The sequence below is a fragment of the Acartia tonsa genome, unplaced genomic scaffold (assembly GCF_053477335.1).
Source record: "Acartia tonsa isolate MP-2025a unplaced genomic scaffold, ASM5347733v1 sca1, whole genome shotgun sequence".
NCBI classification, from domain to species: Eukaryota; Metazoa; Arthropoda; class Copepoda; order Calanoida; family Acartiidae; genus Acartia; species Acartia tonsa.
In genome coordinates, this window is record NW_027649595.1 from 261,740 (window position 1) to 333,828 (window position 72,089).

Consider the following 72,089-nt stretch of genomic DNA (forward strand, 5'->3'; position numbering starts at 1 on the left):
CAGCACCAAAAAGTGGTATGAAATTGACGGTTTCTTGATGAAACAAACACAAAGACACAAAAATGTCATCAAAGTGTCAACTGTCGGCGAAACTACATTATCAGACCATAAACCAAAGAAAATCATCATTGAAAGAAAATGGAAAAAATATGATTCACAGAACAGAAAGAAAAGAGTACCAAGAATAAGATGGAATAAGCTAAAAGATGAAGAAGTAGCTAGTCAATACAGAAGAAAAGTTGAAGATCTGCTTGTTGATAGTGGAGAGGGTATTGATGAAAACAAAACATGTTGGAACAAAATCACTGACATTGTTATAAAAGCTGCTGACGAGATATGTGGAAGAGAAGAAAAGCAAGTTGAAAATCCATGGATGCAAGACAAGGATGAGGAAGTGCAGAGAATGAGACGAAGGTTAAATATAGCCATCGAAAGACGCAACTCTTTGTTAGTCAATCAAAGAGAGAATCCAAATGATGATCTCAATGTTGACATTAATATCAGCAAAGAAGAAGTCAAGAATGCAAGAAAAGAGATAAAGAGAGAGACTAGGAGGTGGGAAACAGAATGGTGGAATAAAATCATAGAGGATTGTAAGAGTGCTGGAGAGAGGAATGACACTGGGGAAGTGTACAGAAATTTGAAAAAGCTTGGTAACAGAGACAGGAAGATAGCTTCTGTTTCTACCAATTTAACTAAAGAACAATTTCGTAACCACTTCATGAAAGTGTCAGAGAAACGTTTTGAAAACCCACCGGAAGAGATAGACAAGATCTTGGAGGAAGTTGAGGATATTAGTGAAACAGCTGAGGCAAGACATGAGAGTGAGATCTTAGAAGAAGTACCATCAAGAGAAGAAATCATAGAGCAGATGAACAAGATGAAGGACTCAGCCCCTGAAGAGGATGGTGTGAGGCTGTGTTACTTATTGAAAGGTGGCCCAATGATCTTGGATGAAATAGTTGAAATGGTCCAGTTCATGTTCAACAATAGTGCTGACAAATGGGAGGACTCCTTAAAAGTAGGTCTGGTGATAGCACTTCACAAGAAAGGGGATAAAGATAATCCCAACAACTTTCGTGGTGTTGTCCTGCTGGCTATGGGCAGCCGTATATTGGCAAGAGTTCTAGCTAACAGACTCAGAATTTGGTCTGAGAGACTTGGTCTACTAGATGACAACCAATCAGGTTTCAGAAAGGGTCGCTCAACAGCCGACGCCACACAGATCATGATCAGGATCCAGGAAGACGTTGTAGATCTGATGAAGAGATTAGAGGCCAATGGAGAGACAATGGACAGGGATCTACAACCTAAAGCAAGACTACTGGACCTCAGGAAGGCTTACCCTCGGGTAAATAAGCCTGCACTGTGGAAGATCTTGAAGAGGAAGGGGATTGGAGATAAATGTTTGAGAGCTTTACAGGACCTCCATGAGACAACACAATATAAAGTGAAGTCCAGAGAAGGAGACAGTGAGAGCTGGGTCCCAGAAAGAGGTTTAAGGGAAGGATGTCCTTCCTCCCCTCCCCTCTTTAACATTTATCATCAACCAGTCATGAGGATTGCCAAGAGAAAGAGAAAGAGGAATGCTGAGGAAATGAACCTGGAGATGGGTATTCCATTCAATTGGGTACCTGGCAGCTCTTTTCCAAGCTCAAGCCTCTGGGAGAAACAGAACTCAGAAAGTAAGAGGATCAGAGTTGATGATTCACTCTTTGCTGATGACACAACCATTGTTGGAAGGGCCAAGGAGTTAGAAGTTGGTCTTAGGATAACAAAGGAAGTGATGAATGCATTTGAGGAGAAGAATAATGATGATAAAGAAGAGGAACTTGCTTTTGGAACAGAGGATGGAGAAAAGATCAGGATGTTAGGGTCATACATTGGAAGGAAAGAGGATGTCAAACAAAGGTTAAAGAGAGCAGGAGCGGCATGGTTTAAAGTAAAGAAACAACTGAAGGGGTCAAGAATGTCGAAGAAGATGCAAGCAAAGGTAGTGGAGGCTTGTGTAGAAAGCACACTCTTGTTCGATGTTCAGGTAAGAACATGGAGAATTGGCGACCTAAAAATCATGCAAAGAACTGTTGACAGGATGTATAGATACATCTGGAGCAGGAAAACAAAACCTCCATTGATCCAGATGCAGGAAGAACATAAGAATATGCAGGATATCCGAAATGACCTTAACATCAAAACAGTCAGATGGAAAGTAGAAAAAAGAGTCTTGGAGAGGATTGGACACATTATGAGAATGGATGACAACAGGACGGTAAAGGCAGTGACTTTAGGTTGGCTTGAAGACCTAGAGGACCATGGAAAGAGACCTGGAAAGAAGGATAAGACTGTTATTTACTGGAAGAAAATAGTGAAAGAAGCTGGATTAGACTGGACAGATATCAACAGATTGACAGCAGACAGGAAGTGCTGGAAAGCAACAGTACGGGAGAGGATGGACCACCTAGAGAGTTGGGAGAGGAGATATGCCAATGGAAACACTGAACCTAGAATGGAACGAAACCAAAGAACAACCCAAGATGATAACTTTATCTGTGATATAGATGGTTGTGACAAAATTTGCAGATCTAAGGCCGGACTAGTCAATCACAGGAGGAGAATTCACCAAATCTCATCTGAGAAAGTGATCTTCAAGTGCAACCTGTGCAATTTAGAATTCAGAGCTGAAGCTAATCTAGTCAACCACAGGGGGGGTTGTGGGGGTGCTGTGGCCTCCAGAGATGACCTAAGAAGATGTGATATTTGCCAGAGGGAAATCTCAAAATCCAACTTTGCCCGACACAGAAAAAAATGTACTGGAGGCGACAACCAAGGCCAAGACAGACAAGGGGAATTAAAATGTGACCGGAAAGTCTGTGAGTACTGTGGCCTCCAAGTATCTAAACCCAACTATTCTCGACACCTGAAGAAATGCCTAAGGGGAGCGGCTGTTCCTTAACGAGGAAGATGGCCGAGTCAAGTCAAGTCAAGTCATGAGTGTTATGACAACTCATCTATTGAACTATGGTCCAATTTTTGTATTTGTAGTAGCCTCCAGTAAAAAGTTGTAACAATAAATATAACCATCTTTTAAAAACTACTTTATTTACCTTATGATTTGGAGAATTTAAAAACCATGATTGTATGTTTAGGGATTTCTCTTGATTGGAGAATGTTACAAATACAAAAATCTGACTATAGTTTAATAGATGAGTTGTCACAATTCTCACGTATTTTGATACCATCTGGGTCATCATCACTACCAGTAAGAGCCTTAAGATCATCATCCCCAAAATTAAGATTTAGATTATCATTTTTTTACCATATTAAAAAACTTCTTGTTTTACTTTCTTGGCTAATCATTATCTCTACCAAGTATTTTACTACATCCTGTAAACTGGAGGTTGGCAGCTGTCCTCTCAAGTGATAGAGGTCGAATTTCTTATTTTCCAAATTTTCTTTCTATGAAATACAATTAATATCTAACTAATATTATATTATTTAATAATTGTTGCATAAATCCCTTTTAAAAAAGTATTTTAGTATTTTTAATAGTTTTCCACGAAATAGAAAGATATTACAAAACTGATTACTTGTAAATAAGATGTTTTAGTATTTTAGGTCGATAAAAATTTATTTTGTAAGCATTTTTCACAGCGTTATGGCTATATACATGATCGAACATATAAAATACTTACAGACTGTACAGTTCTCTATTGTTTATTATTAATTATAATGTATAAGATGTATTTATGACATATAAAAAAGTTTAGATGTAAAATTAGCAAGAAATAGATGTAAAATTGGCAATTTTGGATGTATAAATGCCTGTGTTAGATGTATTTATTATGTAGTATTACATTCTCACAGATAGATAGTTTTTACAGACACAAGACAGTTCAAAGTGTGAAACCATTGAAATGCAAATTATGTGACAAAATTATTTATATATTCCTATTTTCAAAAGTAGTACCTATAGTGCTTTAACTATGTATGTGTATTAACAATGTATTAAACAATTCAAAAGTTTATATGATTGTTATATGATCTTATCAAATTCAAATTCTTATTTTTATGATTTTCATTATGTTTGATAATATCAGTTAAAGTAGTCTACAAATCCTATTTTTAATTTTACTTAGTTACTAGAGACAGATTTTACTCATAATTTTCTTACAATGTCTTTTTTTTCTAAATTAAAATATTTCTATTCAAATCTTGTTAATAGTTTTGTTTGATTTATTTAGATCCTATTATTAGACTTTTGTTAGTTGTAAAATGATAATCATATATATTTTCAGACAGAACATAAAATGTAATACGCCTTAACAGTATAAAGCTGAAGTCAATAAAAATTATAAACATCAAAAGAAAGAAAACTTTAGTGTAAGTTTATTAGATTAAAGTAACTCAAAGTCTGTCTATCTGTAATAAATAACTTTTCTTACCACTGATATTCAGTTTTACTCTTTGTTGAGGTGTAGTATAATTTTTTTAAAGGAAAAGTCAGATGGAAAATTTCTCTGCAAACTATTCTTTTTTCATTCATTTAAAAACACGGTTTAAGGGCAAAGAATTATCATTTACTTTTCTACTGAGGAATATAATATATGAAATATTATATATAAATATTATATTATTATTTCAGGTGCAAGATTAGTTAACTGTTCATCATGTTGTCGTGTTATATTTGCCACAAGAAATTTTCATTCAAGAGCGATTTGCTAATACATTTAGATTTTCATGAAGAAAACAAGCCATTCAAATGTGAATTGTGTGAAGAAACATTTTCAGAGGATAGTATTTTAACAGCACACATGAGAATTCATACAGGAGAGAAACCGTTCAATTGTAATTTTTGTAAACAGGCGTTTTCAGAAAGTAGTGACCTGACTAAGCACAAGAGGATCCATAAAGGTGAGAAACCATACTCTTGCAATACATGTGAAAAAGCTTTTAATAAGAATCATGATCTGACAAGACATAATAGGATCCATACAGGAAAGAAGCCTTACTCTTGTGATACATGTGTAAAAGCTTTCCGTACAAGTAGAGAGTTAACTGCCCACAAAAGGATCCACATTGGGAACAAGCCATACTCTTGTGAGTTATGTAAGATATATGTTTGCTCTAATTTAGAACTTCTAAGACATAAAAAATCAGCTGAACATCTCAACAAGCTGGAACCTACTAAGAATACAATTCTACCTTCTACTTCTACCAGTTTTGTTGATTGTGGTGAAGCTGATATTAAACTAGAGATAAAAGAAGAAGAAACTCTTGATAAAGATCCTCTCTCTGTCAACATGGAGGCTGAGAATGTTAAAGAAACTATAAAACAGGAAATAGGTGAAGAAGAAATTCAGGATAAAGATTCTCTTTCTTGTAAACGGAATCCTGATGAGGATCATATAAATATTATTGACATAGTCAAACATAAAGTTGAATATAATTAAGTCTATGACAGTATTAATTTTATCAAAAAAAGAATTTTATAAGAAAGATCTATTTTCAGTAAATGAAATTGTTGCATATAAATAATACTTACCTACACAGTTATTTTATTTCTTTGTTATATATACAAGACTTTTTTTTCACTTTTTTTATTTTCTTATACATTTTTAAATTTAAGTTATCTCTCAGTGTAAACCAGTAATTCTTGTTCGTTAATTTTTTTTATTTATTTATTATTTTTTTTATTTTCAGAATATGAAAATGAAATTTTCTTACATGGTATATAAAAAATATCACGAATAAAAACAGGTACATAGTTATTGCTTTAGGCATTGAAGTAAGGTCATAGGTTATTAAGTAGAGATAAAGGATTTCTTTTTAGATGTATTTTTGATATAAAGATGTAGATTCACGACATGCATTTAATGAACTACATATTTTTTTTCTTATATTACATGTATTTTATATAGGTGTCTTATTTTCACAAAACCAACTTAATTTAAAGGTTCCTAATTTTGCTGTATGAAATACACTAGATGTTAATCATTACTTTTGTAACCTATGCCTTCAATCATTTCACTGAAATGTTATTTTTAACTACAACAAATTGTACAAATTTGGGTGTACCTCAAACACTGCCAGATAAAAGTTAATTTTTCATTCAAATATCTTTTTTTGTCAACACATAATTATCATATTCTATAAAAACATTTTATGTTTCCAGATTTCAAGTACCTAAACTCGTTAAATGCTCTTCATACAACTGTCCCCTCCAAATAGAAACTATCTTGTAGACAGGATTTAGACTTGGATAGAATAATTAAGATTAAGTGAAAAAAGATATAAAGTTTGTTACTGGATATTTCTTTTTATACTTTTAATATCATAAACAAAATGTTTTTAGAAAGAAAATTAACTTTTATTTGACAGTTTTGAAGATACACATAAAAATGGTTAATTTGTGATTTTTAAGTTTCCCATTTTATAAAGATGATTGCAAAAATAATATTTTACATTGGTATTTTATAGGGAAATATTTAATGAACAATATGGCATCACTTATATTAAGTTAGATCTCATTATTAGATTTGTACTACATTTGAAATAATGATTTTTTTTTATTTTCAGACAACATAAAGTCAACATAAAGAGAAACAAACCACGCATAGGCTCAGTTTAGAAAATTAAAGTAAGTTAGATTGTAACAAGTACAAGGATAGATTTATCCACAACATTAAATAACATTGACAGACACACCCAACATATAGAGTAGCTATAACAAATAAGATAAGGATGTAGAGAGAATATTTTTTATAAAGTACATCTGGATTGCTTTTATATACATAGTGACGGACACTCCAACATATTGCTAAACTTATTAATTTCCATTCTACACAAGTATTATATTAGATATTTATTCCAGGTGCAAGAATAATTACTAATCCATCAGGAACAAGTGTCATATCTGCTCCAAGGAATTCTCTGCAAAAAGCAATTTAACAGTACATATGAGAATTCATACAGGAGAGAAGCCATTCAAATGTGACACATGTGATAAAGCTTTCCTTACAAGTAGTAAGTTAACTGTCCACAAGAGAATCCATACAGTAGAGAAGCCATATTCTTGTGATATATGTGAAAAGGCTTTCTCGCGACAAGATGCATTAGCGGAACATAAGAGGATTCATACAGGAGAAAAACCATATTCATGTGATACATGTCAGAAAGAATTCCGTACAAATGGTGATTTAACTGTTCATAAGATGACCCACACAGGTGAGAGGCCATACTCTTGTAAAACATGTGAAAAAGTTTTCCGTACAAACGTTGAGTTAACTGTACACAAAAGGATTCATTCAGGAGACAAGCCATACTCATGTGATACATGTGAAAAGGCTTTCTCACAACCAAGTGCATTGACAGTGCATAAGAGAATTCATACAGGAGAGAAGCCATTCAAATGTGATACATGTGAAAAGGCTTTCGCACATCAAAACAATTTAACTGTCCACCGGAGGATCCATACAGGAGAGAAACCATTCACATGTGATACATGTGTAAAGGCTTTCTCAACGTCAAGTAATTTAATTGTACATAAACGTATCCACACAGGAGAAATGCCTTACTTTTGTGATACATGTGATAAGGCTTTCTCACAACAAGTTTATCTAATTGAACATAAAAGGATCCATACGGGTCAGAAGCCATTCAAATGTGACACATGTGAAAAGTCTTTCTCACAACAAAGTTCATTAGCTGATCATAAGAGAATCCATACCGGAGAGAAGCCATACTCTTGTGTATTATGCCAGAAATCTTATTACTCTAGTTCAAACCTGGCAACACATAATAAATCAGCTGGACATCTCAAGAAATTAGAATCAACTAAGAATACAGTTCTACATTCTGCTTCTACCAGTTTTGTTGATTGTGGCGAAGCTGATGTAAAAATAGAGGTTAAAGAAGTAGAAAATCTTGATGAGGATCCTCTCTTTATAAAGATGGAATATTTGGACGAAACTATAAAACAGGAAATAGAAGAAGAAGATTTTCAGAATAAAGATTCTCTTTCTTGTGAATATCATTGAGCATAAGATTGCAATGTAATTAACAATAGGTTTTCTTATATGAAATACCTGATTATGTAAATATTGTAATATTTTCAATGTTAATATTAATTACTTTTTTTATAAAATTAAATCTGTATATACTGTATTTTTTCTGCTTTTACTGTTATTTTAAGATAATTTTTTAAAAATTATATTCTCCTATTTTGTAAATCAAAACTGATTACTTTGTTACAAATTGTTCTGATTTTTTTTCAGACAAAACAAAATAATGAAATGAGATGAAAAAAGGATGATTCTTTCAGCCATCATTGAAATGAATAGCGAAAACAAGGTAAATATGTATTTTTTATCTTTTCTTGCTGAATCAGATAATTTGAAATCATTTGAGATGTTATTTCTTTTACATTTTAGCGCAAAAAATGTTTGGATTTTTAAATAATTTGTTTATTGTTGCTCAAAGTAGGAAAGTTGCAAAAGTAGTTACAATGATAAACTTTATAGAAACAGTGCCAGAACAATCAAATATTTTCATTTACCACTGATTTTTTACAAAAAATATATCAGCAGCATTTTATATTCTGCTAAAATGTGAAGGTATTTATTTTCTAGAGGTTGACTATCAACTCTTGTTGATGAATCTTACCAGAAAACATGTTGCAAGCATTCAAAACAGCAACCATAAAATATCTAGATGTTAGGTAGGTATGTTTTTTGGTCAAAACAAAAAAATAGTCATCTTGTATTTGAATATGCAGACACTATAATTCTGCAACCTTGCTTTTTCAATTTTTCAATAGGTACCTCTGAATACACAGCACCTGCAGCCTTTGCCAACTTATTATTTTCAGGCAACTAAAGCTTGATAAGCAGACCAAGGCTTTACAGCTTCAGGTTTAGCATTTGGCCTAGTTTTAATCAAGGGTTTTAACATATAAAGGAGTTTTGTAAACAGAGGTGTGAAACAATTCAAATTTGAATTATGTGAAAAGACTTTATGATGATTGTAGCCATTATTATAAAAAAGCAGATCGATACAGGTGTGTAGCTAGTCAAATGTTATTTATGTCACATTTTCTGAAAATAGGAAGCTAATCTTTAATACAAAGTAGAATAATGTCTGTCCATCTGTCTGTCCAATGCTTAAGATCTTTCTAACCCATGCCGAAAAAATTTCCTCAGTATTTATGATGATCTATCTCTTGTTCATGTAATATCTTGGGATGTAAATATCCATTTATGGTAAAGATTGTGTTAGTAAATAACTCATTTAATTTATTTTCAGACTGAATGTAAAATGAAATAAGACTGAAGATTATAAAACTAAAGTCAGTATAAACATAAAGCTATAGAAAAGACATGTAAATTGAGTTTAGCAAATTAAAGTAAGTCAGTTTTTTTTTATGTATAAAAAAAAGTTTGAAAACATCCATAAAATCAATACAAATTAAAATTGTAGGTATGTAAATTTGAAGCAAAATTGCTTGAATACAGGATAATGTTTTAAGGATATGCTTACGATTTTTGGACTAAAGAATAGAGTTTATTATGTTACCTTGTTGTCCTAGGAATTTAAAGATCAGCATTTTTTAAATGTACATACAAACATTCTGTTAAAGATTATAAAGTTGCTGCACTTTCTTAAATGTAAGTAAATGTTCCAAAGTTTGAAATAAATAGAACAATTCTAACATGCCCTAATTACTATAAAAACTATATATTAGATAGAGGTGACAGACACACCCTTTATATAGAATATTGCTATACTAAATAAGACATGGATGTCATGAGATAGTTTTCGTAGTGACAGACGTACAAGAATACCTTGATTATAAAGTAACTAAAATTATTATTTTTAATTCTACATAAGTATTACACGAAATTTTTTTTTCCAGGTCTAAGAAAAATAAATAATCCATCATGAACAAGTGTCATTTCTGTGCTAAGGAATTCTCTATAGTGAGCCAGTTGACAAGACATATGAGAACTCATACAGGTGAGAAGCCATTCAAATGTAATACGTGTGATAAGGCTTTCTCCCAACAAAGTCATTTAACTGAACATAAGAGGATCCATACAGGTGAGATGCCATACTCTTGTGAATTATGCCAGAAATCTTATTACAATAGTTCTAGTATGTCAAACCATAAGAAATCAGCTGGACATCTGAAAAAGTTAGAAACTATTAAGAATACAGTCACACCTTCTACTTCTGCTTCTATCAGTTTTGTTGATTGTGGTGAAGCTGATGTAAAATTAGAGATAAAAGAAGAAGAAACTCTTGATGAGGATCCTCTCTCTATCAACATGGAGGCTGAGAATGTTGAAGAAACTGTAAAACAGGAAATAGAAGAAGAAATGGATAAAGATTCTCTTTCTTGTGAACAGAAATCTGATGAGGATATAGTCAACAATGTTGATATTGTGAAACATAAAATTGAATATGATTAACTCATTATTGTTATTAATTTTATTGAAAAATAGAATTTGATAAGAAAGATCTATTTTCAATAAATTAAATTTTTGTATATATAAAGACTATATAAATATTATGTACGTACTAAGTTATTTTTTCCTTTGTTATATATATACAAGAACTTTGTACACTCTATTTATTTTCTTACACATTTTTAAATTGATTAAATAAGAATATAAAGTTATCTCTCTGTATAAATCTGTAATTCTTGTTGTTTTCTGTACATATCATTTTTTATTTCTTGATTATTTTTTATATTTTCAGAACATGAAAATTAAATTTGATTACATTGAATACCTAATAAGAACATCACAAATAAAAACAGGTATTTGGACACTTCGTAGTTATTGGGTTAGACATTGAAATTAGAGATGAAAGATTCCTCTAGAGTTTTTGCGGAGGGTACCTCTATAATTTGAGGAAATCATGGATCTAGTGGGATAAGTAAAAGGAAGATGATTTTTGTTTGCACAGCTTAAATTCTTACTCGCACCAAAAATTAAATTTCTGTAATGCACAGGAAATACGAGGCTAGAGAAAACTAATGTAAACTTAGACTCAGTATTTAATAGATCTCCTTTTGTTGTCGAAATTTAAATATGCGATTAGTCATTTAGTTAAAGAAGTTACAGAAAAATATCTTCATTATTATTTCCAACTTCTGTAAAAAATAATCGATCTCTATAAGGTTTCAAAAGCTCTTATTCAAAGTTTAATATTAAACTAAATAAATGTAAATAATTTTACCTCTTTAATAACTGTTTTTAATTTTGTTCAATTTTAAGGCTGACTAATCTGTCCTGACAATGAATTCTCTCCAGACAAAACCATTAAGATGTGAAATATGTAATATGACATTCTCACAGATAGATAGCTTTAACAGACATAAAACAGTTCATGGTATGAAGCAATACTCTTGTAATACATGTAGAAAGGCTTTCCTTACAAAGAGTGATTTCACAAGACACATGAGAATTCATACAGGAGAGAAACCATTCAAATGTGATACATGTGAAAAGGCTTTCGCACATCAAAACAATTTAACTGTCCACAAGAGGATCCATACAGGAGAGAAGCCATTCACATGTGATACATGTGAAAAGGCTTTCTCAACGTCAAGTAATTTAATTGTACATAAACGTATCCACACAGGAGAAATGCCTTACTTTTGTGATGCATGTGAAAAGTCTTTCTCAAGACAAAGTTATTTAATTGAACATAAAAGGATCCATACTGGTCAGAAGCCATTTAAATGTGATACATGTGAAAAGGCATTCTCACAACAAAGTTCATTAGCTGATCATAAGAGAATCCATACAGGAGAGAAGTCATACTCTTGTAAAGGGGGGGGGGGGGTTTAATGCAATCATCTCGTAATCAGTGAGCAAATGGCACTTAGAATTCGAATTTCGATCTGAACTTTTGCATGAGTAATCCTTGGTAGGTCTATTTTCCCTAAATCGAACAAAAAGTTGGAAAAATGACAGCTGGCGGCTCAGCCGTTTAGCCGTTTTTTTGCCTATTTTCAGGGTAAATCCATCATCAATTACGTAGGAATCAACTTTTTAAAACATATTTTTGGTTTAATTCATGTTAAATGATAGTAATAACCATTTTTAAAACTTCTAGTACCAACAGCTACCGTCTAGAACCGTTTGAAAGCGTTTTAGAGTGGAAAAGAATATTATGTGGGGATAGGTTTCGTGACTAATTTGCAATTTAGATATCCAAAAAATGACAAAACTGCTAAGCTGCCAGCCGTTAGCCGTTACTTTTCCAACTTTTTGTTCGATTTAGGGATAATAGACCTACCAAGGATTACTCATGTAAAATTTCAGATGGAAATTCGAATTCTAAGTGCCATTTGCTCACTGATTACGAGATGGTTGCATTAAAACCCCCCCCCCCCCCCCCCTTATGCCTAAAATCTTTTTCCTTTAGTTCAAGCTTAACAAATCATTATAAATCCGCTGGACATCTCAAGAAGTTAGAATCTACTAAGAATACAGATTCACCTTCTGCTTCTACCAGTTTTGTTGATTGTGGTGAAGCTAATATTAAACTAGAGATAAAAGAAGAAGAAACTCTTGATGAGGATCCTATAATTCTAAACATGGAGGCTGAGAATGTTGGAGAAACTCTAAAACAGGAAATAGAAGGAGAAGAAATTGAGAATAAAGATTCTCTTGACATCGTTGAACATAGATTTAAATATAATAATAAACAATTGGGTTGCTTATATGAAATACGAAATTTTGTAAAAATTGTATTATTTTTAATGTAAATATTAAAGGGAGGGGGAGTTTTTAAACTTTCGATTACTCCGTCATTATTAGGCTTGATATTAATGTTAGACTATAGGTTATTTGGAATAAAACAAAATTGAAAAAAAATTTCTAAGAGGATAATACCATAAACGTTTTTCCATTGATTTTCTTTGGATTTGCATAATGAAGTGGATCAGTAAAAATCAAAAAAATATAGTTTTAAATCTTTTTCTTTTATCATATGTGTTACTTTAACAAATAGAAACAATGTACTAAAAAGCTGTTATACACTTATGGACTACCATAGACAAAATAACCAGGAAAATGTAAATTTCATAATGAAGTGGTTCAGGGTTTATATGACACTGTGACAAGCTCTTATCGTAAATTTATGCATGTCAGTATTGTTCTGATGATTCCTTTACCAATAAGTAAAGGATCTGTAAAATTGTTAAAGAAAGGTTGTTTGTCCTTTCAAAATTATTTAGCTTTATTGACAAAATGATTATAACTTTTACAATTTTTCTTGCTTGTCTGACCGCCTGTTTTTTCTTGCTTTTTTTTGTTTTTATTAATAAAAATATTATTTTAGGAGATTGAGAGAGGATATACCATCATGAATACCTGTGATATTTGTTACAAGAATTTTACTAGAAAATCTTCTTTGGTTGTTCATAGTAGGGTTCATACAGGAGAGAAACCATACTCATGTGATACATGTGAAAAGACATTTTCTCAAAATATTCATTTGACTAGACATAGAAAAATTCATACAGGTGAGAAACCATACTCCTGTGATCAATGTGAAAAATCATTTTCTCAAAATAGTGATTTGAATGTCCATAAAAGAATTCATACTGGTGAGAAGCCATACTCATGTGATCAATGTGAAAAAACATTCAGACAAAGTAGTGAATTGACTTACCACAAAAGGGTCCATACGGGTGATAAACCATACTCATGTGATCAATGTGGAAATACCTTTAACAGAAGTAGTAGTTTGACTGTACACAAAAGAATTCATACGGGAGAGAAACCATTCTCATGTAAACTTTGTGACAAACATTATGTCTCTAGTTCAGATTTATCAAAACATAAAAAATCTCTTGGACATTTAGAAATGATGAAAACCTGTAATAATACGGTTCCAACTTCTGTTTCTATTAATTTAATTGAAAGTGAAGAAGTTGATGTTAAAGAAGAAATTAAAGAAGAAGAAATATTTGATGAAGATCCTCTTGCTTGTTAACAGAATTATGATGAAGATAGAATTGATACTATTGATATTGTTCAACATAAAATATAAATATAGAGATTTAATTGTCATAGGATACAAATGTTTATTAATGGTAATTGCTCAGTTCAAAAAAATTAATTTTCATTTTAACTGTTAAAATGTTGTTTAATTCTATCTTTATTTTGCTTACAACTTACTTTTTAATAATGATTCATTTTACTTTAATTTTCTGTGAATAATTTGATATTTTTAAGCATAATGACAATAATTAATTTATTGGTTTCTGTGTGAATAGAATATTTATCAAATGTAAATATATTATTTTTAGATAAACTACATAAAAATACACTAAGTATAGAAAGCAATGTTATAAAGAAAACAAGTTTCCTACCAATATTGTTTCTAAATGAACAGGTTATTTATTTTTATTCATACTGAAGGCTCCACCTTATCCTCTAGGGGCTTCACCAATATTAATATTTGGATTGTTCGAATATGAGCTATTGACAAGACATACATTTAAAAAACCTATTCATGTAATAATGAATAATAAAAGATAATTTCCGACAAAATTTTTATATAATTAACATTACACCATTAACAAAAGTATTTACTTGTCCCGTTTCTGATTGAAAGTGGATGGAGTACTATATGAGTATCATATTTAATTAAATGGGCGGAGATTTTTTTTATTTTATATAAAATAAGAGTTAACTTTTGTTTATGTTTTAGATTGATAATTGTATTAATGTCAGTCAGCAACTAACATTCACAGTGAACAGAGAGAAATCCGCAGAGGAATTTTGAATTTTGAATAAACTCATAAAAGGTAATTTAATTTCTTGGTTTGATTTGGTTTTCACACTAAGTTTACATTAATCCTACATATATGTATCATGACAAAGGAGGCCATTTTTTTTCGCGTATTTTCCGAAAAAGGTGGGTGTTTGAAGTCTTTGATAAAGGAGTAGAAGAGTAAAATTTGGTATGACAGTTGCTTTGAATGGGATTATTTTTGAAAAATTGCGGCCGAACCGCCGCTCCCGCCGAAAACCGCTTAATTTTGAATGATTTGAAATAAATTTTATTTTCTTTAAAAATTTCCATATATTTTCGCCTGACATTTAAATCCAAAATTCAAAAGTGTCCAGTGCAAATAAAAGGTCAACTTGATTAGAAAATAATAGATTTGTCTTAAATAATTCAAATTTGTGTAATTTAGCAAGAAAAAGCAAAAGATCGGCGGTATATACACTACCCCGTCCCGGATTTGAAAAATTTTGTTAAAATTTTTGCCCCCAGACAAAATATGGTTGATTTACACAAAAAAATGACCCATGCCAAATATTTTTTCTGTAATGCAAAAATTGCGATGGTACAAGCACTGCAAAAATTTTAAAATCTGCAAAAAAACCCTGTTTTTAGGGCTTTTTTGGGGCTTTTGTACCAGCACAATTTTAAAGATTTTTACAAAATTTCAATTCAAGTGTGTTAATATATACCTGAAATTTGCCAAAAAAATGGGGGCAGTCTCAATTATAACATATGAAGGTGTAGCAAGTAATCTTCCAAATACAAAATTGTCAAATTGCATACATATATAATAGGGTTGGGCCGGATACTTTTTTGGACGGATACTGGATATATGGCTGATTTATAATGCCGGATATCCGGTTATTTAACTGATGTTCTTTTATTCAGCCAGATATCCGGTAATTTGCCATATAACGATTATATGTCATTAGAAATCAACCGGATATCCGGTATTCAGCCAAAAAAGTATCTGCCCAACCCTATTATATAAGTATGTCATTGTTTCTTTTTTACAGTGAAGTTTCTGATAGATCCAGGGAATGTTTCAGTTATTAACACTGAAATAAAATTAGATGATCGATCCTTCTCTCAGGTGCCCCAAGAGTCCTTTAGGAGCATTACCGCTAGAAAGTTCTACAGATCTTGTGAAAATTAGATAATTTTTAACATTTTCTTTTTATGTGTCATTATCCATTGTTTATCTCTGTTTATTAATTTTGTATTGATTTAATGGAAAAAGATGTCTTAGCTTATAAATAATGTTCGGTGCTTTCCCTCAAAACGTCTTTTGAGCACTGACAACCCCTCTCTCCTTATATTAACTTGCAAGGGTCCCTGGTACCCAATATAAACTATCCTAACCTGACCTTATATATTTAAGCAACAAACTAGAAAGTATCCCTTCCGTTTTTCAAGGTCGGGTATGTACTCGACTTGGCACTTGGGAAACTGGCAATAATTTGCATTAAACTTATGTCTTTAATATATCAAAAACTAAAGCTATATGGCAGAAGTACCGATTGCAGAGTTGCTTCACTTTCTAAACCCTTATTGTTACAGGAATCATCAACCAAAGTTTTTAATCAAATTTCAACTTGCTTAGAATAAAGAAAAGAGCTAACCTTTACGGAGTTCGTTCAGACTCATATTATAGAAAAGATTTGCATTTAATAAGTATAAGAGATAGATGGGACAAAGGCTGTTTATTACACTAGTCCCAAAAGTTGGAAAATGACCTTTTCTTATTCGTTGATTTAACAACTTTGGGAACTTTCAATCAATTTTGATGGATTGGTTTATTAATTTGAGTGTTCAATCGTTTCTACCACTAATTTTAAATTCTAATGGCTTTTAAATTTATTTGTATATCCCATGATGATACACAAACTGACCCTTTCTGTTGATTACATAGTGGTTGAAACGTTTAATCACTAAACTTAATGAACCAACCAATTAAAATTCAATAAAAGTCTCCAAAGTTGTTGAGCCAAGAAATAAAAAAAATTTTATTATAAACCTTCCGGGACTAGTGTATTAAACAGCCCAATGTCCCCTCCTCCCTAGTTATTATTAGACTTGTGATACACTCTTGTATAGTTGATTTATTAAGTTGAGTGTGTAAAAGTTTGAACTTCTAGTCTTAATCTACAGAAGGGATAATTTTTTGTATCATTATTTGGGATGTACATCAATTTATTAGACATTGTCTTATCCCTTTACAGGGTGGGGCAAATAAGACCGGACAAACTTTAAACGGCTATAGCGCCAAAACTACTTGACCGATCAGGACGTTTAACCACACTATAAAAAGCTTAGGCAATAATCTTTTAGCACAAAAAAATCTTTGGACGAAGATGGACGTGTACAACGAGCTAGCCGCGCATATGTTCAACAAGGCAGATTCCAAATGCGCCGGTGGTTAAATCTTGATTCTCGACTAGGGCCCACTACATCTCACCTCAGCCCATCTGTAGGTGAGGTAGAGTTATGCAACTTGCTGGGGATACTGTTAGATACATAAGTAAGACAGTAGAAAAGACTAGAGCTCTCTATCTGAAGTGGCTTGGCCGTAGTACTCCAGCAAAGTGGAACGGGGCAGATTTTGAGATGTAAAAAACGTCAATAACCATGAAAATTCGTGAAAATTTCTCGGTTCTTGACTTCAGGGACCCATATTGAACTTTAAAACTCATTTTAGACTATGGGTTGCGCTGACAACCCTAGCTGAAACTTCATGCCAATTCTAAAAAGGTAAAGAATGTCGTTCTAGCTCATCTGTGGTCCAAATAAGAGCCTCCGTGTGTAAGGGTAGCTTGAAAGTTGGGCGAATTTGGATCCTGCAGTTACTCACGTTCCTAAGGAAATGTGGCCTCCCAGCAGCCCGATCTTAATTTAATGAAACTTTTAAGCCTGGGGCTACTTTTAAGCATGTCCCAATAGACGTGCTCATACCAAAAAGACCTCCCTCATTGCCACTATCAAGGAGAACTACGCCAGCTTGGACAGGTACATTTTGACCTGGACCTGCCGGCGGTTGAGGAGGCGGGTAGAGGCGGTGATTAAGGTTGGCGGCGATTTTATTAAATAATCTAATAGTCATATACCTATTTTGCTTGCCAGTTTTTAAAATTCAATAAAATCTTTAAAATTGACGATTTTATGTTCATTTGTTTAGAAGTTAGAATTTGTCCGGTCTTATTTGCCCCACCCTGTATATTCTTGAATAACATGTTATTTCTTGTTATGTAATAAAAATGAAAGTGTTCTAGTTATTATTAGACTTTGAGTACAGGGATCTAGAGGGATAAGTCAATGGCTGATAAATGGACGTGTATACCCCATGATTATACACAAACTTAACCTTTCTGTTGATTACTATAGGTGGTTGGAATGTCTTATTAAACCAATTAAAATTTTAAACAATCTAAAAAGTTGTTAAGCAAACAAATGAAAAAGTTTTTAAAACTTCGGGGACTAGTGTAATTAACAGCCAATTGTGCTCTGCCTCCCTAGTTATTATTAGACTTTTGGTACACTCTGGTATAATTCAGAGAGGGAGGGGAAATTGGACTGTTATTTCACTTGTCCCCAAAGTTTTATAATTGTTTTTCTAATTCACTAGGTTAACAACTTTGGGAATTTTATTGAATTTTGATTGGTTGGTTTATTAAGTTAAGTGTATAAACGTTTCAACCATTAAGTTTAATCTACAGAAGGGATAGTTTTGTGTATCAAACAAATTTAATACTTATATAATAGAGTTAGGCCAGATACTTTTTTGGCCGGATACTGGATATCCGGATGATTTATAATGCAAGATATTCGGTATCCGGCAATTTACCGGATATCCGGCCGAATAACCAGATATCCGGACAAATAACTGGATATTTGCTAGATATCTGGTCAGATACAGGATATCCGGCATTATAAATGAGCCATATTATCCAGTATCCGTCCAAAAAAGTATCTGGCCCAACCCTGTTATATATGTATGCAATTTGACAATTTTGTATTTGGAAGATTACTTGCTACACCTTCATATGTTATAATTGAGACTGCCCCCATTTTTTTTTGGTAAATTTCAGGTATAATTAACACACTTGAATTGAAATTTTGTAAAAATCTTTAAAATTGTGATGGTACAAAAGCCCCAAAAAGGCCCTAAAAACAGGGGTTTTTGCAGATCTTAAAAACTTTGCAGTGCTTGTACCATCGCAATTTTTGCATTACAGAAAAAATATTTTGCATGGGTCATTTTTTTGCATAAATCAACCATTTTTTGGCTGGGGGCAAAAATTTTAACAAAATTTTTCAAATCCGGGACGGGGTAATATACACTATACAGGTTTTCTGTGGCAGCGGTTGATTTATAGGATTTAAATGTATGATTCTAGAAATATGATAAATAGATATTTGTGTCCATGTCCTTTCGTGAAAATCTTTTTTAATATTCTTTCTTTTATTGTAAATATCATATTTAACAAGGCTGAAAACATAAGTAAAACAAAGTTCTGAAATCAGATAAATGGACAAATGAACATAACTCTTGTTAGAACTTAATAAGCAGAATATTAGTAGTATAAGTGTAAATGTATTTGTTGCAAAGTTGCTAAAATGTGGTGTGACTGCAAAAGACCTAAAGACATCTATATATCGGGGACCTAACCCTGTGGGGCTACTTAACATTACGTAACCTAACTTAAGTAAGTTGGGTTAGTGCTTAGGAGCACGAGTTGAGTATCTTGATTAAGTAAATGGGCGGAGATTTATTGTTTATGATTTAGGTTTATAATTGAATGAATGTCAGTCAGCAACTAACATTTCCAGAAAACAGAGTAAAATCCACAGAGGAATTTTGATTCTGGAATAAGCTCATGAAAGGTATGAAAGTTATGCCACTTTCACTTACTCCGTCATTATTAGAGTTGATATTAATGTTAGACTATAGGTTATTTGGGATAAAACTTTACTTTTTGGTTATATTGTCAAACATTAATACCTAGCCTAATAATCACGGAGAAAGTGAAAGTGGTATAAAACAACCCCTCCCAACCCTTACTATATATATTATGTTTCTACTTTTGAGGTTATTTAAGATTATTTGGTTTGAATATTTTTTCTATGCAAATTAAAATTATTTTTGGAACTTTGGTTTTTTTACAGATAACGGATAACAATGAAATAAAAGTATAATTCTTGCAGCCATCATTTGAATAAATAGCTAAGATAAATTTTTAATTTTCCCCTTACAACTAACCCCAGCGAGGCAAGCTAAATCTTAATTTTATTAGTGAGCTACTCACTTCATTTCAAGATATTTGAACAAAATATCTCTTTTTGCTTACTCAGTTTTTCTCTTTTTTGCAGTGCAACTATCTTTATAAGCTACAGCGTCTGTCTCGCAGTAGCCAAAGAGTTCCAACAGGATTTAGTTACAAGGAGAAAAATTATTGAGAAAAAATCAAATTTTCAAATTATTAAAAATTCTTTAGTTATATTAACAAGAAATGATGAGAAAGAAATTGCACGCTGTTTGTGTGAAAGATTCTTATTACAAAGTTAAATACTTACTCAACAAATTTTTTAATCTTGAAATGAAATGTCAACATCCTCTGGTTTCTACTCTAACCAACTAAAAATACCAAAGCTATAACGTCCATTTTAATCTCAAATATTTAATGAATTGTTACTTTATGAGAATAGGTACTTAATCTTTTTTTTCACAATATATTGAGCAAAGCCAAACCAATTTAAAAATATTTTTTTTATTTTTCAAATCAAAACTTGTTTTTTGTTACATTGCAATGTACATATATTTATTTTTTTTATGAAATTTATGCACCTACTATTTTTTGTAAAATTGAATAGTTTAAGTTGAAGTTGAAATTGATGAAAAAACTTTATGAATCCATTCCACTCATAAATTGTGACAAACAATTTTTATTTTAGGTGCGAGTACAATATCCAATCCATTATGTTGGCGTGTGATATTTGCCATAAGAAATTCTCCTTTAAGAGTAATTTGACTAGACATATGATAATTCATTCAGGAGAGAAGCCATTCAAATGTGATACTTGTGAGAAAGCTTTCGGCTCAAGTGGTCAGTTATCTGTCCATACGAGGACTCATATAGAAGAAAAGCCATACTCATGTGATGCTTGTGAAAAGTCTTTCTCACATAAAAACTATCTAACTGTCCATAAGATGATCCATACAGGAGAGAAGCCATACTCTTGTGATACATGTGAAAAAGCTTTCCGAACCAAAATTGAATCAATTCGTCATAAAAGGATCCATACAGGTGAAAAGCCATACTCTTGCAATACATGTGAAAAAGCATTCAATACAAATAGTGACTTAACTGTTCATAAGAGGACCCACACTGGTGAGAAGCCATACTCATGTATATTATGCAAGAAATCTTTTAGCAAAAGTTCAGACCTATCAAGACATGAAAAATCAGCTAGACATCTCAAGCAGTTAGAATCTACTAAAAACACAGTTACACTTTCTGCTTCTACCAGTTTTGTTGATTGTGGTGAAGCTGATGTTAAACTAGAGATAAAAGAAGAAGAAACTCTTGATGAAGATCCTCTCTCTATGAACATGGAGGCTGAGAATGTTGAAGAAACTGTAAAACAGGAAATAGAAGATGAAAGTCATGATAAAGATTCTCTTTCTTGTGAACAGAATTTTTATGAGGATATAGTCAACAATATTGACATTGTTGAACACAAGATTGAAATATGATAATCTATATGCTAATATGAAGATATTTAAAATTTGTAGATTTACTGTTTATAACAAATATTTTTAACTAATGATATCAATGTATATTCATTTTTTTTTGCTTTTCAATATTTAATTCAAATATTTCAGAACAATTGAGTTTTTGTATTTTATTTTGCAGTTGTACAATTTCTGTAAAATCAAACTTGTTATTTATGCTAGTTATTTTACTATTTTGATTCTTCTCCGATTGAATGGGGATCATTATATTTATCTTAAATTGTGTCTTACATTATACTTATTTTTTTTTCAGACAAAAGAAATAAAATGATAAAAAAAGTGTGTTATTGTAACCTATTGCTGAGAAAAAAATCAGGTGAATATGAACTATTTGTATAACATAGTGGTTTTGATAAAAAAAAAACAACTTTAATTATACCACTTATTCCCCTGTCTGAGTATGGCAGGTGTCCCAAACTAAATCACCAATAACTGACGATCTCTGAAGAGAAGTTGAGGACAAGAGTTGTACTAATATTTTTTACATGCATATTTAGTATTAAAACTATGTACTCAATTATAATCCAAAGGTATGTAGACGCAGCTGAGGCGTGAATGAGCCTGAGGATATCTTCCAGTCAGTCCCTCAAGTCACAAGCCTCAAATACACATTTTTTTCAGACAGAATATAAAATGAAATAAGACTCAAGATTACAAAGCTAAAGTCTATTGAAACACAAGGAGAAATAAAATTTCAATTTAGAGTTCAGAAAAAAAGTAAGATAGTTTTAACAATGATAAGTTCTTCTTCTTAGTAGCCCATGCATCTCAATTTTGCTATCCATGGTCATCAAAAATCTCAGCCTGGGGAAGGCCAAGAAATTGTGCAGCATCAGCAGGTTGTTTCCAAAGTGACTGTACAGTTAAGTGTGTTGGACGGTTTTTACATCTAAAAAGATGTTTGGTGGTGTGGCCTCGTACATTGCAGTCTGGGCAGCGGTCAGAGCTTTGCTGATCCAGTCTGGACAGGTAGCTGTTAAGGTGTGTACTATGTCCTAATCTCAGTTGAGAAAGTGTTGCTCTCGTTTTTCTTGGTAAAAATCTTTCAGATGGATGGATTTCAGGTGCTTTTATATTTAGTACAGGATTAACAGCTTGGATGTCGATAACATCCCTAACTGAATCTGTATGGATCCTCTGGAGCTTGGCTTTATAGTGGTCATTTGTGAGAATTTCGTCAGATGGAGCTAGTCTTTTAATTCTCCTGCCAAACTTTGTGACAAGGGTGTGTTTGGTTCTACGGGCTGGTTGAGGACGGGTGAGATCTTCCTTAACAGGGTGACTTTCTAGCTGGGTAGAAAGAAGGTATTGTTGAGAAAGCATTTCACAATGTTGTTGGACGGGCATTATCTTAGTCTCAGCATGTACATGATCTGTGCTTGCTATTTTCAGACAGCCAGTGGCTATTTTGAGCGCTGAATTTTGACATGTCTGAAGGGAGTCCCAGTTTGTCTTGCTGAGGTTAGGTGTCCAGATGGGGCAAGCATAGTTGACTAGGGACTGGCTAATAGCTTTGTAAGTTGTAGATATCACCTCTTTTTCCTTTCCCCAGCTCGTACCTGTGAGGGCTTTAACTATGTTGTTTTTCTTAAGGAGCTTGGTTCTTAGTGATTTTGCATGGTGGCGAAAGGTAAAAAGATTATCAAATGTTATGCCAAGGAAAACTGGATGTTGAATAGGGTGGGTTCATATCGGAATTAGACAAAGCGGGGATATGCAACAGATAAAATTAACCTAAAAACATTTCTGACCGAAAAAGAATTTTAAAAAATTGAGTTTTAGAACACGACCACTTAAAAATATAATTCATTACTTATTAGTATGCAAAGACGACATTCAAATTTTTTTTTGAATCAGAACTATGGCTTCATGGTGCTCCCTGGAAAGGCCTTGAGGAGCCGAATCAGGAACTTTTGTCCGTTTCAAAATATCTTGTTCCTAGCCTTAGAAATCACTAAAAAAACAAATTTTTTAAAGGTTTATTGAGAATTGTCCCATTTGTAGAGGTTTTTTAGATTTTCTCAGGCTAGGAACAAGATTTTTTGAAACGGACAAAAGTTCCTGACTCAGCTCCTCAAGGCATTTCCAGGGAGCACCATGAAGCCATAGTTCTGATTCAATAAATTTTTGACTCCCATTTACAAATAGCTATACAATTGAATGTCTGGTCGTCGGCGGTTTTAAGACTTAGGATGAATTTTAAATCACCCAGAGGTGTATTATATCTATTTAAATTGAGTGCAGATCCCCGCTTTGGCCTCAGAAAAAAAATGTCCAAAATCGACCCACCCTAATGTTGAACAGTCGGAACAGGATCATTCTTGACAGTTATTGGAAGTTTAATTTTGACTTCACCTGGATCAGTGGTAAAGAGAGTGGCAGGGGAGATGAATAAGTTCCTGCTCTTGAACCAGTCATCAAGAATGTTAAGGTAAGAGTTGATTTCTTTGCAGATTGGCTCAATATGTTGACCTGAGTTCAAAACATTTGAGTCATCTGCATATGTGACAAGTTTTACACTTCCTGTGGGTTGTGGCATCTTAGACATGTACAAGTTGAACAACAGAGGGGATAGAACCCCTCCCTGTGGAACCCCTTGTTTCATTTTCCGGCACTTTGACTTGACACCTCTGAATTCAACATAGGTCCAGCGACCTCTGATGTAGGCACAGAGATATCTTTTGACATGATCATTGAGATGTTGGAGCTGATCAATGTCTTTAAGGAGGATGTTGTGGTCAACTGTGTCAAAGGCTCTGGAAAGATCAATTGCAACTGAGACAGTTCTGTCAACAGGTTGTTTCTTGTTCAGTCCCTTAGTTATGTGGTTGGAAATGTCGTGAAGTGCAGTGGTGGTTGAACGATTTTTCCTAAAACCATGTTGATGATGTTGGAGGTCAATAGCTTCACTAACTTGTGGAAGAAGAATAGCTTCTAGAATCTTAGCAGCTGGGGATAGTAAAGAAATAGGCCTATAGCTTGGTCCTAAATCTGCTGCTTTGCCTGGTTTCAGAAGCGGTATTATTCTTCCAATCTTCCAAATGGAGGGAATGATGGAGGTGTTGACAGATAAATTAAAGATGTTGGTTAATACCTGGATTCCATTTGGGCCAAGGTTCTTAAGCATGATTGGAGATATGTTATCTGGTCCTAGAGCCTTGGAGCTCTTGGATCTTCTTATGGCATCAGCTGTTTGCTTAGGGGTAATAACAATACAAGGATCCTTGGATGGTTTCTTGAGGTTTCTAACTGTTGGGCGAGAGCCTTTATCTGGTTTAGAATCAGAACATGGAGTATACTGTGCATTAAACTTTTCAGCAATTTTCTTTGGATCATTTAAAATTTTGTCATTAAATTTTATTCCTTGGTTTTTCGGTTGGGATGTTGGATTGTTTAGGTTTTTGATGGTTGTCCATAGGTTTTTTGATCCAGGTTCACAGTTTTTATCCAGGTGTTCTCTCCATCTTATCCTGCGGTGTTCTTTTATTTGTTCACTGATGTTTTTGTTGAGATCTTTAAGTCTAGGATCAGATGGGTTTTGTTGGCGGATTTTATCACGTTCAGAAATCAGTTTAGCAGTTTCTGAAGATACAGAGTTGTATGTTCTGAGTATTCTTCCTGTTGGTATAAACTTTTTGGCTGCTCGTTGGACTACAGATCTGAAGTATTTTTCACTTTTGTGCACATCACTTACTTCTTCTGCTCTTGAGAAAATTGATTCAGTGTAATTTCTGAACCCTTTCCAATCAGCTTTTCTGAAGTTTATAAATGTTCTATTAGCAGATTTAGTCTTTTCCACTTCGATGGGAATTGAAATGATTATTGGTAGATGGTCTGAACTTAGTTTTGTCTCAGGTTTCCAGCTGGCAGTTGGAAGGAGACTTGGAGAGGCTAGACTAATATCTGGAGCACTCATACAGGTAGGTGTAATCCTCGTGGGGAGATCTTCATTGAGAAACCCAAAGTTAACTCTGGTTAGGGTGTCAGCAAGATTTTTACCTCTGTTATCTTCATTAGCAGGACTGTACCAGCTCTGATGATGGGCGTTGATATCACCTAATATTAGGGATGTATTGTTTAGGCCATCAAATAAGTGGTCTAAAGGTGGATCATATTGACTAGTACAGCTGCTTGTTGGGGGAACGTAGATGTTTCTTATCATGAGTTTATCTTTTTGACTTAAGATGGAGATGGTCATAACTTCTACATGAGGATCATTTTCAAGAATGGGTGGTGATACTTCTTGATTAAAAGTTAGGTCCTAATCGACAAGGAAGGCAAGTCCTCCTCCCTTATCTCTTCCCCTGTCTTTTCTTATGAAGGTGAAGTTTTTTATATCTTTAGGTTTAGAGACTGTTGTTAATTTTGTCTCTTGTATAACTGCAACTTGAAGTTTATTCTTCTCCATGTAATGCAACAGTTCTTCATATTTACTGCTGATACCATTGATGTTATATTGCAGTATTTTGAGATCTTGATATCGGTGTATTGTTGGAGGTGAGGATGATGTAAACAAGGTTGAGGATGGTGAGGGTGATGACGTTGTTGGTGATGAAGGAGTTGTTGTATTTGAAGGGGGTGTTGGTTGTTGAGGGGAAGAAGGTATGGTAGATTGAAGGCAGCAGGGGCCATGCCAATGGTTTAGCTTTCCTCTTTCTTTGATGGATTGGAGGCCGGAACATTTAACATGGAGCCAATCATGACATATTGAGCATTGAACTGCAAATGGTGATAATCGTTTATTACAGATTTTACAGTACCATACTGGGCCAGGGTTTTGCTCGATTCCAGCTCTAATAAGTAGAAGCCAGAGCAGACTAGCTGGAAGTATCTGCCCTTTTGTCAAACTAACTAAAAACACAAGTTAGCTGAGGATGTCTCATTGTCACTGTTGATGAAAAACCGCCGATTCTGTTGGTAGCAATTGGATGGTTGGGAAATTATTTTGTTGGCTCTTGGCTTCCTGCTGCTGGTGGTGTTGCTGTGGAAGGTGGAGACGCGACGTAGACACGGCCAAACATAGTCTCCTACAATGATAAGTTTATAGGGTAGTGCGGGGTTAATGCGGTAGGGGGGTACAATTCCGGTCACTCGACCAACTTTTTAAAAACCGTTTTTCAAAATAGGCCATGTTCAATCTAAAATTGTGGAAAAATGGTAAGCCCTAGCGACCTCAGGGTTTTTGTAAATGAAAACTATGGCCTTCAGTTATCGTTTGCAATTGGAGGCGTTGTTCCAACTTGATTTTTTCATAATTTTTTTTTCATCTAAACAAAATGGGGATATTCCGGTCACCCAATTTTTTTTTTTTATAACTGTATGTTTTACTGTATAATACACTAATGTTTTATTTAGGTGATCTGAAAGCATAAACAACCTAAATGCATGACATAAGCTTTAATCATTGCCTTGCCTGTTGTGTGATGTACATTACTAGTCATAAAAGAAGAAATAAAGGAGGAAGAAGGAATTGAGAGAGAAGAATTTGTTTAAGTAGATAAACATGTTGATAAATGTTTGATAAATGAATGAACCTAGTTTGCGAAATTGTTGTAAATTTCTGTTAGCAAGTGCTTTGTTTTATATTTATGTTTTTATTTAAGATTTGATGTAAAGTGTAAATGATATTACTTCTCTAAAATCAATTCTAAAGAAAAAAATCATAATTCTTTGAAAAAATGTTATTCGTAAAAATGTGTAAATAGGTAGTATCTTATATATTTTGTTTGCTTTATTGTTTAAACATAAATATGTGTCGTCCTAATCCTCCAGGGCTATCTTGTATATACCTAATTAACCCTAACCTAAATTAGGAATACTAATTGATATAATATTGTAAATTTTTTTGATATTTCCACTAAATCGTGTAGATGCATGCTGTTTCTGTCTATACAATTTTTCTGTACTTCTCTTGAATGCAAAAATGTGTATACCTTCTTTAATTCAATTAGATCTACTTATAAAATAATAATTTTGTCTACTTTCAGACAAATATAAAATGAAAAAAGATTTGAAACTGAAGTCAACATAAAAAGAAACAAACCACGCATAGTCTCAGTTCACAAAATTAAAGTAAGTTAGTTTTTAAGAAGTACAAGAATAAATATGTCCATAACAATGAATAAAATAGCAGAGCATATTTTGATTACTTTTACTTACATATGATATTAATGGACTTGGACACACCCAACATATAGGGTAGCTATATTAAAAGCTATATTAAATAAGAAATGGATGTAAGAAGAGATAGTTTTCATAGAGTACATCTGGTGTACTTTTACCTACTTAGTGACAAACACACCCTACATATAGAGTAGCTATACTTAATAAGATATGGATGTAAGGATAGAGTTTTCATAGAGTACATCTGGAGTACTTTTACCTAGATAGTGATGACCAAACCCTACATATAGAGTAGCTATACTAAATAAGATATGGATGTAAGGAGATAGTTTTCATAGAGTACATCTAGAATACGTTAACCTACGAAGTGACGGACACACCTTAAATATGGGCTAGCTCCGTTACTACACTCTACATATAGAATAGGTATACTATATAAGATATAGTTTTAAGGATATAGTTATCATAAAAAAACAGCTTGAATAATTTTACCTACATAGTTACAGACCTACAGACACACTTTAAGTATATAGTAGCTGTTACATTAAAATTAGTATTTGAAATGATTATAATAAAATTCTAAGAGTGGAAATTTTTACCTATTTTCAATTCTACACAAGAATTACAGTAAATATTATTTATTCCAGGTGTAAGAACAGTTAGGAATCCATCATGAACAAGTGTCATATCTGCTCCAAGGAATTCTCTGTAAAGAGTAATTTAACAGTGCATATGAGAATTCATACAGGAGAGAGGCCATACTCTTGTGATACATGTGAAAAGACTTTCTCACGACCAGATGCATTAGCTGAACGTAAAAGAATTGAAACAGGAGAAAAACCATATTCATGTAAAATATGTGACAAAGAATTCTCTGTAAAGAGTAATTTAACAGTGCATATGAGAATTCATACAGGAGAGAGGCCATATAAGTGCAGTGCATGTGAAAAGGCATTCACACAAATAGGTGCTTTAACAAAACACATGAGAATTCATACGGGAGAAAAGCCATACTCTTGTGATACATGTGGAAAAGCTTTCTCAACCCAAAGTTATGTAAGTGTCCATAAGAAGTTCCATACAGGAAAGAAGTCTTACTCTTGTGATACGTGTAAAAACGCTTTCTCACGAAAAGATGCATTAACTCGTCATAAGAGGATCCATACGGGAGAGAAACCATACTCTTGTGATACATGTGAAAAGAATTTCTCACAACTAAGCCAATTAACTCACCATAAGAGGATTCACACAGGAGAGAAACCATACTCTTGTAAAACCTGTGAAAAAGCTTTCTCTAAAAGTAGTGAGTTTATTGTCCATAACAGGATACATACAGGAGAGAAGCCATACTCTTGTGTGATATGTCAGAAATCTTTTAAATCAAGCTCGGAATTATCAAATCATAAAAAGTCCACTAAACATCTAAAGAAGTTAGAATCTACTGAGAATGCAGTTCCACTATCTGCTTCTACCAGTTTTGTTGATTGTAATGAAGCTGATGTAAAACTAGAGATAAAAGAAGAACAAACTCTTGATGAGGATCCTCTGTCTATCAACATGGAGGCTGAGAATGTTGAAGAAACTATAAAACAGGAAATAGAAGAAGAAATTAAGGATAAAGATTCTCTTTCTTGTGAACATTATTCTTATGAGGATGTAGTCAACAGTATTGACATTGTTAAACACAAGATTAAAATATGATAATCTAAATGCTATAAATATAAAGATATTAAAAATTAGTAAATTTACTGTTTATAACAGTTATTTTTAACTAATGATATCAATGTATATTCATTTTTTTGCTTTTCAATATTCAATTTAAATATTTCAGAACAATTTCAATTATATGAGTTTTTTGTATTTTATTTTGCTCTGGTACAATTTCTGTAAAATCTAACTTTGTATTAAAAATTATTTTGATTCTTCTCCTATTAAAATGGGAATATTATATTCATCTTAGATTGTGTCTTACATTATACATATTTTTTTCAGATAAAACAAATGAATTGAAAAAAGTAGAAATCTTGTAATCTTCCAGTGAAACCAATAAATTAGAAAAAAGGTAAATTTCTTGCATAAGTTATTCCACAAAAAATATTTACAGATTACAGAAAAGTAATAACTAGTTTGTCTGTTATAATCAGTGAACCTTTTGAGTCATCTACTTAGTTTAGGTCCTTGGATGGTTTTCGGCTAAATTGTTTTTGGATTTAAGTTTCTTCCCTCCCATTTCGAATTCAGAGCCCCTATAAGTTATGTGCGTAGTCACACATTTAAATATTTCTTCATTTTATGCTTACATTTTTCACTAACTGTGTTTTACTTTTAAAAATTTGATCTTGTAGGACTATAGTTAGAAACACAACTTTTATTTTACTAATTTTATCAATGGAATACACTAATTTGTTTGAGATATCAAAACTAATTTTAATTTAGCGAGAAAAAGGAAACAAAATCGCGGGATCTTGTGGTTTTCAGCGGCGGTTTCGATCCGTTAATTCATGGTTTCATATTATGCCCCGTTAAAACAACTGCCGCCATGTCAAATTTCAGCCCTTACTCCTTTTTTAAAGTCTTTGATCACATACTTTGCGGAAATTAAGCAGGAAAAAAATACCCTCTTTGTCCACAATTTTTTTGTGAAGATACCCTTTTCTGAAGAACATCCAGTGTACAACTTACTTTATCTGTTGGCCTTTCAGTCATGCAACAAAAACTTAAAAGTATATTTTAGGAAAGGTTCATGGATGCCTATCATACGCTTTCTACCTCTCCAATTCTTTGACCACTGAATATTTGCTGAATCACTTTGCCCTTTTGTCCTCCCATAATTTTTTGTGCGTTGCTACTAATGGATGTTGTCATCCCTGCTTTCATACTATTTGTAATATTAAAAAGCAAAAGATAAACATTAAATAAAACAATATTTCTGTAAACTTTTACATATACTAGCGGTTTGCCCCTAGCCTCTTAGGGCTTTGCCCCAAGAGGTAATTTTGAAAAAATTAAGTATTTCTGGTGCTGCCAATATAATGTGAAGTAGTGTACCCAGAAAACAATTTTTTAGGGGGGGGGGGGAGGTAATTTCATTTTTTTTTGAAAATAGCTAAAAACCAAAACAGGACCAATAGGTATATACCCTGAAGAGTAGAATCCGATCAGTTCAGTGGTTACTGAGATCTTAAGCTTCAGACAGGCAGACAGACGGAGAGACATCAAGCTACTTTGTATTATAGATAGTACTGCACACACCCTAGTTATAAAATAGCTATACATATTAAGCATATATAGATTTAAGGAGTAGAGTTTTTATAGAGTACATCTTAAATACTTTTACCTACATATATAGTGAAGGACATACCCTTCATATAGAGTAGCTATACTAAACAAGATATAAATTTAAGGAGTAGAATTTTTATAGAGTACTTCTGGATTTTATTTACCAACAAAGTGATGGACAAATCCTACATATAGAGTAGTTTTAATAAAAAAAAAATGAAGGCTTGAAATTATTACTTTAAATTTTAAACAGGTATTACATTAAATATTTTCTATTCCAGGTGCAAGAACAATCAAGAATCCACCATGAACAAGTGTTATATCTGCTTCAAGGAATTCTCTACAAAGAGTAGTTTGACAAGACACGTGAGAATTCATACAGGAGAGAAGCCATTTAAATGTGATTTTTGTGAAAAAGCATTTGGACTAAAACATCCTTGGGAAGTCACATGAGGATCCATACAGGAGAGAGGCCATTCTCTTGTGATACATGTGAAAAAGCTTTCTGTACAAATAGTGAATTAACTGTCCACAAGAGGATTTATACAGAAGAGAAGCCATACTATTGTGATAAATGTGAAGTAGCTTGCAATTCAAGTAGTGAGCTAACTGTCCACAATTGGATTTATACAGGAAAAAAGCCATACTCTTGTGATACATGTGAAAAGACTTTCTCAAGACAAAGTCATTTAACAGAACATAAGAGGATCCATACAGAGGAGAAGTCATATTCTTGTGATACATGTAATAAATCTTTCCGCAGAAATGATGAGTTAAAAGTACATAAGAGGATCCATACAGGCGAGAAGCCATACTCTTGTGAACTGTGCCAGAAATCTTTTTCTGACAGTTCAAACCTGTCAAAACATAATAAATCAGCAAGACATATCCAAAAGTTTAAGAGTACTAAAATTACATTTCCACCTTCTGCTTCTACCATTTTTGTTGATTGTGGTGAAGCTAATATCAAACTATAAATAAAAGAAGAAGAAACTCTTGATTTAGATCCTCTCTCTATCAACATTGAGGCTAAGAATATTGGAAAAACTATAAAACAGGAAATAGAAGGAGAAGAAATTGAGAATAAATATTCTATTGATATCATAGAACATAAAATTGAAATTTGATGATTAATGGGTTTTCTTATAATTTTGTTAATATTATATTATTTTTAAAGTAAATATTAGAGGGAAGGAGTTTTGCCAAAATCGCTTACTCCATCATTATTATGCTTGATATTAATGTTAGACTATAGGTTATTTGAGATAAAAGTTTACTTTTAGTTTAGGTTATATTGTCCAACAATAACACCTAATCTAATAATCATGGATTATGTGAAAGTGGTAACCACCCCCCGCTCCTACCTCCCCAAACTTAATTTATCCTTATGAAATCTGTATATATTATTTTTCTACTTTTGCTGGATATTTAAGATTATTTGGTTAAAACAATTTTTTTTTCTATTTTGCAAATCAAAATCTTTTTTTTATACCTTTTGATTTTTTTTAGATAACGGATAACAATGAAATAAAAGTATAATTCTCCCAGCCTTCATTTGAATAAATAACTAAGATAAATCAGGTAAATGTGATTACTTTCATCAACCCTTAACAGTCGTGCCCCTTGCCGCTCCGTTATCGGTAAGGGAGGGATGTTGGTTGTGCCCTCCTTCAAATGAACTATTAACCCTCCCAGGACTTATGAGAAGCTATCCTGTAAAGGAGAATCACTTCAGTTCAGTGGTTAGCAAGATAGACAGACTAATAGACATCCTGTTACTTTATTATAAGGATGTAAGGGTATCTTGTTTAATTTCATATCATATTTTATATGGAAAGCAAATCTACAATATTGTTGTCTGTCAGTTTATACACATCAAGTTTCTAAACTAAACTATTTCATATAAATAAAGAATATTTTCCCTGTATTAAAGTTAGTATATTTTTCTTCCTTATATCCCAGGGATATAAAGGGATATAGGGGGCACCGTAGCTCTGTGGTAACGCACTGAGTTACGGTGATGAGAATTCGAGTTCAAACCCACTCGTGTTGCAATCACAACATGTTGTCTCAAATTCTCTTATGTGGATTCACGCAACCTCCCCCAGTTGCATTGGAAGGGAGATTGTTAGGTAGTTTAGAAGCCTAATAATCATGTGTATAATAGCAACACATCCCTTAATTCCAGGCTCCTCTGAGGAGAGTGTCATTCATTACGGTGACTTAATCTGGAACACCTGCCATACTCAAAAATCGGCGAGGGTGAGGTAATAACGAGGAGCTCTCATGAGACAGCGTGTCAAGTCATACTTGAACGTGGAGCTTGAGCTGGCCCTGGTGGCTATACAAAAGTGTCTCAACATACTCCAAGAGTCTTAGATCCAAACTCTAAGAAACTAATCAAAATCAATATGAAGGGATAAGACAATGGCCGATAATTTGATGTACATCCCAAATGTTAATACACAAAATTACCCCTTTTGTAGATATAAATTTTTGCTTGAAACGTTTGGACACTCAAGTTAAAATACCCTCCAATCGGAATACATTTATAGTCCCCAAAGTTGTTGGTCAAACAAAAAAAAACCTAATTAAAAACCGTGGGGACTAGCTTAATAATGGCTCAATGTCACCTCCCTCCTTGAATTTGCCGCCATTACCTTTATCTAAAATAACAACATATCATATTTGCTTATCCAGTTTCTAATAAAAGTAGGAGGAGTCCGCGTTGACCATCATATTTAAGTAAATGGGCGGAGATTTAGTTTTTGTAAATATAAATATAACTATTGTTTTTATTTTAGATTGATAATTGAATCATTGTCAGTCAGTAACTAATATTTCCAGAAAACAGAGAGAAATCCACAGAGGAATTTTGATTGTGGAATAAACTCATGAAAGGTAATTTATTTTCTTATCATATTTTATGTGCAAAGCCTTTCTCCAATTTTGACCGTCTGTCTGTATTAAGTTCACATTTATTCTGTTTGAGCCGCTAAATTACATTGATATTATATGTTGACAAAATAAAATATTTATATTTTAAAAATGTATATCATCAAATAATGCATGAATATGATAAATAATAATTTGCCGCCAGAATCTTTATTCCTTACAATTTAACATTACAACCTTTTAACGTCCAGTTTCTGATTAAAAGTGGGAGGAGTCCTATTTAAGTATCATATTTAAGTAATTGGGCGGAGATTTAGTTTTTGTAGGTATAACTATTGTTTATGATTTAGATTGATAATTCAATTAACATCAGTCAGTAACTAACTTTTAAAGTGAACAGAGAGAAATTCATTATACAAATCTACTTTATATTATAAGGTATTTATATATCTAATTGTGAAGATTTTCTATATTTACGGTCGGCCCGTCTGTCCTTAACAGTCATCTCTTTTCGTTAATTCCTACATGATACATGATTACAGTTAGGTACAATTTAGAAGCTTAGCAACTCTTTAATCGTTACCAGAATGTCCGTACGTTCATTTAAAATTTTTATTTGTTATAATTATCCTGTTCATATGATTTTTGGAATACAGATTCTTATTACAACAAGGTATAATGTTATAAGGAATCATCTCTATAATCAAGTTCTAAAAATGTAAGTAAATCCTTAAACAGTATCCAATATTTCCGCAGATTTGCAACAATTTTACTTATTTAAAAAAAAATTAAATACATTTTTATTTTCTACATATTCAGTTCTGACGCTCTACAAGTGTTCATTTTTCCAACCATTTCAGAATTTCGCTTTTATGGATGTTCTCATCCTTTTTCATGTGTGTTTATGGTCTAATTAAGTTCTTTTTAAAAACATTTCTCCTGAATTTTAGTATGCCAAGCTAATTACTCAATAATTAAATTTTCGACGTCTTTTCTGTTAAAAAGAAATGGAGTGGGGGAAATATGAATTTCTCAGATGATATTCAAGTTAGATTGTTGAATTTTTGTTAGTAAAGATTCCCTATTCCAATAAGCATCAAATATCTAAATTACATGGTCTGTTAATAATGCTCTGAATTATATTAAATTTCTAGAAGATATTTAATATAAAGATAGAAGATATTTAATATAAATTTATGGCGGATTTTTTGTTGCAATTGAGAATCTCTCTCAATACTGATTTTTAAAAGCAAAGCTTTTCTATAATTAGGATTGGTCCGTCCGGAACGGTTTGCTCTTTTTATTAATTTTGTCATATAAGAATTGTCCTATTGAATTCAAACTTGGCATGGTGGCATAGTACTATTTAGAAAGCGTAACAACTCTATAATCGTCACCAAATTGTCCGTACGTCCATTAAAAACATGTTGATGTTTATATCATTCTATTCATCGTATTTTTGGAATACTGATTCCTATTACAACAAGGAAAATCTCTATAATAAAGTTCTAAAAATGTAAGTATGTCCTTAAATAGTATCTTGTAATTAAGCAATATGGCAACAAATTTACTTACAATTTTGTTTAGAATTTACTGTTTTTTTTCTAGATTCTACGGAAGTTTTTACCTTTTGTAAAAAAAAATTTATCTGGTAATATTTTTTATTGTAAAACTAATTCATAAAAATAATTTCAGGAGATTGAGATAGGATATACCAGCATGTATACCTGTGATATTTGTAATATGAATTTTACATTGAGAGGTAATTTGGTTGTTCATATGAGGGTTCATACAGGTGAGAAGCCATTCTCATGTGATCAATGTGAAAAGACTTTTTCTCAGAATAGTGATTTGATTAAGCATAAAAGAGTCCATACAGGTGAGAAGCCTTTCTCATGTGATCATTGTGGAAAGACTTTTAATCTTAGTAATAATTTGACTCAACACAAAAGAATTCATGCTGGCGAGAAGCCATACTCATGTGATCAATGTGAAAAGACATTTTATCGGAATTGTGATTTGACTCAACACAAAAGAGTCCATACTGGTGAAAAACCATACTCCTGTGACCAATGTGAAAAGTCTTTCTCTGATAGAAGTACTTTGATTCAACATAAAAGAATCCATACTGATGAGAAGCCATACGCATGTGATCAATGTGAAAAGACATTCAGACAAAGTGGTGAATTGACGAGACATAAAAGAATACATACTGGAGATAAACCATATTCATGTGATCAATGTGTAAAGATCTTTAACAGAAGTAGTCATTTGACAAGACATAAAAGCAGTCATACTGGTGAGAAACCATACTCATGTAAACTTTGTGACAAACATTATGTCTCTAGTTCAGATTTATCAAGACATAAAAAATCCCGGGGACATTTAGAAATGATGAAAAGCTGTATTAATACAGTTCCAACTTCTGTATCTATTAGTTTAATTAAATGTGAAGATGTTTATATCAAGGAAGAAATTAAAGAAGAAGAAATATTTGAAGAGGATCCTCTCTCTATCCAGATGATAGCTGACAATATTGAAGAAAATATTAAACATTAAAGAGAAGATCCTCTTTCTTGTGAACAGAATTATGATGAAGATATAATTGTTACTATTGATATTGTTCATCATAAAACATAAATATAAAGATTTAATTGTCATAGGATACAAATGTTTATTTAAAGACACAGGATTAATGCCAATTGCTCAGTTCAAATAAAAATCTAAATCTCATTTTAACTGTTAAAAAGCAATTTAATTTGTTACATTTGTTTTCCTTTATAAAAGGCTATACATACAAAGTAGTTTAATCCTATCTGTATTTTGCTTACAACTTACTTTTGTAAATGATTTATTTTATTTTGTTTTTCTGTGAATAATTTTGATGTTTTTAAGCATAATGACAATCATTAATTTATTAGTTTCTGTGTGAATAGAATATTTATTAAATGTAAATATATTATTTTCAGATAAATTTTTAAAATACATAAAAATGCACCAAGTATAGATAGCAATGTTACAAAGAAAACAAGTTTCCTATTAATATGGTTTCTAAAAGCACAGGTTATTAATTATTAATACTGAAGGCTCCACCTTATAGGATTTAAATGACTGGTTCTAGTAATATGATAAATGGATATTAGTATCCATGTACATAATGTGACAATCTTTTTAAAAATATTCTTTCTCTTATTATAAATATCATATAACAAGGCTGAAAACATCCACAAAACAAAGTTCTAAAATCAGATAATTGTACAAATTAACATTAACACTTGTAAGAACTTAATAAGCAGAATATTTATAGTATAAGTGTTAACAAAATTGTATTTGTTGCAAAGTTGCTAAAATATGCTGCCACCGCAAAAGACCTGATCTTAGAAAAAAACCTAATCCTACAAAAGGCCTAAATTATATATAGATTTCATTCAAGGATTACAGCATCCACCCGCGACCCGCGACCGTTGCTCAACACGTAGCGCATCCGCTCGTCGTCGGGAAGGTGTTAGGTTCGAATCTCGGTCCGACACCGCGTCATAACTAAAGACGTTAAAAATGGTACTGCTACTATGTCAGATGCGCGACGTAAATAGTTAAAGTGGGGGGAATGCCTTGGCCCAAAACAGGCGCAACTCGTTACCATGCACAGTTAGGACTTCTCAGACAAAGGTCGTGCATCACAGAGAGTTGGTTGTCTGTAATGTACTGTACCACGGGTATGAAGTGAAGGACCAAGAGTCTGGCCTTGAGTTGACAAGTTGACTGTTCAGTCCAGGTGCAACTCACCCATACGACATTAGCATACAGCATCCACAAATCTGGTGGCCCTAACCCTGCGGGGCTACTCAGCATTACATAACCTAACTTAAGTATGTAGGTAGGGTAGATTTGGTCTTTTTTATGTCTTTTTTTCATAAAGATAAAAAATAATTTCCCGCCAGAATAAGTTTCTGATTAGGTATTAGTGGGAGGAGTCCGCGTTGAGCATCGTAACAATTAGAAGGGCGGAGATTTGGGTTACCTTTTTTTTATAAACAAATTGAATATTGTTTATATTTTAGGTTGATAATTGAATCAATGTCAGTTAGCAACTAACATTCACAGTGAACAGAGAGAAATCCACAGAGGAATTTTGATTGTGGAATAAACTCATGAAAGGTACTTTAATTTCTTAATATTTTTTTACATAGGTACATTATTGTTGTCCATTTCTCATATGGAAAAACCTGCGGAATTAGCGTAATTGGTAATGTCGTGTAATCAAAGGGTTGGTTGTCTATTGGGAAAATTGTGGCTTTATATAGCAATTATAAGACACAGACTATGTGTCAAGGTGCATGGAGAGGTTTAGATAGAACCCGAATTGGCACCAAGCCCCTTAGAGGTCATGTACAAATAAAGTTAACATTTGTTCTATTTGATGCGCACATTACTTTAATCTTATATGATGACAAATTTACATTTTGAAAATCTGTATCATATAATAATTTGCCACCAGAATCTTTATTCATTATAAAATAACATTACAAACTTTTAACAAAAACTATTGCTTGTTCAGTTTCTGATTAAAAGTGGGAGGAGTCAGCGCATTGAGCATAATATTTAAGTAAATGGGCGGAGATTTTGTTCAGTTTTATTATTAGAGTTAACTATTGTTTATGATTTAGGTTGATAATTGTATCATTGTCAGTCAGTAACTAACATTCACAGTGAATAGAGAGAAATCCATTATTCAGATCTACTTTATATTATAAGGTATTTTATATTATTTATGCTTTATGTTCAGACTCATTATCTTATGCTATTCAATGCTTATGTTTGAAAGCAAAGCTTTCCTATAATTAAAGTTGGTCCGCCCGTACCTCTGTCCGGAATGGTAAGCACTTTTCATTAATTTAGTCATGTTAGAATTTCAATTTCAAACTTGGTATGGTTTTCCTGTGGTAGTTAGGTACGGTTTAGTATTGTAGCAACTGTATAATCATTTCCAGATGTCTGTATGTCCATTTAAAACATGATTTTTAACCTTCTTGACATAGACATTTTTATGTGTTATAATTATCCTATTCATCTGATTTTTTTAATAGTGATTCCTATTACAATAAGGTACAATGTTAGAAGGAAGCATCTCTATAATCAAGTTCTTAACTCGTAATTAAGCAGCTTTGCAACAAATTTATTTACAATTTTATTTAGACATATACATTTATATTCTAATTATACAGTTCTGACACTTGTTTTAATGTTTGTTTGTCCTACCATTTCAGAGTTATGCCGTTATGGATGTTGTCATTCTTGTTTTGTAAATAATTTGCACCTACTCTATATATCACATGATGCGTTGGTCTGTCTGTACTGCTCTTTTTCAAATTTTTATTAGAAATATGACCCCAAAGTTTCACAATAACGTTTTCTTAATCGTTTGCTTAACAACTTTGGGGACACTAGTGAATTTTGATTGGTTGATTCATTAAGTTGAGTGTTCAATCGTTTCAACCACTAATTTTAATCTACAGAATGGGTAATTATGTGCATCATCATAGGAATTGATTGTCTTATCCCTTTAGATCCTTTAGAATTTTTCTTCTGGTCTGGTTTATTTGAGCTTGGCTTTTATAGATGTTGTCATCACTGTTTTTCTTCTATAATAAAGATTTATTTCCAGTTCTATATGAATGTATTATTTATATTTACCGCTCTAACTCATATATGTCCTGGGATGGGGGTAAAGGGGTGTTTACCCCAAACTTTAAAATCCCTCATTTTACTCCCCTGCCTCAAATGTTAAATTCTAACTCCGCCCATTTATCATTCATTTAGAACATTTAAAGTAGGAGGAGTTGCTAAATATTATAAGAAATAATTATAAACACTAAATATGGGGATAGGGGGGGGGATGGGTGGGTTATAAAACCATATCAACCTCTGTAAACAATATAAATGCTTTATAAATGTATAATGTTGTCATCCTTGTTATTACTTTCTTTCTACAATATTTAAAAGCAAAGATTCCTACATTTGTCTGTACATAAAATTATTTAGCTTGAATATATTTTTATAATTTTAATTGCTTGTCTGACAGGCTGTTTTTTCTTGCTTTGCTTCTATGGAAGTTATCATTCTTGTTGTTACATGAATTTTGTGATTATTTGAAAAATATTATTTTAGGAGATTGAGAGAGGATATACCATCATGAATACCTGTGATATTTGTTATAAGAATTTTACACACAATTCTCACTTGGTTGTTCATAGGAGGGTTCATACGGGAGAGAAACCATTCTCATGTGATCAATGTGAAAAGTCATTTTCTAAGAATAGTGATTTGACTAGACAGAAACGGATCCACACTGGTGAAAAGCCATTCTTGTCTGATCAATGTGGAAAGACATTTACACAAAGTGGTGAATTGACTCTCCATAAGAGGATCTATACTAGCGAGAACTCTTTCTCATGTGATCAATGTGAAAAGACATTTACAACTAGTAGTAACTTGACTAGACACAAACATACCCATACAGCAGAGAAGCCATACTCATGTGATCAATGTGAAAAGACATTTTTTCAAAATAGTGAATTGACTGTCCATAAAAGAGTTCATACTGGCGAGAAACCATACTCATGTGATCAATGTGGAAAGACATTTTCTCAAATTGCTCATTTGACTAAGCACATAAGGATCCATACTGGTGATAAACCATTCTCATGTGATCAATGTGAAAAGACATTTACAACTAGAAGTCTCTTGATCAGACATAAAAGTATCCATACTAGGGATAAACCATTCTCGTGTGATCGATGTGGAAAGACTTTTGCACGGAAAGATAAATTGGCTCTCCATGAAAAGATCCATAATGGAGAGAAGCCATACTCTTGTAAACTTTGTGCCAAACAATATCCCTCTAGTTCAGCGTTAACAAAACATAATAAATCACCTGGACATTTAGAAATGATGAAAACCTTTAATAATACAGTTCAACCTTCTGTATCTATTAGTTTAATTAAATGTGGAGAAGTTTATATCAAGGAAGAAATTAAAGAAGAAGAAATATTTGAAGAGGATCGTCTCTCTATCCAGATGAGAGCTGACAATATTTACGAAAATATTAAACAAGAAATAGAAGATCCTCTTTCTTGTCAACAGAATTATGATGAAGATAGAATTGATACTATTGATATTGTTCATCATAAAATATAAATATTAACATTTAATTGTCATAGGATACAAATGCTTATTTTGAGAGACAAGATTATTGCTCAATTTAAATGAAAATCTAAATCTTATTTTTCACATTAAAAATCTGCATTTTATCTTTATTTGTTGCAATTTTTTATTCATTTAAATTCTAAATATACTTACTTTACACTTGGTTTTATAGGATCTCCACATTAAATCTGTCTCCATTTTATTTCACATACAACTTGCTGTTTAAATGATATTTTACATGATTGATATTATTGTTTTCCAGTATAAAGAAACTCATTATTTTGTTTATTTATCTTGTAGTGTAAATAAAATAATTGTCTAATGTAAATATATTTTTTTCAGATTAATTCATGACAAATATGAAATAAAAATGCACAGAGTATACATAGTTATCAATAGGAAAAAAGTTTTCTACTAATTTTGTTTACAAATTACAGGTTATTCACTTTATTATTTCTAAATATTTTACCCCGAGAGGAAATAAAGAGGGTCATATCCCTATTATCTATCCTGATTATTGTAGCTGTTTGCAAGATCTTTCAGTATAATATCCATTCAATTTAAATGAAAATTTTTCATCTCACTTTTTAAATCTTTTTTTGAACCTATTCAAGTTTCTCATTTATCTAAACAATAATTTGCCGCCAGAATTTCCTTTAAAATAACTCCACACCCTTTATAAAAAACATTTGCTTGACCAGTTTCTGATTGAAAAGGGGGGGGGGGGGGGAGTCTGCGTTGAGCACCTTGAATAAGTTAGTAAATGGGCGGAGATTTTGTGAGGTTTTATTATTAAACAAGAGTTAACTATTGTTTTTATTTTAGATTGATAATTGAATCAATGTCAGTTAGTAACTAACATTTCCAGAAAACAGAGAGAAATCCGCAGAGGAATTTTGATTGTGGAATAAACTCCCGAAAGGTACTTTATTTTATTAGGTATTGTATGTGTCCAGTTTACATTAATCCTGTTGGAGATGCTACATTATATTAAAATACATATATGAGGTCAAAGTATTTTCCGTAAAGGTAGGTGTTTTAAGACTTTAAAAAAGGAATAGAGGAGTACAATTTGGCGCTTTAATGGGGTATAACATGTATTTTTGAAAAATTGCGGCCGAACCGCCGCTCCTGCCTAAAACAGCCAAATTTTGAATTATATGTGAACTTGATTAGAAAATTTTGTTTTTAATAATTCAAATTTGTGTAATTTAGCGAAAAAAAAGCAAAAATAATGGCGGGATATACCGGTTTTTGACGTGCGGCGGTTTTACCGCTGTTCTATACTATACCTGTGTCCTGTTTATTAACAAATTGATATTTATACATTATGAAAATTTATATTACCATTACCTCGTAAGGGCAGGATTCTCCTTTGATTTAAGTGATCATATAGAGAATCCAGAGCATCATCCACGTGTAATGGGATGCGATCAGACAACCAATCCTTTGATTGCACGACCTTTATCTGAGAAGTCCTAACTGTACATTGTAGTGAGTTGCGCCTGTTTATGAGCCAAGACATTTCCCCTACTCTTACTATTTATCTATTATAAACAATAATTTGCCGCCAGAATCTTTATTCATTTTTAGATAACATAACAACCTTTTAACAAAAACTATTGCTTGTCCAGTTTCTGATTAAAAGTGGGAGGAGTCCGCGTTGAGCATCATATTTAAGTAAATGGGCGGAGATTTTGTTAATTTTAATGAATATAACTATTGTTTATGATTTAGGTTGATAATTGAATCAAAGTCAGTCAGCATCTAACATTCACAGTGAACAGAGAGAAATCCATTATACAGATCTACTTTATATTATAAGGTATTTTTATATTTTTGTGCTTTACGTCATTACTCCAGTCTCATTCTCTTATGCTATTTAATGCTGATGTTTAAAAGCGAAGCTTATCTATAATTAAGGTCGGCCTGTCCGTACCTCTGTCTGGAATGTTAAGCTCTTTTCATTAATTTAGTCATGTTATATTTGTTCTTTCAATTTCAAACTAGGCATGGTTATCCCTGTGGTAGTTAAGTACAATTCAGACAGCGTAGCAACTATATATGATCATTTAAATAATTGTATGTGTTATAATTATCCTATTAATCGGATTTTTGGAATACTGATTCCTGTTACAACTAAGTACAATATTAGAAGGAAGGGTCTCTATAATCAAGTTTTTATCTTGTAATTATACAGATTTGCATCAAATTTACTTACAATTTTAATTAGACTTATACATTTATATTCTGCTTATTCAGTTCTGACATTCTCAATGTGTTAATGTTCATTTGTTCTACCATTTCAGAGCTTCGCCTTTACGAATGTTGTTATTCTTGTTTTTTAAATAATTTGCTGTCAATTTCCTAATATCCCACCTACTCTATACATCATTTAATGTGTTGGTCTGTCTGTAATGCTTTGATTCAAATTTTTATAAGAAATGTGCCTTTCCTCCGCTTTTATCAAAGATAGATTACAGATTTTTCTCAGGAGTCCCCAAAGTTTTATAGTAACTTTTTTATTAATAAAAATAATATTTTAGGAGATTGAGAGAGGATATACCAGCATGAATACCTGTGATATTTGCAACAAGAATTTTACATGGAAAGATAACTTGGTTGTTCATTGGAGGATTCATACAGGAGAGAAGCCATTCTCATGTGATCAATGTGGAAAGACATTTTCTCAGAATGGTGGTTTGACTAAACACAAACGGATCCATACGGGAGAGAAGCCATTCTCATGTGATCAATGTGAAAAGGTTTTTTATGACCATAGTGGTATGACATATCACTATATGTCCATACAGGAGACAAACCATGCTCATGTGATCAATGTGAAAAGAGATTTATAACTAGTTGTCTCTTGACTAAACACAAAAGAATCCATACAGGTGAGAAGCCATACTCATGTGATCAATGTGAAAATGTTTTTTATGACAATAGTGCTTTGATTAAACACAAAAGGATCCACACAGGTGACAAGCCATACTCATGTGATCAATGTGAAAAGACATTTTGTCAGAATGGTGATTTGACTGTCCATAAAAGGATCCATACAGGTGAGAAACCATACTCATGTGATCATTGTGTTAAGACTTTCTATGATAAAAGCTCTTTGATTCGACACAAAAGGATCCATACAGGTGAGAAGCCATACTCATGTAATCAATGTGGAAAGACTTTCACTGATAAAAGTACTTTGATTAAACACAAAAGAATCCATACAGGAGAAAAGCCATACTCATGTAAACTTTGTGACAAACACTATGCCTCTAGTTCACATTTATCAAAACACAAAAAATCTGTTAAACATTTAAAATTGATGAAAAGCTGTAATAATACAGTTCCACCCTCTGTATCTATTAGTTTAATTAAATGTGAAGAAGTTTATGTCAAAGAATTAAAGAAGAAATATTTGATGAAGATCCTCTCTCTATCCAGATAAGAGCTGACAATATTGATGAAAATATAAAACATGAAATAGAAGATCCTCTTTCATGTCAACGGAATTATGGTGAAGATAGAATTGATACTATTGATATTGTTCATCATAAAATAGAAATATAAACATTTTATTGTCATAAGATACAAATGTTTACTTAGAGAGACATGATTAATGCTCAATAATAAATTCTAAATCTCAATTTTACTGTTAAAACACCGCAATTGAATCTTTGTTTATTAAAAAAGAAAAATAACTTTTGGATAAATATCTAAAAAATCTGAGTTTTGTATTAATCTCAATTGATATGTGAATTTTCTTGTTTAATGCTATCTCTCTTTTTATTTTGCTTACAACTTACTTTTTAACACTTTAATTTTAAGTTAATAATATTGATGTTTTTAAGCATAATCATTTATTGGTTTCTGTGTGATTAAAATATTTATCAAATGTAAATATATTATTTTCAGATAAACTACATAAAAATGCACCAAGTATAGATAGCAATGTTACAAAGAAAACAAGTTTCCTACCAATATTGTTTCTGAATGCACAGGTTATTTATTTTTATTCATACTTAAGGCTCCACCTTATTCTCTAGGGGCTTCATCTTAATAGAATTTACATGGCTGGTTCTAGAAATATGATTCCTCCTCGAGAGCCAGCGCCGCTGGTACGTCCAGCGATGACTCTTTCTCATTGACAATTAAACCCTTTAATCTTGGTATAGAGGGGAAAAGACATAGACGAAAGTTAGAAATTTGGTAGAAGAAAAGACAAGAGTTCTACACCTTTTTGTTTTGCTAAGCCGCAAGCCCCCGTGCCAACTTCAAGGCTTTGTGTAACTATGACCCCATCTTAAACCACCTAGTAGTCTAATGCTCCCTTTCGAGCAGTAAAGTAAGGGGGAATGGACTTAAAAGGCCATATGGTACAAAAGATCTAATCCTACAAAAGGTCTAAATTAAATATAGAATAAATTCAAGGATTACAGCATCCATAAATCGGTAGGCCCTAACCCTGTGGGGCTACTTAACATTATTTAATTCAACTTAAGTATGAAGGTACGATAGATTTGGTCTTTTTTATTCTATGTTTTTTTTCATAAAGATAAAAAATAATTTCCCGCCAGAATAAATTTCTGATTAGGTATTAGTAGGAGGAGTCCGTGTTGAGCGTCATTATTAAGTAAATGGGCGGAGATTTGGTTCTATTTTAAAAAAAAGGTATATATTGTTTATGTTATAGGTTGTTAATTGTATTAATATCAGTCAGCAACTAGCATTCACAGTGAATAGAGAGAATCCATTTACAGATCTACTTTATATTATAAGGTATTTTTATATTTTTGTGCTTTACGTCATTACTTCAGACTCATTCTCTTATGCTATTCAATGCTGCTGTTTAAAAGCGAAGCTTTTCTATAATTAAGGTTGGTCCGTCCATACCTGTGTCTGGAATGGTAAGCTCTTTTCATTAATTTAGTCATTATGTATGTCACTTGGAATGATTATTCCTATGTTAGTTAGGTATGATTCAGAAAGCGTAGCAACAATATGATCATTTTAAAAATTTATGTGCTAAAATTATCCTATTCATTGGATTTTTTTGGAATACTGATTCCTGTTACAACTAAGTACAGTGTCATAAGGAACCATCTCTATAATCAAGTTCTTATCTTGTAATTAAGCAGCTTTGCAACAAATTTACTTACAATTTTGTTTAGACTTATACATTTATATTCTGCTTATTCAGTTCAGACATTTCTAATGTGTTAATGTTCATTTGTCCTACCGTTTAAGAGCTTCGCTTTTATTATGCCTTTCCTCAGCTTTTATTAAAGATAGATGGCAGATTTTTTATTTTTTTAAAGTTTTAGAATTACGTTTTCTTATTCGTTTGCTTAAAAACTTTAGGGAGTGGGACACTAGGGAATTTTGATTAGTTGATTCATTAAGTTAAGTGTTCTATCGTTTCAACCACTAATTTTAATCTACAGAAGGGATAATTATGTGTATCATCATGATTATAGGGAATGTATATCAATTTGTTGGCCATTGTTCCCTGTATTTTGATGCTAGTCTGGCTTATTTGAGCTTGGCTTTTATAGATATTGTCATCAATGTTTTTCTTTTATGATAACAATTTATTTCTAGTTCTTTGTGTATGTAATTATTTATTATTATTTATTATTTACCGCCCTAAATCATAGAAGTCCTAGGTTGGGGATAAAGGGGTGCTTACCCCAAACTTGAAATCCCTCATTTTACTCCCCTGCCTCAAATAATAAAACCTAACTCCGCCCATTTATCATTAATTTAGAATAATTTAAGTTGGAGGAGTTGCTAAATATTATGAAAAATAATTATAAAATTCAAATCTGGTGATAGGTGGCGGGGGGATGGTTGGGTTATAAAACCATATCAACCTCTGTACACAAATATAAATGCTGTCATTCCATGTTTATCAGCTTCGCTTTTATTAATGTTGTTATCCTTGTATATTACTTTATTTCTACAATTTTTAAAAGCAAAGATTTCTTACATCTGGTTGTATATACGTACATAACACTAGCTCTTATCGTAAATTGTTAAAGAAAGGTCGTTTGTTCTTTTAAAATCAATTAGCTTTATTGACAACAACTTGGATATGACTTTTACAATTCGTATTTGTATTGCTTGTCTGACTGCCTGTTTTTTTCTTGGAAAGAAAAGGATCTGTAATAAAGAAAAAGAAAGAAAAGGATCTTGAAAGGCTATTTGCACTTATAAATATTTAGTTATTAAGAAAGCAACAATTTTTATATAATGCAATCATTGGATTTATACTATTTTGTTTTTTTTAGTTTTACTTCCATGAAAATTGTCATCCTTTATTTTACCTTTTTTCTCGATTTTGTGTAAACAATTTTTTACCTAGAAATATCTGTATTTTTTGTTGTTCTAATACTAATCCATAAAATAATTTCAGGAGATTGATAGAGGATATACCAGAATGAATACCTGTGATATTTGTAACAAGAATTTTACAAAGAAATCTACCTTGGTTGTTCATGTGAGGGTTCATACGGGAGAGAAACCATTCTCATGTGATCAATGTGGAAAGACATTTTCTCGTAATGAAAGTTTGACTGTCCATAAAAGAATTCATACAGGAGAAAAGCCATATTCATGTGATCAATGTGAAAAGACATTTTCTCAAATTGGTCATTTGAGACATCACAAAATCATCCATACAGGTGAGAAACCATTCTTATGTAATCAATGTGAAAAGACATTTACATCTGGTAGTGAATTGACTAAACACAGAAGGATCCATACAGGTGAGAAGCCATACTCATGTAAACTTTGTGACAAACATTATTTCTCTAGTTCAGCCCTATTAAAACATAATAAATCCACTAGACATTTAGAAATGATGAAAAGCTGTAATAAAACAGTTCAACCTTCTGTATCTCTTAGTTTCATTGAATGTGAAGAAGTTTATATGAAGGACGAAGTTAAAGAAGAAGAAATATCCGATGAAGATCCTCTCTCTATCCAGACTAGAGCTGATAATATTGAGGAAAATATTAAACAGGAAATAGAAGATCCTCTTTCTTGTCAACAGAATTATGATGAAGATAGAATTGATACTATTGATATTGTTCATCATAAAATATAAATCTTAACATTTAATTGTCATAGGATACAAATGCTTATTTAGAGAGACAGGATTATTGCTCAATTTAAATGAAAATCTGAATCTTATTTTTCACATTAAAAATCTGCATTTTATCTTTATTTGTTGCAATTTTTTATTCATTTAAATTCTAAATATACTTACTTTACACTTGGTTTTATAGGATCTCCACATTAAATCTGTCTCCATTTTATTTCACATACAACTTGCTGTTTAAATGATTTTTTACATGATTGATATTATTGTTTTCCAGTATAAAGAAACTCATTATTTTGTTTATTTATCTTGTAGTGTAAATAAAATAATTGTCTAATGTAAATATATTATTTTCAGATTAATTTATAAACAAATAAAAATGCACAGGGTATAGATATCAATAAGACAGAAGTTTTCCACTAATTTTGTTAACAAAAACACAGGTTATTCATTTTATTACTAAATATTTCTATAATTAGGGTCAGTCAGTCTGTACCTCCGTCCGTCCGTACTTATGTCCGTAATGGTAAACTCTTTAACTTAGACATGTTAGAATTGTTCTTTTTAACTTTGCATGATGATAGCTATAAAAGTTAGGTAAGATTCAGGAATCGTAGTAACCCTATAATCGTTACAAGACAACAAATTACATTATTGTAATCAAGGCATCCTTATAATTAAACTAAATAATTAAAGTATGTCCTCTACTGTATCCTGTATTTAAGCAATATTGCAATTAATTTATGTGTTCAATTTTATTTATACCTACATATTTATGTTCTGACATTCAACAAAAGTTATTGCTCGTTTGTTCTATCTTTGAATTTAGAGCTTTGCTTTTCTGGATGTTATCATCCTTATTTTATTACTAAATGTTGTATCCCAATATAGAGGGTAATATCTCTTGGGTACAGTAATAACTTCCTTCACCTTCCTAAAAGCTTAAAAAGCGATATTTTCCTTATTTTTGGCCAATGCTCAACTTTCCTGATTAATTTGTTGGGGTAAATGGCGCATAAAATACTTTTATCACTGGGGTAAACTGGGGAGGGGGGTTGATTACCCCCTAATTTATTAGTGACAGGTAGGGAAATTGTGTTAAAACCAAGGGCTTCGTACCAAGATGAGAAGTAGCAGCAAATGTTTTTGAGGGATTTCAAATGGGGGGGGGGGGGGAGGATTGGTATAATCTAATAATCTAATATAATTCCAAACATTATATAGTGCTTTTTTGAAAGGGGGGGGGGGAGGTTTTACTCCTTAACAAACTAACCTATAATATCCATTCAATTTAGATGACAATTTTTCATGTCACTTTTATTAATTCAAATCTTTTCTTGAACCTATTCAAGTTTCTCATTTATCTAAACAATAATTTGCCGCCAGAATTTTTTTTAAGATAACTGCACACCCTTTATAAATAAATATTTGCTTGTCCAGTTTCTGATTGAATAGGGAGGAATAATTTTAAATTATAATAAATATAAAAAAAATTGGGCTAAATTGGTCGTTAAACTGATTTTGTAAAAACAAGACAGGCATATAAGATAAATTCACTTTTAATAACGTTTTTTTTTTACTTGAAAAAAACTACGTGGACAGATTTACAATATGAAAATAATTCCCGCAAGAATTTATTTATTATAATCCCCCTTCACAGAAATATTTTCTAACTCAGATTCTAGTTATAAGTAGGAGGAGCTTTGTTGAGCAACAGAATTAAGTAAATGGGCGGAGATTTAGTTTTGCATAATTTCTGTAAAACAAGAGCTAACTATTGTTTATGATTAAGGTTGAACTTGATAATCGAATCAAAGTCAGTCAGCAACTAAAATTCACAGAGATAAATCTATTACACAGATCTACTTTCAATTATAAGGTATTTATAGTTTTTTTTATGATTTAATTTATTTCTACAGAAGGAGTTAGGCCGGGTTAGGTGTGTTATCTGATCTATATGAAATTCACAATTGTTTAAACTATGTTTAAACCAGTAGCGTGCACAGAGTTATACGAATTTTAAGACCTTTATTAAGCTAAAATTGAGGGTGTGTGAGCCTTAAGGGTTTTAATACAGACTTCAAGAGGGGTCTTTTTCCTTTATATAATCACTAGCAGCTACGCCCCCTAGAAGCCTCTAGGGGCACTTAAGGTAGGAGGGGGAAAAGTTGACCCCATACCATTTTAAATTTGAATTTCAACAGATTTTTAAAAAAATTGGGGTTGAGGGGGGTGAATACAATCTCCCAAAAAATCGTTTAAAACCTTCCCAGGACCTGTAAGAATCTTCACTGTAAAGGAGAACAATATCGGTTCAGCAGTTAGCGAGATCCTTCGGGACAGACAAAAAACGCTTACTTCTTTATATAATAGGATAATACTAAGAATTTTGAAAAATCTTCCTTTGAAAGAAAAAGTGATGCATGGAACAAACTATTTTTTTCTTACCTCCCTAACTCTTAACGCTCCCCCCCCCCCCCCCCCTTCGGTTTTTTATATTTCATTTTCTGTGTGTGAAAGATAAAGAGCCCAAACTGCGTGACTTTTTAAGTATGGGTATGACACATAACTGAGAGTTGGAATTTTTTAGAATATCTTCATCCTAGCGGGCACAGGATGCCAGCAAAACTGGCAGAGTCATCCAGTTAGAGCAAAAATATTTTTTTTACTTAAACAAAGCATTTTATCGTACCAAAATACTAAAATATCCTGCAGGTCCTGATCCTCTAGGTCTCCGGAAATCTTTAAAAGGCTCCTTTGGTCGCATTTTTAGACTTAGAGACTTCAAATAACGTATTAAAACTTCATAAAGAACCGCCGCAGTTTTACCGCCGACGGCGCGGCCGCTGAAATTTATATTTTGATATTTATAATATAAAATTTACATAATGATAAACATTTTCTGCAAAAACATTGTTCTTTTAGCTTCAAAATTAAGAAAATTACAGCCGTTCCCATTCCCCCAACAACCCCCTTCTGCACTCCTCTAAATCAGAAATTTATTAGTCTGTTTAAAAGAAAGGTAGTGGGGTAAATGTGAACATACAAGTTGATATTCAAGATAGACTGCTGAATTTTTGTTTGTAAGGATTATATGTAAAAAAAATTTAATCTGGAAATATTTTGTGTTGTAATAATAATCCATAAAAATAATTTCAGGAGATTGAGAGAGGATATGCCAGCATGAATACCTGTAATATTTGTAATAAGAATTTTAAACAGAAATCTCACTTTGTTGTTCATAGGAGGGTACATACTGGTGAGAGACCATACTCATGTGATCAATGTGAAAAGACATTTTCTCGCCTTGACCATTTGAATAAACATAAAAAGGTTCATACAGGTGAGAAGCCATTCTCATGTGATCAATGTGGAAAGTCATTTTCTCATAATAGTGATTTGACTAAGCACAAAAGGATCCATACTGGCGAAAAGCCATATGCATGTGATTAATGTGAAAAGACTTTCACTCATAAAAAAACTTGACTGTCCATAAAAGGATTCATACAGGTGATAAGCCATACTCATGTAATTTTTGTAACAAACATTTTGCCCATAGTTCAGCTCTAGCACAACATAAAAAATCCTCTGGTCATTTAGAAACGATGAAAAACTTTAATAATACAGTTTCAACTTCTTTATCTATTAGTTTTATTGAATGTAAAGAAGTTTATATCAAGGAAGAAATTAAAGAAGAAGAAATATTTGAAGATGATCCTATCTCTATCCAGATGAGAGCTGACAATATTGATCCTCTCTCTATTGAAATGTAAATGAATGAGAGTGTTGTACAAAATTTCATCAGAGAATTATAAATATTATTTTACTGTCTCATATAAAAATCCAAATATACAACTTAATTCATCATCCAGTTTTAATTAATATCCGTAAATCTTTAATTTATCATACTACTAAATACATCGTCCCTTGCTTAAAGACTTTTTTTCTCAGATTAATACCAAACTTCTTAAATTAGTGAATTCTTCATCCAGCCGTTTATGAGATGAGAGCATTGACCATGCATACATACATACAGTAAGACATCCTATTAGTTTATAAATAAGTTTGTATTTAAGCTTAGAATTTAATATATTGATAACTAGAGGTGGCGTTCTAAAATTATACCGCTATAGGCTAGATTGAATATTAATCTTTTTCTTACATTATCCTATCCCTGGGCCTGAATATTCGTTTTTTCATCTTTTTTTTAAAGATTAAATGTCCCTCTCTCTCATATCCCTTTCCTTCTGTCCTTTTTTAAATTTCATTATTTTTATTTAAAACTTTGTTTATAATTTTGCCTCTCTTTTTTAAAAATATTTTGGGATCCTAGTATTTTTTGTTTCAAATTATTGTCCTGAAAGGGTTAAAATGTTTATTTAAATGTTAAATTTTAGTTTAATATCTGGACGCGTCGCTAGTATCAAATTATTTTAAAACTAAGTTTTCTTTGATTTACTATTTTAGAAATTTAAATTTTCTATTTTATGAAGAGAAATGTAATACTTAAATATAATTCAAATAGCAACATGAAATAAAAGAAATAAATTTATTCTTTATAGAGTAAAATAATGGGTCTTATTGTTCTGGTCAATGAGAGTTTATTATGGATTATTGGACCACTATGAGTATTAAACACTTTACCATTGGAAGACTCGAGCTCATATATAGACGTTTATTTCCTATATAGATCTGTCATGGATCTTGATGCAATAAAGCAAGCCGTTTTATAAAAAATCTGTCGAAAATAATTCATAAGGTAAAAAACAGAAAAAGTGGTCGCTCATATAGGTATAGAATGATATTTTTTTGTTTTTATTTTGACAACATATTTCAATATTAACATTGAATAAATATTGTAAAATTAACTAAACTTTATTTTTATGGTTTTAGTATAATGGTAATTGTCTTATGTAAATATATTATTTTCAGAATAATTTATAACAAAATAAAAATGCACAGCGTATAGAAACAACAAGAATGAAGTTTTCTACTAATTTTGTTTGAAAACACACAGGTTAATCTTTTTTAATAATCTTGACATGCGTATGATGGTATGTCCGTTCGAATGTTTAAGTAAGTTAACAAAAAACTCTTAACTTTGACTAGGTTTAGTAGGGCTAGCAGAATGTTTCTTTTACTTTAAAAATAGTCTAAGTGAGCCGGTCATTTATATGTCGGTATGTCCTTCCGTGATTATAGTTTAGTATAGCAACAAGAATGGATTTTACATTTATAAAATCTATCAATCAATAATGTACACTACGACCGTCCGAATCCTGCCATTTGTATGTCCATCAGTCCGTCTAATAGGTATCATATAACATGCAATGTAAATATTATTGTCTGTCACCCTGTAATCATTAAAATAAACTTTGAATTAGTGAAACAGCAATGTTACAACATAAATTGACATGTGTACATTTTAAAAGCTTTTTCATACAAATAGACAATAATTTGCCGCCAGAATTATTAAAAGTAGGAGGAGTCTGCGTTGTGTATCATATTTAAGTAAATAGGCGGAGATTACTCTATTAACAAGAGATAACTATTGTTTATAGTTTAGGTTGATTATAGAATCATTGTCAGTCATCAATTAACTTTCACAGTGAACAGAGAGAAATCCGCAGAGGCATAAACTCATGAAAGGTAACTTAATTTCTTATATATTGTGTGCAAAGCAAATCTATAATATTTTTTCCTTTGCATTGGTCTGTACGTACACAATAAGATTATATTTGTTCTGTTTTAGCCTCTATAATACATTAATCTAATATAATAACAAATTGACATATTTATACTTAAAAACCTACTCATGTAATAATGAATAATAAACAATAATTTGCCTCGAAATTTTTGTAAATAATATCACCACCCTTTAACAAAAGTATTTACTTGTCCAGTTTCTAAAGTGGGAGAAGTCCGCCTTCAGTATCATATTTAAGCAAATGGGCGGAGATTTTGGAAGGTTTTATTTGTAAACAAGAGTTGACTATTGTTTATATTTTAGGTTGATAATTGAATCAACGTCAGTCAACAACCAACTTTCATAGTGAACAAAGAGAAATCCATTATACAGATCTATTTTATATTTTAAGGTATTTATATATTTAACTGCGAAGATTATCCCTGCGGAAATAGGGTTTTTATGATTCATAGAACAGTAAGGTACATTTTAAAAAGCTTAGCACCTCTATAATCGTTCCCAGAATGTCCGTAAAAAAACGGGGCGGGGCCAACGCTTCCGCCGTTTATAAAAATTTTCCCCTTACAAGCAACCCTGACATTTTTTTGAAAGATACTTAAACTTGGGGTAATTAGTAACACAACCAAAGAGATTTTTTCCAATTATCTCTAAAATGAAATTGCTGGTATGTCGTGTTACAAGTCACCCCCCCCCCCCCTTCTTTATTGATGAACTTAAAAATGGTGACTTTATAAACAAGTTTTTTTCTTTTATTTTGAATTTATATCGCCGTAAAATCCTAAATTTTTTCAATAGTTTTATACATTTTATGTTTATTTGAAAATATCATTTTAAAAATATTTTGTATTTTAATTTATAAAAATAATTTCAGGATATTGAGAGAGGATATACCAGCATGAATACCTGTCATATTTGCAACAAGAATTTTACACAGAAATCTTCTTTGGTTGTTCATATGAGGGTTCATACGGGAGAGAAACCATTCTCTTGTGATCAATGTGCAAAGACCTTTGTAACTGGTAGTACTTTGTCTAATCACAAAAGGATCCATTCTGGTGAGAAGCCATTTAAATGTGATCAATGTGAAAAGACATTTATTACTGTTGGTCAATTGTCTGTCCATAAAAGGATCCATACTGGTGAGAAGCCATACAAATGTGATCTATGTTCAAAAACATTCAAACGAAGTGGTGAATTGACTCTCCATGAAAGAATCCATACAGGAGAGAAACCATACTCATGTGATCAATGTGAAAAGACATTCAAAACTGGTGGTGAATTGACTGTCCATACGAGGGTTCATACTGGTGAGAAGCCATTCTCATGTGATCAATGTGAAAAGACCTTTACAAATAGTTGTAACTTGATTAAACACAAAAGGATTCATACAGGAGAAAAGCCATACACATGTGGTCAATGTAAAAAGACATTTTCTCAGAATAGTGCTTTGACTTTACACAAAAGACTACATACTGGTGAAAAGCCATATTCATGTGATCAATGTGAAAAGACATTTTCTCAGAATAGTGCTTTGAGTAGACATAAAAGAATTCATAAAATGTTATCCCCTGGACATTTAGAAATGATGAAAAGCTGCAATAAAGTTCCACCCTCTGTATCTATTAGTTTAATTAAATGTGAAGAGGTTTACATCAAGGAAGAAATTAAAGAAGAAGAAATATTTGAAGAGGATCCTCTCTCTATCCAGATGACAGCTGACAATATTGATCCTCTCTCTATTGAAATGTAAATGAATGAGAGTGTTCTAAATAATTTTATCAGAGAATTATAAATAATATTCTAATTTCTGATATAAAAATCCAAACATACAACATAATTTGTTATCCAATTAAAAAAATATCCGTACTTTATCATATTACTAAAAGCATCGCCCCTTGCCTATAACTACTCAGATATTTTTTTTCTTAGTAAACATATTATCCAGCCGTTTATGAGATAGTATTGACCCTACAAACATATAAATAGAATGACATCCTATTAGTTTATAATATAAAATTTCTATTTAGAATGAATAATCATTTTTTTTTATATTTTGACAACCTGTTTCTATAATGTAAAATAAATATTGTAAAATTAACTAAACATTTCTTTTTTCTTATCAAATCTTTTCTGTAACTAGGGTCTGTATGTCATTATTAAAAGCAAAGCTTTTCTATAATTAGGGTTGGTCCGTCCGTCCGAGATAGATAGCTTTTATTCGTTAATTTAGGCATGTTAGAATTGTCCTATCAATTTCAAACTTTGCATGATGATTCCTGTAGTAGTTAGGTACGATTTAGACAGCGTAGCAACTCTATAATCATTACCAGAATGTCCGTACGTCCATTTTAAACATTTTCTACTTTTTTAACAACAAATTTCTATGTGATCTAATTATCCGTTTGATCTGATTTTTGGTATACTGATTCCTGGGACAACAAAGTACAATATTACAAGCGAAGCAACTCTATAATCAAGTCCTAAAAATGTAAGTATGTTCATAAACATTATTCTGTATCAAGCAGTTTTTCCACAAATTTACCTACAATTTTGCTTCGACTCTTATCAATTTAAGTTTCAGTGCTTCAATGGATGTTGTCAGTGTTTTAAGGATCTTTGCTGAACTTGATTGTAACTGTGCGTTTAAATGAATAACTCTTATTGCAAAATCTCAAGCAAGGAAGTCCAAGCTTTTAAAATATATAGATTAAATTATTAAACTTAATTATAGCTTAGAAATTGTGCCAAATAAGCTTATATATAATATTTTTCAAATTAATAATAATTATATCATAAATAAATACCAGCGGCTCTTGACCTCTAGGGGCACTTGCGGTAAGAGTGAAGTTGACCATCCCAAAATCTAATCTTAGGTTTAAAATAATGTTTTAGGGGGTTTATTTTTCTCTTTATTTTACAATTTTGTTTGGACTCTTATTCATTTATATTCTGATTATTCAGTTCTGACACTCTACAAGTATTAATGTCCGTTTGTCCAACTGTTTCAGAGCTTCGTTTTTATGGATGTTGTCATCCTTGTTGTTATTATAATCTTATTGTTAATCATTGTTCGTGCAATAACATAATTGCTGAGTCATGGTAAATGTAATTTATACCATGGACAGATAGATAGATACATAGATAGATAGATAGATAGATAGACAGATAGATAGATAGATGTGTAATAGGAGTGTAATTTCTCTGAACTTAATGTGTATTGCTATATATACCTACCAGCGGATTCGCCCCTTGCATGTAGGGGCTTTTCCCCAAGAGGTTTGATCACATCAGCATAATTTTCGTATTTCAGATTTAAAAAGAAAAAAAATTGGGGGAGGGGGGAGAATTTTTCTTGGGGTGGGGGGTAAGAAAATAGCTTAAAACCGTCACAGGACCAGTAGGTATATTCTCTGAAGATTAGGGCCCAATCGGTTCAGTGGTTACTGAGATCTTAAGATTCAGACGGACAGACAGACATCGTTTTACTTTATATTTTAGGATAATATTGTGTCGTAATTCAGTTGGTTAAATTATAGTTGTTGTAAATAAAAATAGTGTTAGGCTTGTCAAAAATTGTTAATTATATTGTGCTATCAGAATTTTAAACCATTTTAGAAAGCATAGAATGTGAGTTGTGTGTGTGTGTGAGAGGTATGTGTTAGTTGGAGATATCCAACGCGGTGATTTGAAAGCCAAGTCTAAAGTTTTACCAAATTATGTATTTTGTTGTGTGTGTTGTTATCGGACATACCTCACCGTTCTTTGAGAGTCAAAACTCTGTTTAAATTTACCATTTATAGTAGCGAAGCTACTCTATAATTCACAATGTCCATCCGTCCGTCTGTCCATAATTAATGAATTGGGGGAAACGTGATTTTCTCGGCTCCTATTCAAGATAGACAGCTGAAATTTTTAGTGAGGATTCTCACTGTATATGCCCTTCTAATATATTCTTTGTTTTGTCCGTCTGTTTGTTATTTGGGGTGCTAGATCGATTCCTAGATTTTTACGTTTTCGTGATTTTCTAAATTCTTTTTCATGATAAAAGGCTGAAATTTTCAAGGATTAATTAATTTTATATTCTACATATTTTCATCAAGTTTTATTAATATTTTTTTTATTAATTAAGGTGCTAGATCGATTCCTAGATTTTTTAGGTTTTCATGGTTTTCTCAATTCCTATTCAGGATTGACGGTTAAAATTATCAGGGATTGAGTATGCTCATGTTCTACATATTTCCATCAAGTTTCATTAAGATTTGTCTATTAATTGCGGTGCTAGATAGATTCCTAGATTTTTAAGTATACATGATTATAAGGTTGCATGATTTTAAAGGTGTAATGATTTCCCTATTTTACCAATATTAATATTTATTATATGCAACTGCTTTATAGTATTGTTTTCCTGATATACAATCATAATTTTTTAGCTTTGCTTCTTATGGATGTTGTCATCCTTGTTATAATTATAAATAAACTGACCTTTCTCTCAAATATTGATCTAAATATTCAATTTTCAGAGCATTTTTAATATTAGTTATTTTAATGCCTAGTTACAATATAAGTTTTTTTTTTATAAATATATTCCTTAATAACAAAGTTTCTCTTTAACTCACTTTTTCTGTCTGTTAATGTTGTTATAGTTGTTGCTAGTAACTATGCCCTTAGAGGTCTCTAGAGGCATTTAAGGTGGTGGGGGGTTTAATATGACCCCTCCATTTTTTAAAATTTTTAAATATTTTCAAATAGATAAGCTTTTCAATAATTAGGGTTATGTTAATATTAGATTTGTCCTATTGATTTCAAAATTTGCATGATGATTCCTGTAACAGTTAGGTACAGTTTAGTAAGGGTAGCATCTATATAACCATTATTAAAAGGTATGTGTGGCCATTTGAAACATTTTAAAATTTTTCTGCATTTTGGAACAATGATTCCTTGGACAAAAAGGTACAATATCTTAATCATATCATCTCTATAATCTGGTCCTGAAAATATAAGCATGTCCTTAAAAGTACCTAATATTTATGCAGGTTTTCAATATATTTTTATACAGTTTTGTTTAGAATTATAAATTAATACCTTGCCTATTCAGTTGTTCCTTTCCCTTCCATCTGATTTTAGAGCTTTGTTTTTATGGATGTTGTCATCATAGTTCATATTATTACAGAGGATTTATTACCAATTTTTAATGGAATTTTCTGTTATTGGTCATTTTGCAGCAGTAAATAAGGGCTTTCAAAGTCTAAGGGGTTAAAATACACCCCTTTTACCCCCACTTTAGACTTCTATGCTCTCTACTATTTTTTCACAATCCTCCTTGTTTACTATCTGCTTTCTAAAAGTTTATTTTCAGAACTTTTTCAATTTTACTATAAGAATAAAGGATGATAGAATGCAAACTTCATAGAAGTTCTTATCTTCCTTTGCTTGTTATGTTTATTGTTCTAATAATATCTATCTATGGTCCTCCTAATCCTAATCAAGGTATCTATCTGTCCATCTATCTATCTATCTTCCTTTGCTTGTTATGTTTCTTGTTTTAATAATATCTATCTATGGACCTTTTAATCCTAATCAAGGTATCTATCTATCCATCTATGTATCTATCTATCTTCCTATGCTTGTTATGTTTCTTGTTCTAATAATATCTATCTATGGACCTCCTAATCCTAATCAAGGTATCTATCTATCCATCTATGCATCTATCTATCTTCCTATGCTTGTTATGTTTCTTGTTCTAATAATATCTATCTATGGACCTCCTAATCCTAATCAAGGTATCTATCTATCCATCTATATATCTATCTATCTTCCTATGCTTGTTATGTTTCTTGTTATAATAATATCTTTCTATAGACCTCCTAATCCTTATCTATCTGACAATCTCTTTGAAATATGTATCTATAAATCAATTTACATATATTTATTTACCAATTTACTAACTATTTATCTATTCAGATGATTGTACAGGAATAATTCTGTGTGTTGTCTATTTATCTCTTGGTGTTCTGTTAGCTTTTAGAAGATTTTTACTATAAGATTAGATACTCATTACATTTATGCATCCATTAGTATGCATCCATTAGTATAATGTAATTAGTAATAAGTGTATAAATTTAATCATATTTATTGTAATAACACTTCTGACATAGTAGAAGTAACAATTTTTTAATCAAATTTAGTTAATACTTATATGATATTTTTACAGGCTTTTCATATGCTGAAGTTGAACATTAAATCTTTGAACAACAAAATTATATACTTCCAAATCAATTTGTAATTCTTGTTTTAATTTCTGTATAACTTTCTCATTCTGCTCTGGATGAGGATTCACATTTTCTCTTGAGTTATTTTCAGAATAAGCTTTAGATGCTCCCTTGAAGTAGCCTACATCATACAGTAAATTATTTGTATCTCAATGTAAAATATCATAGAAGATTTGTGTATTTGCAAGAGGTAATAATTTCCTTGTTCAAACTACAAAAAATACACTTTACACAATACTTTTATCCTGACATATAATGTTTGAAGTAACTCTTCTGTTATTCTAATAATTTTTAAGATCTTTAGTAAGTGTGGTATATAACTGCCACCAGAACTAAAGAAATATTACTAGAATAATATTTCCATAGTTCTATTAGGGCCAATCAATAAGGATCTTCTATTTTTCAATAATCTTTAAAATGATTTGGTATAGTACTGAGATCTAAATAAATCTGTATTCCTGGGATATAATGTTCAAGTAAGAGCATGGTATTGGCAAACTCTTCCACAATTCCTACCACACTGTATTCTTCTTCTATATGCTTCTTGGCCAACTGAAGAGCATCTATTGAATGGCTAAACAAAAGAATAATTCATTTTATGAATTTTTTCCATAGCAATTAAGGTCTTTATTAAATGAGTGTATTACTTAATATTCTCTAACTTCTTTCATCAACATTTTGGGAAAAAATTCAGATTAATTGTTTTTTTTTTGGATCTTAATTGTGATTTAAATATTATCTAATAATAATTTGAGAAACTCACTTTTAAATAGGGAGGGGAGATATTGAAGTTCAGCTCTATTGATGAAAACAAATTAACAATATTTTACCTATTTCCACACTCCCAAGCAGTTCCACAAAAATATGTTGTCATCAGTTCTTGAGATTCTCCAAACTTTATAGTCATATTTTTATACCAGGGGATGTCCCCCAAAAATAAAATAGTTAAGAGTTCAGAATTAAGTGAGTCTGGAAGACAGACAGACAATATTTTATAGATAATATTGTTTATAGAGACAGGTTAAATGTAGTGAAGAATAAAACAATAATATAAAAACATAGCCAAATATACCAACACTTGAAATTTAATTGTATATGTAGTAAGGCAAGCATCTCTGAGTGAGTTATATAGCATCTCTGCTCCCAAGACTAGGAATAAACTTAATGCATGTTGTACTGGAATTAAATAAGGACTTGTCAATTATAAAATAAAATTAATTATGTTTGAAGCAAATAAAGGGATAAGGCCCCATATGTGTAATAGTTAATAGATTTTTGTAATGCACATGATTTTTCCCTCATCCCTGCCAGAACCAGGGACAGGGGGATATATTATCTAAACCTCTGTAATGATCTGAATATTACTTATATTGATTGTATTTGTATATGTCTGACCCTATGATTTGTAACTCATTGTTCATTGTAGTTAGTTCCCTTGAGACATTTTGATCAAATACACTATATCTTATACATGAACCTGTCCTTGGTTATTCAAAGTAGCGAAGCTGAATACAATAAGGTTATAACTGTTACACATCTAACCACCCGCAAGTGTCTTCTGTTGCTGAACCTGCACATAGTAAGTAGACGTAGCTACCAGTCTCCTTACTACATATAAAAGCTAAAATTAAACTAAAAGAGTGTTTATAAATATCTTGAAAAAATATTATTCCTGACACTCGGGGTCATCAGAAAATAAGCACTCTTCAAGAGTTTTATTGAACCAAGCTTGTGCTGGTCTCTCCAGGGCATTGCTCCAAAATCTCTCTGATCTCATGTAGTAAAACTGTAACATTACCAATAATAAACACTAGCTAGTGAAGCCTCCTAAAATGATAATCACTGAGGTGAACTTTTCACTTACTATGTTTGTAATTACCCCATCTAAAGTATTATTGGCATTTCCTTTGAAATCATTCTTTGTACTGGATCTCTGACAACATTCATAAATATTGGGTTGAAATTAAACTTTTTAAATTCTACATAATAAAAATGGCTGTTCCAAACTAATTTGTCTTGTGTCAATAATTGTATTTGTCCAATAAGATCTTGGATCTCTTGATCATCTAAAGCATGGTTCTGATGAACAACATACATATCAAATTCATTTTCATCTGAGAGATCATTTATGACTTTTGTAACTGAAGAGGATCCACATTTTAGAACTCTGTTGTAGACTAGATATGATGATTCTTTGGACTTGGTTACATTATGACTAGAAGGTAATATAGGTACTTCTGGTACAATAGGGAGTGGTATGTTGAGCAGGGGCTGATGGCTATCATTCGTCCTTTTAAAATATATAATGGTAGCAGATTAAATTTTCATGAATGGATTTGATAAAAAAAAATAACACTATTAGGGAAATTTTATTTTCATAGCTCCTAATCAAGATTTTCAATGGCGTATTCCTATCCAGTTTTTTGTTTAGGAATGAATATTTTTTACCCAAGGGAATAAATGATGGACCGATAGTTTATCATTTATTCACAAGGGTAAAAAATATTCATTCCTAAACAAAAAACTGGATAGGAATATCATTCTCATTTAAACAAAATGCTAAAATGTGGTTTAATTTTGGTTTTTAAATTTCATTTATTTCCCTGTTCTAAAAATGATACCATAAATGAATATTTAAATCCACTATTTAAGGGGTCGTTTATATGGGAATGGATATTTCTATGACATATACACATCTAGTCCTTCTGCAGTTAATCATGCTATGCAGTTTTTAAAGCTTCGTGATTTTTAAAAATTTTTGTTGTATATTCTCTCTCTTTCTTTTCTTTTTATAACAGCTGAACATGTCTGCTACATAACTTATGTTGTCCTATTTTCCTTTAAAGTTTTTTACTTTTACACTACCTTTGGATGTTGTCATCCTTGTAAAATTACACTGAAATTTTAAAAAATAAATGTATTTAAATTTGCCACCATTATTCAGACCTTGCTAATCTAAAAATATCCACTTCATTCCATCCACCACTGAGGTAATTAGCTGGCAGGGTTTTGTTGTAAGGCTTCTTTGCCTAGTAAAAAAGGATGACAACATCAACAAATAGCAAAGCAAATTATTTTTTAGATCATCAAGAAAATCTAAATACAATTTTAGGTAAATTTTTGATAAGATGAGAATTATTTAATTTAAGAAGCTACTTTAATATGGCAAAATAATAAAATTGGGACAAACGAATTATCACAAAACAAAGCTTATCTTTATCTTCCATAGCACCCAAGAAATCATGTTTTAACCAAAAGTCTTTCTGGTCATTTGGACAATTATAGAGTAGCTTTATTCAGGAATATGATATATTTGTCAGTTTTTAATCATTTTTTTTTTTGTAGATTAGTATTTTAAAAAGTATTTGTAAATCATAATAGCTGTTTTTTACCTCTTTACTGAGCTGATTTTGTCCATCTTTATTATTGATATTGATATTTTCTCTTAGTGTATTCAGTCTGAAAATAATTCAACAATTGAACTGCCATAAAAAAAATTTTATTCAAGTTTTTTTTTTGGCTAATCCAACTTTCTTTCAGACAACTTAAGATTTCCAGAAAAATAAGTCCTGCAATTACAGAGTTGGTTGTCTGTCGTCGAACTTTACTTTTCAAATAATCTGGACAGAAAGAAAAAGAAGATATGGTTCCCTTTTGGTGCCTTGACTATTAAGCCATTAGAGTAAAACACTAGAGGGAGAAAGGGTTAAATAAATGTATCTCCCCATCACAACCACCTTGTGCAACCCTTCGACTGGGTCATAATAATCAACCAATGGTGTCGCTTATATTAACACAGCCAAGTAGCAGAAAATAATTTAGAAGCAAACAAAAGAGGTCTTTGAAAAAGAAAGGGAGGTAGTCTGTATAAACATCTGTACTATAGATCTTTTATTGGGCCCATGGCATTACAGTGAACAGCAGGTTTGTAATTTATAAGCTTCTCCTTTTCAACAAATAGCTCACAATTAATACTTAATATACCTGTAGCTTGAAGTATAAAACATCAGAATTTGGAGTATGGCTGTTAGAAGAACCAGTATTTTTTTCTTGGTCAATTTCACATCCATTATATTTTATCAATCTGAAATTTGATAGAGGGATCATGATCGATTGGTAGTTTTTCATAGTTTACAACAAATTTTGCCTTAAAAACCAGTTTTTCAAAGTGCCTTAATTTTGAAGATTAATTGATCATGACCTATTTAAAGTGTGTGCTCATTGTGTTCATTGTTTAACTTCAAACTGCGCGGCATGTGTTAAAAGTAGAAAAATAGTATACATATCATTAGAATTGATATGAAATCTAGTTTTTGAACATTTTACCACTTAGCTCCAAAACTATTTGAAGAACAGGAATGGTTCTTATATATCTAAAACCTAAAACCACATTTACAATACTCTGTAATAAAGTGAATTATTTCAATTGCAAATAAGACAGCATCGTAATTAAATAAGATCCAAACATTTTGTATTTTTAGGGAAGCTTTATTTAGAAAATTATATAACGCAACTTTGACATCTATTTACCTATTAGCTCTTCTATTTCCATTTTTGCCGACAGCATAGTATATACTACTTGGTTCAATTAATAATCCCTGAAAATAATAATATCTAATATTACATTCTTCTAATTCCAAGTAACCTAATCTAAAATATCTATAAATAAGACATTGTTTCATTAAATTCATCAACTTATACTAACAACAAAATTAAGTGGAAGAAATCACGAAACACATATTTTATTTCAGCTGTCTTTGGTGGGGTCAAAACATAGTAGAGTTGACGAGCTCTACATCTGCCCCCCAATTATTATTATACATTTATTTCGCTTGTTGGTATTCCTGCAAATTCACTATTGGTTAAGGTTGAAGATACTTTTTAGTAAGATGCAACTCTATAAGTATTAGTGTCTGTCTGTAATGCAAAATAGTATGAATGGGACAAACTATCAATTCTTATCGTCCAATTATGAATTAGCTCAAATATAAGGTAGTAGATTCATATACAAAATCATAGGCACCAGCTTCTATGAAGAATCCGTCTAAAAAAGTAATCATATTTTCAATAATCTGCTGGATTATAACCAGTTCTGAGCCATACTTAAAAATCATTTATTATATCATTTTATAAGCAATTTTCTACGAATGATAAAAAAGATATCATAATATTAATACCAGTTTTCCTAACCCGGGCTTTAGGCCCTGAGGGGCTAACAAAACTTTAAAAAATCATACAATTTTTAAATTTACTATCTGCGGAAGGCTGTCTATAATAAGATACGACAAATAACTATTATTGTATAACGTTGTGTCTAAAAGAAGCTAGTCCAAAACAGTCAGTTGGTAAAATTAATCCTATAATAAAGTAACAGTATGTCTGTTTGTTTATTTGTCTGTACAAAATTATCTCGCTAACAGCTTAACCGATCGGGTTCTCCTTAACAGGGTAGCTTCTCATACGTCCCAGGAAGGTTTATAACTATTTGGGGAAAGGATACCACCACCCTCCCAAGAGAAATCGCCCCTAGAAAAAAAGCATTACCCACGCCCCCCCCAAAAAATTAAGTTTTTTAAAAAACTAAAATAAAAAATTGGGTGGGGTCTGCCTCCCCCCCCCCTCAAAAAAAAATAATTCTAAGTTTTAAAAAAAATAGGTTTTGGGATTAAACTTCCTCCTCCTCAAGTGCCCCTTTAATCTTGCCTGTTATATTGCAAGGGCAACATTTTCCATAGATAATATAGCTCTTAGACAGATACACACCATAAATTCACACACAGACATTAATTCTGATAATCTATAATAATAAAGTAGAATGATGTCTGTCCGTCCGTCTCTTAAGATCTCGGTAACCAATCGGATTCTACTCTTCAGGATATATACCTATTGGAGCTCGGTGGTTTTAAGCTATTTTTATGGGGGGTGGGACATCCCCAACCCCCCCAAAAAATGAAAATGTCCCCTCCCCCCAAAAAAATTGTTTTTAGGTAGTTATTTAAAAATAAATAGCAGCACCAGAAATACTTAATTTTTTTTAAAATTACCTCTTGGGCCAAAGTCCCTTTAGGCTAGGGGCGAAGCCGCTAGTGGTTATATATTTGCTATGTTTTCTAAAATATTCCTGTTATGAGTTTGTAATGTAGATTTTTCTGTATTGTCATGCGCGAGAAGTTTTTGTTTTTTAACTTCAGTACTTTCACTTTCAGTACTGTCCGTACGTCCGTCCTTAACTGATAGCTTTTTTCGTTAATTAGGGCATGTTAGAATTGTCCTATTGATTTCAAACTTTGCATGGTGATTCCTGTAGTAGTTAGGTACAACTTTGAAAGCGCAGCAACTCTATAATCGTTACCAGAAAGTCCGTACGTCCATTTAAAACATGCTGATTTTTTACTTTTTTGACAACACATTTTTGTATGTTAAAATCATCCGATTTGTCTGATTTTTCGTATACTGATTCCTTTTACAACAAGGTAAAATGTTATAAGCAAGGCATCTCTATAATCAGGTCCTAAAAACGTCAGTATGTCCTTAAACAGTAACATGTATTTAATAAGTTTTGCAACAAATTTACTTATAATTTTGTATAGACATGTGCATTAATATTCAGTTTATTCAGTTCTGACACACAACAAGTGTTAATGTTCGTTTGTCCTTCCATTTCAGAGCTTCGCTTTCATGGATGTTTCCATCCTTGTTTTTAATTTTATACATGGTAGCTTAAAGTAAAGGATGGACAAAGGACTGAATGGCTTTTTTTTATATTAACAACTAGCGGCTTTGCTTAGATCAACCTAATTTTTCGTATTTTAGATTTAAAAGAAATTTTCGGGAAGATTTTTTTTTTTTGGGGTGGGGTATTTTTAATTTTTTTTGGGGGGGGGGGGTTAGGGGTGTCCCACGCCCCAAGAAAATAGTTATAAACCTTCCCGGGACCTATGAGAAGCTATCCTGTAAAGGAGAACCCGATCAATTCAGCGGTTAGCGAGATCCTTCGGGACAGACAAAAAACGCCTATTACTTTATATAATAGGATAAGATTAATTTAATGTAAGTTGTCTACAATACGATACGATTCATGGTTTTTCAGTATGGCTCGGAACCAGTTCTATTTCTGCAGATATTTATCCGTGACAAAGCCATGCTAGAATAGTTATTTATCGGATCGTATTAGAGTCAGTTTTCCGAGGATATTAAAATGAAAACTTTTAATTCAAGAAATTGGCTCAGAGAAGCACCAAAATAAGATTTTGTGGTGTATTCCATCCTCATCTTCAGGATAGCTAGTTGGTACATAAATTACCAGGTTAAGTTTAGAATCGACAGGACTATTCTAACATGCATAAATTAAAAATAAGATTTATCCGTTACTGATGTACGGTTCGAATGTAATTACAGTAAATCTTTGCTTTAAAATTATGGCAGAAAAATGTTATCCAATGCATATGATTTTTCATAAATCAACGTCAAATTCTTTGAATTTATGCAATTTGCTTAATTATATATAGTATACAGTAAAATTGCATACTTTCATTTTTTGGATCAAAGCAAGCAGAGTGTGCTTGACTTGGGATACTACAGTGTGTTTTTTGTTTATGAGAACTTTTTTGAAAGCAATTTTACTTCACTTATATTTAGTTATCAGAATTTAATGATTAATGGCTTATTTTCTTCGTTTTTTAATGCAATTAGTAGAATATTAAAAAAATATTACAGTTTTTGTTTAAAAAGTACAGTAAAATGTAAAATTCAAAACTTAGGTGTCAACATCTAAAAATGCTTTTAGCGCATTATTCTTATGTTCAAATCTTCTACCTTTTGCAATAATGGCTGCAAAACGCTTCAAAGTTGAGATCTAGAGCTAAAAATTGATACAGATACTATTGGGGACATGTACTAAAAGATAACATAGTTTGCAGGTCATATCTTAATCAGGGAGGGAGTACTGGCCCCCCAAAGTTGACTACTGAAAATCCAATTTTTTTTCTTGCAAAGCATAGAGCATAGATTTGAGCATAAGAAAAATGCGCTAAAACCATTTTTATGGTGTCACCTAAGTTTTGAATTTTAGATTTTTTTGTACTTTTAAATTAAAAACTGAAATATTTTTTTAATGTTCTATTAATTGCATTAAAAAACGAAGAAAATAAGCCATTAATCATTAAATTCCGATAACTATAAGTGGGGTAAAATTGCTTTCAAAAAAGTTCTCATAAAAAAAAACACACTGTATATTGACATACTCTAGGGGCACTTTAGGGGAGGAGAGAGCTGAAAATATATCTATATTACATTTAAGTTTTAAAAAGAAAAACTTTAAACAAAATCAGGGTGATTTATTAGGACCAATGAGAAGCTTCATTCAAAGGGGAATCACAACAGTCGAGCGATTAGTGAGATCCTTTATTTAAAAATTTTAATGTGTTTATTTTTAAAAGCGAAGCTTTTCTATAATTAGGGTTGGTCCGTACGTCTGTAACAGATAGCTTTTTTCATTAATTTAGACATGTTAGAATTGTCCTATCGATTTCAAACTTTGCATGGTGATTCCTGTAGTAGTTAGGTACGATTTAGAAAGTGTAGCAACTCTATAATCAAGTCCTAAAAATGTAAGTATGTCCATAAACTTTAACCTGTATCAAGCAGTTTTTCAACAAATTTACTTATAATTTTGCTTTGATTCTTTTACATTTATATTCTGCTTATTCAGTTCTGACAATAATAAAAGTGATAATGCCCGTTTGTCTTACGGTTTCAGTGCTTCGCTTTTATGAATGTTGCATCCTTGTTTTTTGTATTATTTCTACCACTTGGAATAGAGAGCTCCTAGATGCTATGGACGCAGCTGCTAGTTTATATATTTTGCATACATTAAGTAGTAAATTTGTAGGTTGATTTAGATGCAAATAAATCAGAAAAAATTGTTAAATTCATATTCTTTTTTTATTGTCATGCTGCTTTGTTTGATAAAATATTGACATACTCTGCTTTACTTTATGGAATTTTGGCATAGTATACTTTACTTTGGGGAACATTGGCATCCTCTGCTTTACTTGATAAAATATTGGCACACTCTATTTTACTTGTTTTGTTTGGTACACTCAGCTTGACTTGATCCCATTTTTTCAGGATTTGATTATAGAGACACATATAATGCTGTACCTTGTTTCATTATTTATTCTTTACTATTTTGCACATTGCATTATGTCTGGTAACACTTTTCAAAAATTTGATATGAGTACAATATGTATATCTTGATCCCATTTTAAACTTTCATCTATTTTTCTGATCACTTAACTTGGATGTATTAAATATTTGATTTTTAAAAAATATAAAGAGAATTTTTTGACTCAATCAAATTATCTTAAGTCTCAACCATTGCCAATGCATAACCTCCCTAATACATTAAAAAAACTTGTGTAAAAAGTACAACAGTTTTGTATATTTTTTTCTTTTTCTAATGTCTTTTAGTTATTACTCGGTGTTAGGCCGATGTTTAAACTTATCAACACCCCGATGACGAGCGAATAAAACATACATGAACAAGGATGACAACATCCATAAAAGCGAAGCTCTGAAACGATAGGACACACAGACATTAACACTTGTATAGTGTCACAACTGAATAATCAGAATATAAATGAATAAGAGTCAAAGCAAAATTGTGAGTAAATTTGTTGAAAAACTTCTTGATACAGGATAATGTTTATGGACATACTTACATTTTTAGGACTTGATTATAGAGTTGCTTTGCTTATAATATTGTACTTTATTGTACCATGAATCAGTATACCAAAAATCAGAACATTCGGATAATTAGAATTTAGATCACATAAATTTTTTTTTTTAAAAGTAAAAAATCAACATGTTTAAAATAGACGTACGGACATTCTGGTAATAATTATAGAGTTGCTACGCTTTCTAAATCATACCTAACTACTACAGGAATCACCATGCAAAGTTTGAAATCGATAGGACAATTCTAACATGCCTAAATTAACAAAAAAAGCTATCCATATGTGACGGACCGACGGACTGAACCTAATTATAGAAAAGCTTTGCTTTTAAAAACACCTTGGCTAAAAAATCTTTGGATTATCCAATGAATGTTGATAACATACTAAATTGAACATGTACATAGAAAAAAGAAAACTGTTTTCGCTCCAGATAACACAATAATTTGTCATGTATAATGATTATTTTTAAAGCAAAGCACATTAATTTTTCATGTATAATAATTATCTTTAAAGCGAAGCTTTCCTATAATTAGGGACTGTACGTAACGGTGAGCTCTTATCATTAATTTAGGCATGTTAGAGTTGTCCCATCAATTTTAAACTTTTAGTGGTATGGACTTATACATTTAGATTCAGTTCTGACACTCTAATAGTGTTAATGTACGTTTGTCCCTCCGTTTCATAGCTTTGCTTTTAAGAATGTTGTCATCCTTGTTATGGTTTCAATTAAACTTGGCACAAACAAGGATGAAAATATCCCTGTGAAGCAATTTGTCACTTTCACACAAGATACCTTGTTAATCACTGTAACCCACTCCCCAATTTATCTTTGAAAAAAATTTTGAAAAAGATAATTTTCCGTTTTTTATTGCTTTAGCCCTATTCTATTAGAATTATGTGAGGATTTGATAAATTTGACAAATAAATTCCATTTCATGGAATTTTATATTTGAGACCATTTGTTCATGGTTTGTGATTTTTGTTTTGTATGTTTTATACTTAATTAATCTTCATATTAATGTTATTTTAACTAAAACACACAAAGACATAACTTCAGGAATCTAAAAGGATAAGATAAATTAATGTACATTCCCAATGAAAATACATAATATTACCCCTTAAGTATATTAAAATCATAGCTTGAAACGATTGAACACTCCTTTTAATGAGCCATCTAATCAAAATTCATGAAAGTCCCCAAAGTTGTAAGGCCAACAAATATGAAAACGTTATTATAAAACTAGTGTAATAAAGAACCCATTGTCCCCTATGTGTCTCTCTGCATAAATTAGGCATAGAGTAGCTTAACTATAAAAATTCAACTCACTTAGCCAAGCCTGGACATGTTACCAAGTTCACAAATAACCCGCGACCGTGGCTCAACACGTAGCGCATCCGCTCGTCGTCGGGAAGGTGATAGGTTCGAATCTCGGTCCGACACTGCGTCATAACTGAAGGCGTTAAAAATGGTTCCTACTGCTGCTATTTCAGATGCGCGACATAAAACAGGCGCAACTCATTACCATGCACAGTTAGGACTTCTCAGACAAAGGTCGTGCAATCAAAGGGTTGGTCGTCTGATGGGTGTTGATACCCTAGGCGATTGAGCGCGTTACTCTGCACTTTCAAACTTTCAAAGGTGACGTGGAGAGGACTTGTGCCCAAAGTGTCACCACGCCCCTATAGTCAATAGTCAAGTTCACAATTAAAATAATACTGAGTTTAAGAACTTGTACTTTGTGGAATTTGAAAGTAAAAATCATTAATTTTTCCCTAAGCAATAGTACGTACCTACATAATGATTCAGCACATACAATGCAAACTTTCTGCACTGTCAAATTAAGCATTTTCCCCCCTGTTACTCTAGCAGCAAACGTCGGTTTACACTGACTAACCTCCTTTTTAAAAGCAAAGCATTTCTATAATTAGGGTCGCTCTGTCCGTCCATTTGTCCGTAACCGATAGCTTTTTTCGTAATTAAGGCATGTTATAATTGTCCTATCAATTTCAAAAACTTGCATGTTTATTCCTATAACAGTTAGGTATGACTTAAATAGCGCAGCAACTCTGTAAGAAAAAATTTCGGTTCTAAATTCAGTGTAAATTGAAGTCAAATGTCACCTCCCTCCCTGGATTTTATATATGTATATTATCGAAATCCCAATATTCA

At 31.8% G+C, this 72,089-nt stretch overlaps 5 protein-coding genes and 1 long non-coding RNA gene across 6 annotated transcripts; all 6 read left to right on the forward strand.

Annotated features, from left to right (window-relative positions):
* The first annotated feature begins 4,288 nt into the window (after positions 1 to 4,288).
* Positions 4,289 to 5,639, forward strand: LOC145310465 (uncharacterized). The gene is made up of 2 exons (XM_080150417.1): positions 4,289 to 4,380; positions 4,643 to 5,639. Exon 2 carries the CDS (start codon positions 4,668 to 4,670, stop codon positions 5,448 to 5,450), a length of 783 nt encoding a protein of 260 aa, XP_080006543.1. The 5' UTR covers positions 4,289 to 4,380; positions 4,643 to 4,667; the 3' UTR covers positions 5,451 to 5,639.
* A 4,274-nt stretch (positions 5,640 to 9,913) lies between these two features.
* LOC145310471 (uncharacterized) lies at positions 9,914 to 11,852 on the forward strand. The gene is made up of 2 exons (XM_080150422.1): positions 9,914 to 10,439; positions 11,313 to 11,852. Exons 1-2 carry the CDS (start codon positions 9,936 to 9,938, stop codon positions 11,850 to 11,852), a joined length of 1,044 nt encoding a protein of 347 aa, XP_080006548.1. The 5' UTR covers positions 9,914 to 9,935.
* A 752-nt stretch (positions 11,853 to 12,604) lies between these two features.
* On the forward strand, positions 12,605 to 21,747 carry LOC145310472 (uncharacterized). The gene is made up of 4 exons (XM_080150423.1): positions 12,605 to 12,685; positions 13,351 to 14,002; positions 15,140 to 15,158; positions 20,758 to 21,747. Exons 1-4 carry the CDS (start codon positions 12,605 to 12,607, stop codon positions 21,557 to 21,559), a joined length of 1,554 nt encoding a protein of 517 aa, XP_080006549.1. The 3' UTR covers positions 21,560 to 21,747.
* Positions 21,748 to 28,372: 6,625 nt separating this feature from the next.
* On the forward strand, positions 28,373 to 29,422 carry LOC145310473 (uncharacterized). Its single transcript, XM_080150424.1, has one exon. The coding sequence runs from the start codon at positions 28,394 to 28,396 to the stop codon at positions 29,420 to 29,422; it is 1,029 nt and encodes a 342-aa protein (XP_080006550.1). The 5' UTR covers positions 28,373 to 28,393.
* Positions 29,423 to 32,493: 3,071 nt separating this feature from the next.
* LOC145310459 (uncharacterized) lies at positions 32,494 to 35,808 on the forward strand. Its single transcript, XR_013876554.1, has 4 exons — positions 32,494 to 32,581; positions 33,805 to 33,901; positions 34,246 to 34,333; positions 35,591 to 35,808. It is a non-coding gene; the product is annotated as an uncharacterized LOC145310459 (long non-coding RNA).
* A 1,054-nt stretch (positions 35,809 to 36,862) lies between these two features.
* On the forward strand, positions 36,863 to 55,774 carry LOC145310474 (uncharacterized). The gene is made up of 9 exons (XM_080150425.1): positions 36,863 to 36,958; positions 37,957 to 38,053; positions 38,563 to 38,650; positions 47,520 to 48,206; positions 49,999 to 50,085; positions 51,366 to 51,647; positions 51,887 to 51,975; positions 54,217 to 54,238; positions 54,785 to 55,774. The coding sequence occupies exons 4-9, from the start codon at positions 47,544 to 47,546 to the stop codon at positions 55,661 to 55,663; spliced, it is 2,022 nt and encodes a 673-aa protein (XP_080006551.1). The 5' UTR covers positions 36,863 to 36,958; positions 37,957 to 38,053; positions 38,563 to 38,650; positions 47,520 to 47,543; the 3' UTR covers positions 55,664 to 55,774.
* Positions 55,775 to 72,089: the final 16,315 nt, after the last annotated feature.

Bases quoted from the DNA above. Each gene is read 5' to 3' on its own strand.
- LOC145310472 (XM_080150423.1), top strand. From the start codon at position 12,605: ATGGAGGCTGAGAATGTTGGAGAAACTCTAAAACAGGAAATAGAAGGA. The intron at 12,686-13,350 runs GTTGAACATAGA...ATATTATTTTAG, and splicing joins ATAAAGATTCTCTTGACATC to GAGATTGAGAGAGGATATAC.
- LOC145310465 (XM_080150417.1), top strand. From the start codon at position 4,668: ATGTTGTCGTGTTATATTTGCCACAAGAAATTTTCATTCAAGAGCGAT.
- LOC145310473 (XM_080150424.1), top strand. From the start codon at position 28,394: ATGAACAAGTGTCATATCTGCTCCAAGGAATTCTCTGTAAAGAGTAAT.
- LOC145310474 (XM_080150425.1), top strand. From the start codon at position 47,544: ATGAATACCTGTGATATTTGTAACAAGAATTTTACAAAGAAATCTACC. The intron at 51,648-51,886 runs GCATGTGATTAA...GTTTATATCAAG, and splicing joins ATACTGGCGAAAAGCCATAT to GAAGAAATTAAAGAAGAAGA. The intron at 51,976-54,216 runs GTAAATGAATGA...TTTATATTTTAG, and splicing joins GATCCTCTCTCTATTGAAAT to GTTGATAATTGAATCAACGT.
- LOC145310471 (XM_080150422.1), top strand. From the start codon at position 9,936: ATGAACAAGTGTCATTTCTGTGCTAAGGAATTCTCTATAGTGAGCCAG. The intron at 10,440-11,312 runs GTGAAACATAAA...AATTCTCTCCAG, and splicing joins TAGTCAACAATGTTGATATT to ACAAAACCATTAAGATGTGA.